General features: G+C 39.2%; 3 protein-coding genes across 4 annotated transcripts in view; all 3 read left to right on the top strand.

The window, feature by feature from the left end:
• The window catches only part of LOC109376362 (stromelysin-2-like), a 28,348-nt gene extending 24,223 nt beyond the window's left edge, over window positions 1-4,125 (top strand). The window contains exons 9-10 of the mRNA XM_019632268.1: window positions 2,055-2,406; window positions 3,942-4,125. Coding sequence (XP_019487813.1) covers window positions 2,055-2,406; window positions 3,942-4,125 — 536 coding nt within the window. The remainder of the gene's footprint in view (window positions 1-2,054; window positions 2,407-3,941) is intronic.
• A 22,173-nt stretch (window positions 4,126-26,298) lies between these two features.
• Window positions 26,299-37,730, top strand: MMP8 (matrix metallopeptidase 8). 2 transcript variants are annotated; one of them, XM_019632264.1, is made up of 10 exons: window positions 26,299-26,502; window positions 28,610-28,854; window positions 29,585-29,733; window positions 29,821-29,946; window positions 32,624-32,785; window positions 34,135-34,252; window positions 34,951-35,084; window positions 35,662-35,815; window positions 36,515-36,618; window positions 36,790-37,730. In XM_019632264.1, the coding sequence occupies exons 1-10, from the start codon at window positions 26,386-26,388 to the stop codon at window positions 36,891-36,893; spliced, it is 1,413 nt and encodes a 470-aa protein (XP_019487809.1). In that variant the 5' UTR covers window positions 26,299-26,385; the 3' UTR covers window positions 36,894-37,730. The 2 variants fall into 2 exon arrangements, with proteins under 2 accessions (XP_019487809.1, XP_019487810.1); XM_019632265.1 differs by having other exon boundaries at window positions 26,428-26,514.
• Window positions 37,731-41,955: 4,225 nt separating this feature from the next.
• Window positions 41,956-51,874, top strand: MMP27 (matrix metallopeptidase 27). The gene is made up of 10 exons (XM_019632272.1): window positions 41,956-42,070; window positions 42,886-43,124; window positions 44,230-44,378; window positions 44,467-44,595; window positions 46,671-46,832; window positions 47,014-47,134; window positions 48,396-48,526; window positions 49,286-49,445; window positions 50,031-50,134; window positions 51,547-51,874. Exons 1-10 carry the CDS (start codon window positions 41,969-41,971, stop codon window positions 51,789-51,791), a joined length of 1,542 nt encoding a protein of 513 aa, XP_019487817.1. The 5' UTR covers window positions 41,956-41,968; the 3' UTR covers window positions 51,792-51,874.
• The last annotated feature ends 20,215 nt before the right edge of the window (window positions 51,875-72,089 follow it).

Below are 72,089 nucleotides of genomic sequence, written 5' to 3'. Positions count from 1 at the left end.
ACTTGAAAGTTTCAAAAAAGTTAATTTCCCAGGCTAGTTAGAACAAGAATGGAGTCTTTCCTCATGCCTCAACCTTCATAATGTAAATAATTTTAACAACTTGGTTAAAATGACTCCATTTTATATATTCTCTGTCTTCGCTCTTTGCTCAAGGTAGAACAATCCACCCTATGTTTCAAATTGAAGAGTACCAGCAAGGTTTTTCACTCACCCACTTTCCAGTCAGCCCTTCTCAAAATGAAAGACTCCTCCACTTTTCACAAACTCTATTGCAGCAATTTTAATTGGGAGAACAGCCAGCTTTGATGGAGCAATAAATATCTTCTTATCGTTATCACTGTGGTTAAGTTATTTATTAAGCATGGACAATATCCATTGTGATATCTAGTTATAAGGAGATCAGTGGGGAAAACAATCAGAAAAACAGATCATTTCAATAGTAAGTTGGCAATTATGTTTACAGCAAGAGGAAAAAGAATGAATGCAGCTTTGGGATGTGTGGGAGTGTTTCATGGAAAGGAAATCAAAGGTAGTTTCCTGAGGGAGATGACAAACTGCATTCAAGTGATGGTTTTGTCACTTGCTATTCCTTGGGGAAGTCAGTTCAGCTCTGAGATAGTCAAATGAGATGACACATATATGAGTATTTGCCCATAATTCATTGAAAATTTAATAAACTGGTCCTTCACTATAGATGGTTTGAGAAGCATTGCTCTAGATCACAGTGCCTAAACACCTTCCATACTCTTGTTTCTCTCTGCCTGAACCACCTCCCTCCTCCTTGCTTCCTCAATTATTGTTCTTTGATTTTCCACTTAGATGCTTCTTCCTCTTTCTGGCTTCCTATGACTTGTCAGAATTGGATATTGGTATTTTTAAGGTCTCTCTTAACTCTAAGAGGAAGCAGCACTCATGAAATACCATGCACCAAACATTGATGTGCCTCCGTATAATATACATTATTTTGTTTAACTCTCCTGAAAAATTTTAGGATGATAATATTTTTATTATTCCAATTTTCTAGTCAAGGGAGGGACAGAACTGAGTCTACACACTTATTAAGGAGTAAGGTCAGATTTCAAATCTCTGTCTGCTTAATCCCAAAATCTTAACTAAAGAGCTGCCTCTCATTCAACATCCCATGAGCCCATGATTATGAAATTATTCAGCATTTGCAATAAAGCAATCACTTGGGGGTTTTATAGAGCTGCCAAATTGTTAGTAACTTGGTTCATATTCCTTCCTTTAGAGCAAGAAGATATTAACCTTGAATCAAGGAAATGGTTACATTTCCCTGAATATCTCTGCTTACCTTTTATTACCATAAAACACCTGATCACAGGGAAAGTTTTTTATATCAGGGAAATAATAATAATCACTGTTGTATTAGTGCAATGTACTAAACACATGTCTATAATAACAAATTTATAATAATTTGGTGGTCTAAATGTTGTTACTTCTTTTTAACAATTGAGCATCATATAGGTTAAGAAACTTCTCCATGTTTGCAGAGTTTATAAGTATTGGAGCTAGAAATTAAATTCAGACCCTCTGACTCTAATCCTGTGTTTTTTTCAAATATGCCACTTAGGTGGTGTGAATTAACAGAAAATATGTATGTTGGTCTCTGTCCCTAGTTCCTGCACAGAGCTCCTAAAACCCTTACAATTTCAAAAGAGCTAAGAGCAGTAGGAGCATCTTTGGTTCTAGTATTATGTCTTTGACCCTGGTTCCTGACACAAAGTTCCTACACCCCTTGGAATTTCCTGGGGGAAATGCCCTTGGGGTGCTTGCTCAAAAACATGGATCATTATAAGTCCCTAGGATACTGTAGTCAACAACTGGACCCTGTGGCTCGGGGATACCCCCCTTGCCTCAGAGCTGTTGCTGCCACTGCCCTCCTGGTTAAGGTCACAGAGAAGACTGTTGTGGGAACGCTCTCCTGAATTTGCATCACACCCAGCTTCTTTCAGTCAGCCGTTTTACTTCCTATGAAATGCTTTTGTTAACCACTTTCCATATAACCCTCTCACATTGTAACAACCTTAATCCAGCTACTTTTCTTCCTTCGGAGACTGAGGATGCCCCTCATGACTACCTGACATTAACAGATCACCTCTTGACTCCTCATGACGATTTGCAGGAAACTCCTTTGGGTAAAGCTGATTTCTCATGGCTTACTGATGGTTCCTCGTACTTAAGTAATGACTATGGTAAGTACTGTGCTGGTTTTGCTGTTGTAACTCCTTCTGAAGTCATTAAGGCAGCACCTTTGCCTCTGGCCACTTCAGCACAGCAGGATGAATTGTATACCCTTGCCCTCGCTTGCATTTTAGCAAAGGATAAAGCTGTCAACATTTACACTGACAGCAGATATGCCTTCGAAGTGGCTCACGTCTTTGGAATGTATGGAAACAACGTGGTTTCCTCACCTCCAACAGAGATAAAATTAAAAATGGTCCATATGTACAGAAATTATTGGACGCTATACTTTTACCTGATGCCTCAGCCATTATTAAGATCCTAGGGCATTCTAAACTTGACTCCCTGAAGGCCAAAGGAAATCACCTACCAGACATTTCTACTAAAAATGGTGCCCTTAAAGGCATCAGTAGTAGTCAAACCTCTGTCATGGTCCAGAGAGAAGCTTCTCCAGCTGATAATTTAGAAAAACTGGCCAGAGAAGCCCAACAATCTGCTTCTGAAGAGGAAAAACATAACTGGAAATCTAACAATTGCTGGTTTAATAAGGAAAAGAGACTGTGGTTCAGACCAAATAACAACCCAGTCCTACCAGAAAGTCTAAAATTCCTACTCTTAACCACTGTACATGTGTTGAACCATTGGTCAACTGACAAAATGGTAGCTTTCATGCACCAGTATTGGTGGGGAAATATTAATAAAGCTGCAAAAAGTGCCTGCCTCAGGTGTCCCACCTGTCCAAAGTATAACTCAGGGAAGCCTATTCACACTGCCCCTGGACATTTTAAATTGCCAAATGGACCATTTGAGGTCTAGTAACTAAACTTTATATAGCTTCTGCCATCTCATGGATACAAATATGTTTTGGTTATGATATGTATGTTTTCTCAGTGGACTAAAGCTTTCCCTTGCAGACAGGCTAATGCACCAGCAGTGGCTAAAGTAGTGTTAGAGAAGATTATTCCTACTTGGGGAACTCCTCTTGAACTCCACAGTGATCGACGAACCCATTTCACTTGGTCAGGTGCTAAAGCAAGTTTGTGCTGTTTGGCCAATCCTACAACATTTTCACTGTGCCTACCATCCTCAATCCTCAGGATTGGTTGAATGCAGTAATGGCATCATTAAGACTTAATTGGCAAAATTTATGGAAACTCTTCAAATACCTTGGCCAAAAGCATTGACATTAGTCCTTTTAAACCTCAGATCTACTCCTTTTGGGACTCATAAGCTCTCACCTTTTGACATAATTACAGGATGCCCTATGCACCTGGCCCCTGCCTCTCTCGATCCACAGTTGGTGAAATGAGACATACTTCAGTATTGTAAAGGTTTAATTGAGTCTATCGACAAAAATCATGCCTTAGTCAAACAATCACCATGCCCTCCAGGGAAATGAAAAAGTAAAATTTCATACTTTAAAACCTGGAGATTTTGTTTATTGCGAAGACACCTAAAAAAGGATTCCCTCCAGCCACGCTGGAAGGGCCCTTACCAAGTACTGTTGACAAACCCCTGTGCTGTTAAACTACAGGGAGTAGACTCTTGGATACACATGTCACACTTAAAGAAGGCACCAAACCCTGGCTGGAAAAGTACACAGCCTGGTAACCTGAAACTAAAACTGCCAAGATTTAAAACAGGTGACCTCTGAGGAGTTTGAGTTCCTGACTCACGCCTGCCACATAAGCTGTTTTGCTTTGTTCTAATTCTCTCTTTTTAACTTTGATCTGTTTAAGCTCTGCTTCTGATGCTGGTCAACACTGGACGCCAGCTGTTTTCCCGATCCATGCACTCTTTCCCATGATGATACCCAAAAGAGGCCCTTCTGACATTGAGGGACGAAAGGATGAGCAGATATCTGGGGGCAAGAGGCTGGACACTGGAAACCTGGGACTAGAAGACCTGACTGTTGATCAATGATCTTTTAGAGGAAAGATCTTAATCAAGAGGGAGGAATGATAAAGTGAACTGGCATTTTGTGATGCTTGACTATAGAGTTGGGAAGACTGTGGGTGCAGTTGGGCCCCTTGTTAACTCTGTGACCCTGATTCCATGTTTAACTTTGTGATACCTTCCTGGGGGAGGGATGATATAAACAGAAAGAGCCATCTTGAAAAAGCTCTCTCTCAGTTTCTCCATGTGGGTGCCGGTAGGAGCGTGGGGTTAAGAGTTATGCGTGGGCAGTCGGTAGGGACCCGCCCCCCCAACAGAGCAGTGCAGTTTCTCACACTGCACTGCAGAAGTTTGTTTCTTTTTTTTTTTACTTTCTCAGAATAAACCCTTTTCTTTGGTGAAAAAAAAAAGTTGTGGGTAACTTGAGGACTTACTGCTTGTGAATAGCATTCAAAGTGGTGGTGGTGGGGGGTAGTCTTATGGGACTGAGCCCTTAACCTGTGGGGTCTGACTCTATCTCCAGGTAGATAGTGTCAGAATTACGTTAAGTTGCAGGACACACAGCTCGTGTCACAGAGAATTGCTTGGTGTAGGAAAAAAAAAACCTGCTGTCAAAGTGTGACAGTAAAGGAGACACACAGGGGGAGTGTAGGTTTTCTAAACAGATGGTGTAAAAGAACCACTTCTTTCCTCACACATGCACACTCTCCTCAGACCAAAAGTCACTACTGGATACCTCAAATGATATTATTTCAAGCAACTGTTTGTGGCAATTTGTTATGCAGCAAATCAATACACTTTGGGAAATTACCTGGAAATCACTATCTTTTATATTGATTATTTCTTTTTCTATGTCTTATAAATAATGTTGGTGACGTGTGTCCACCTAAAAACTATTTCCTCTGTAAAAATTGTGGTGGTTTGTAGTTTCCTACAAACTATTTGCCCTATAGCATATAAAAATCATACTTAAACTTTCTATGGAATTTTAAGGATCATAGTAATGCATCCTTGATTGCAATCATTTCATGCAATACTACATTTCTTGTGACTACAATCAGAGTCTGATTATTTTGGGAACCCTAGCACGTAGCATAATGTTTCCCATATGATAGAATCTTCACAAATATGTTTTATTCAATCAGTGAAGAAAGGTCTATGTTTATTTAGTTTGTTTATACAAACAAAAATTCAGAGTCTCTATTAGCCAACATGATCTTGTCCCTATATTTTATCATAACCAGATAACTATAATTTTACTGAGCGATCACCATGATTCCTTGGGTTTAAACATTTTGGTACTTATATTAACTTGGTTTTTGCCCCCAGCTAGTCAAACAATTCTAGCTGCAACAGTCACCAGTGATGCTGCTTGAGTAAAGCATTCAGCAGTGTAAACTAGTCATTGCCAAGCATTATACTGAATACCCCCTAGATTTCTTATTGTATTCATCTTTATTAAACCACAATCATGGTTTCCTGAGTTCACCAGGGGTCCCCTTGCTTATCACTGTGGCTGCTGAGTGAGCTTGGGGTTCCCTGGCTGGAAGCACCAGGAAAACTGAGGTGACAGCCCCACCGTTCCTCCAGTCCCAGTGCATGTGCTCCCTAGTGAGCAGGGGGCTCTTGCCTCACCTGGGCTGAGAAAGCATGGCCTGTATTCTGCCTGTCCTGGGAAATGCCTGCTTTCTTGATGTCCCTTGCCTCTGTAGGCATCAGCAGTCCTGTGTGAAAAAAGACATTTGGTTTTTCCTGAGAAATTAATTCACTTCCCCTTTTCTGCTTGCATGCATGAGACACTCCATTGAGATGGGGAAGTTGTGGTTACACATTAAATTGACAGGACACGGGCAAATGAACTCTTATCCATCATACCTTGGAAGCCCACATGAGCATCCTTATTATGTGCAAGGTAATGTTGAGGTCACTAGTTGGAGAGCAGAGACTTATAATTCTGTGAAGTCAAATGGACTTGGGAGGAAAGAGGAGAGACACCTGCCAAAGAGGAGAAAGAAGAATCCAGCATGAATGTTTTCTGTACTTTGCTTGTCAAGTTCATGCTCTCAGGGAAGGAGGTTAGTTTGCTGAGAAGGGATGAGAAGTCCTCAAGCTAGAACAGTTTTGCCAAAGGGTGGAAAGCAAACCCTTGGACACATAGAAGATGCTTGTATGTAGTACAGGGATAATATTATATATGAAATCAAAATACTAATCATGTTCCCATGGATATCACTGCTTAGAATGAGGTTATGTTTTTATTTATTTATTTTTAAGATTTTTTTAATTGGGGAATTGGGGGATGGGAACAGTGCTGGGGAATTGGGGGAAGGGGAGCAGACAAGTTGCTGTCATTTTGTTCTTCAGTCTAGTCGTGGAGGACGTTGCCTCACTGGCCCAAGTTGGCACCATCATTGCGCTCTTCCCAGGCAAGGCACATCAGTCGCCGGCTTCTGGATGGCCGCTCACAGCGGCTGCTGGCCGCTCAAGCTGGCTGCTGGCTACACACGGTAGCCCATGGCAACCCACTGCCACAGGGGCTGCAGCCTATGCCGTCGCTGGCAACTCACGGCAGCGCAGCTCCAGGTTGAGCTGTTGTTCAGCATCTTAGCTGTGGAGGGCAGTGTAACTAGCCCTCATATGTGGGATCCGAACCGGGTCTCTGTGGCATCCCAAGCCAGTTCTTAACCATCGCGCCACTCGGCCGGCCCCCAAAGTTATGTTTTTAAAGGGATTGCATTAACAAAACAAAACAAACAACAAAAAACGCAAAGAAGAACAAAGGGGTATATGTAGATCTGACAAAAATCCAGGAGGAGGAATGAAGGTTAATGAAGGCTGGGAAACACAGAGGCCAGACTAACTCTACTGTCTCCCCTAGCCCGTGTCCTCCAGGGGAATTCATGTCTGTCACCTGCGTAATTGTAGCACTTTGTACACTAAGTTTTGCAGTGGTTTGCTATGCAGCAATAGGTCACTTGCCCTCAAGAAGCTAAATATATAGAGAAGGATCAGCCAAGAAGGCAAACAAACTAACAATATCCCATGAGGAGAAAGGCTAGGCAAAATACGTACCACTCCTAGAATCTATGCAGACCTCTCCCCCACTCCCAGAAAAACGAAGCCTGTACTTAACTAAAAGAAACGACAGAGAAGTACAGCATAGGGAATAGAGTCAATGGTGTTGTACTAGCCATGCATGGTGTCAGAGGGGCAGTAGACTTGTTGGGGTTTTCACTTTGGGAGGGGTGTAAATGTATAGTCATTATGTTGTTTTGTACACCTAAAACGAATAAAAAAATGCAAAAAAATATTTTAAAAGAGAAAGAAACAAATGACAGATAACACCCTCTGACACTCACAAAATACCTTTAAAAAAAAAAACCGATCGGGTTCTCAAGGCGACAAGCACTCACTTTCCTGCAAATTTATTAGGATCAATCCCAGTTTTCAGAGAGTCAATAAGAAGGAAAGAAAGACAGTCAGAGACTTAGAGTCATTACAAAAGGAAATCTTTCATGCGGCTGAGAACAAAGTCACTTCTGCTTTTACATAGCTGCTACTGAATTACAAGATATGTATATGTCATGTTCCCACACAGATTCGGCCACAATGATAGCAGAGGTCATGTTCTTGTGTGGGGTATAGTTGGTTTGATTACTCACAATGTCTTGTATAGTGTTCTGCTCCTAGCAGGCTCGAAATAATCCATAAGTTGATTGACCGTCATGGTTAACTGACTCATCTTTTAATCATGTGGATCACAAGATCAGCTGTGTCTAACAGAAATATAATACAAGCTTCATATAGATTTTTAAATTTTCTAGTAGCCATATTTTAAAAAGTAAAAAAGAAAATGGGAAATTAATCTCTATATTTTATTTAACCTAATATATTGAGAATATTATCTTTTCAACATGTAATTAATATAAACCATCATGATTAAGATATTTTTATTTTTATTTCATTCTAAGTCTTCGAAATTTGGTGTATATTTTACACTTGTTGCACACATCAGTACATATCAGCCACATTTCAAGGGCTCAGTGGCCACATTGGTTAGTGGCTATTATGCTGGACAGCACAGACCCCAACTCACAATACACTGATTGCTGCTGAGGTCCTCTCATAAATAGTCTTCTCATGTTGAAATTTCACAATTATTACTTTTCGTTTAAAAATGGTTTGGCAAATGATTTTGTTTTCTTTCATTTAGCTTTATAACACACCTTAGCAAAAGCCAAGATTTTCTTCATAAGGAGAAATGTGTTTTAAAAGAATTAAAATAAAATCACTATATATTCATAGATATTTCATTTCCAAGAAACTCTTAGTAAGAAGGCACCATGGGATGATCACCTCATAAGTTATATAAATGCCTAATCACTATGCTGTACACCTGAAACTAATATAATACCTTTGAAAGTAAAATTCAAATTTTCAGAAGACTTGGAAAATAAGAGTTTGACAAAATTTTATGCATACTTAGCTCTTACACTGTTCTCCTGGAGAAGAAACAAATTCACTGAATAGTTATTTCTAAAATATCTTTCAGATATGCTTTTTGTGTTAAACAACGTAAATATGATCAGTCCACTCAAATTACTCCCATAGGCCGGACAGTCGAACAGGTTATATGGCAAACAAAGTAGATAGTAGAAGAATATCAAGATCTTCATCATGTTTCACACTCAACAATCAGCTGCCACTTCAAGACATTAAAGTATCTCTATCTCTGCTGTATATCATGTCGAAAAAAGGTGCTTAAAAAGTTAGTCATTGAGTGATTTTCATATTTGTGCTTATTTTCTAAATAAAATTTGAACCAAAGCAAACAAATAGCAATTAGACTGAGGCTGGCTTACACAGCTCTACCTTAGCCTCTACCTCAGAGGGGTACCCCAACACCCTGGGCAGAAGCTAAACTCAGCAATGAATTACCTGACATTTGCCCTGTGGATTAGGTGGCTTCGTGCCAATGTTCTTTAACCCAGGCTCCTCTGTGACTGAGGAAGGCCATGGTGGCTACAAAAACAGAGTATGCCCAGAAGCTAAAGAACCCACTGAAAATCCCTAAGCACTGTGAAAGCAAGCTAGCTATAGAGCCAATTCTCTGTCTTGTAGGGTAGAAGAGCAGAAGCAGTTCACACACTGCCAGTCAGTCCTTTCTCGTTCAGAAAGAAAGTATATACAGAACCCAGGCGCAGTTTAGGACCACTGGAATCAACAAGTAAAGTCCAATGGAGTGCTCTGTGTGGTATACATTATAGTGTAGATAGTAAGGGCCATTCTTAAGATAGCACAGAATTGATAAGAGAATACATTGTGTGGGATAAGGTGCTTCTTTTTGTTGATGTCCTGTTTGATCATAATCATGAGATTGCAAAGGCAAACATTAACTTGATTTATGTACAATATCTGATGAATGTTGAGACGGCCCATTGCGAATGAAGAGGATGCGAATCAGACAGCCTTTGCTTTTCTGAGGGTGCAAGGATGCTAACTGAAGGGGAGACTGCAGGTTGAAACCCAGAGCAGCAGGAGGTAGGGAGCCATCCATTTCCTTGTGCTGAGAAAGAAGACAGAAGCCAGCATGCCCAGCCTTCCTATGCTCCTGCTGCTGCTCTGGGGTGGAGAGTCTCACAGCTTCCCAGTGACTTCAAAAACATGAGAGCAAGATATAGAGATTATAAACACTGAATTCCACATGCCAGAAATGCAAGAACACGGTCTTTACCTCCACCTTGGGAAACAGCAGCAATTTTTTTGCCAATTCCAGGGAAGTCATGTTATCTCTTTGTCATAACCTGCATGCATGGACTGCATATTTTCATCAAAGCTGGAAAAAAATGTTAGAAATATCAGAATATGTGAATAATACAATAACAACAATGAACACATTCACAAAGGACTTTCCGTGTGCCAGACACTATTCTAAGTGCTTTGTGTATACTGAGTCATTTAATCTTCACAATAAATCTAGAGGTAGGTGCTATCTTCATCTCCATTTTGCAGAAACCCCAATGACTGCTTAAAACAATTATGAGAGGGTGCATCATTGGCATGAAAAATCATAAGGGGTCCTGGTTTAATGGGGTTATGAGATTGGAATAGACTAGACCATCCCTAAAGTGACATCAACTCTAAAAACTGATTCAAATTTTATCTCGGGCCCCACAGTTGGTCCTATCAAGTGAGATATGCTACGGGAAAGAAGGTTCCTTTTGAATGCCGTTTCTTTTTATGTCCTTTTAAAATGCAATCCTACAAGTCCCTTGCCAACCAAGGGCAGGCATAGTGTGATGATAACAGGTAGGGGACTAAATGCAGCTCAGCCTGGCTGCATCAGTTTACAGAGGAGGATGGAATTTCAGCACAATTTAACAATACGTGTAAAAGGCAACTCTCCTTTCACTGAAGTGACCTGATGCCCTACTATTTCCAAGGGTCTGTCTTCACCTCCAATACTCGTTGGCAACAAAGAAGTATGTCTTTCCAGTTTGCTCCTCATGAACAGCAGCATCATTTTTCTTCACCCTTTCAGGGACATCAAAGGAGCTGTAGATGTCCCTGGGGTATCCATACAGCAACCGATCCCTAATAGTGACCCAGTATTTACTGCCTATCAATAAAAAAAAAAAACAAAAAACCCAGCTTTAAAAGATTTCCCTGGGACTCCAGAACACAGTAGACCTATTCTACATATTTTCCAGGATAAATTAAAACATAAGTACACAAGAAGTTTGTTCAAGAATGATCATAGCAGCTTTATTCAGGGTAGATCAAATCTAGATACATTACATTAATATGTTATAGAAAAATTAAAGTGAATGATTCTACCTGTATAAACACAACATAGATTAATTAATCTGAAAACCATTATTCCAAGCAAAAGACATCAGGCACAAAAGAGCATATACTTTTAGTTACATTTATATGAAATTTATGATTAGGAAAAGAATCTATAGGGAAAGAAATCAGAACAGTAGCTGACTCTGGGGGGAGATTAGGATTGACTGACAAAGCGTGCAGAGAACTTTCTAAGGTAATGGAAACATTTTATTTCTTTGTGAGGTATGGGTTCCATGGGCATACACATTTGTGAAATTCACTGAATTATGCACTTAAGATTTGAGCACTTCACTGTATGTCAATATCTCAAAAATACATGAAAAAAAAACTAACAGAAGAAGAAAGACTTAATTATCATATTATATAACTGTTAAAATAATTAAAAACAATGCTTTACAAATTTTCCCACAAAGAAAACACTGGACCCAGATAGTTTTATTCATTTTTTTTGCCAGAAGATGCATTTTCAAGGAATAGATCATTCCAATCTTATATAAATTCTCTCAGAGAAAACAAAGAGCACATATTCTACTGTCACTATACAGTACATATGGAGAAATTTTAGTCATTTCCTATTAATACTGGGAATATAAGAAGCATGCCCACTATCACTGATACTTATTCAACATAGTCCTTGATTCTGGCCAAAAGATAAGACAAGAGAAATAAAGGTATGATGGTCAAAAGGGAAGAGTCCAAATTACCATTATTTGCAGATAATTTGATTATTTACATAGAAAAACCCAAAAGAATCAAAAGTCTTCAGACAGGAAAGACATTTCAACGTTTCCAAATATAACATCACCATATCAAAATCATTTATATTCCTATATAAACAATAAACAAGTAGGTAAAAAAGGTAAAAATAAAATACTAATAGCTATAGTAAAATCTATGATCTATCTAGGAAGTAATCTAGCATAAACAGAATAAGACCTTAAGAAATAAAATTTTAAGACTCTATTAAAGATATACGAGAAAAGCTGAGTGCCATATTTATGTATGGAATGACCTAATACTCTAAAGATGATAATTTCCCCAAATTACTTTATACATAGAAGGAAACTTCAATTAAATTCTGATGGGATTATTGGGAACATTTTAAAAACTGATTTTGAAGTTTTTATGAAAGAAAAAAATACACACAAAGGAGCTAAGAATTTTGACAAAGACCAAAGAAGGAGAGAGTTCCACCAGACATTAAGACATCTTACAAAACCAATGTGCACCAGCAGTGTAGAACGGATACAGAAGCAGAGATAGAAGTTAATGGAATGAAATGCAAGTCCAGAAACCTGCCTTTGGTATGATAGAGATGGCATCATACATTAGAAATAAAAGAATGAATTATTAAATAATGGCTTGGAGAAAAGTAGTATACTATATGGAAGGAAATAAAGATGGGTTTCTGATTTATAGTCTCCTCCATGTATTTCCAGGACACTCGGAAGAATTACACTTTGTAGCCTAATTTCAGCAGGTTGGGGCCACATAACTAGTTCTGGACAGTAAGTTGTGAGTGGAGGTGACAGATGGCTCTTCTGAGCTGGAACATTTAATTGCCTGTGCAAATCCCTTCAGACATCTTTTTCCATTCAACAATAACTGACAGAATTCAAGATCACGGTTTCTCTAGAAGCCCGGGAATCTGAGTCACTGCCGTGAGCAGAGCCCCTCTGTCCAACCATGATGGACATGTAGCATGAGCAAGAAGTAAATTTTTGTTGCTTTAAGAGATATTAAAGAACTCAGGGCTTATAATCACAGAATAATTTGGCCTATCCTCTCTAATATCACCCATGTACAAAACTAAACTTGGAATGAATTTAAGATCTTAACGCGAAAAGTAAAACTATAGAAACAATGAATATTTTTTCCACCTTAAGGTGAGGAAGAATATCTCAAACACCAAAGAAGCATAAACCATAAGAGGTAAAGCTGATAGAGTTGACCGCCTCAATTAAAAAATTATATTAAATGAAGGACATCAAAACAAAAACAAATAAACACTGAAAGATGGAGAAGATACTTGAAACATAGGAAACTAAGGAGGATTAATATGTGGTCCATACAAGGAATTCCTGCAATTCAACAAGGATAAGATAAGGAATCCAATTGAAATACAGACCAATGAAATAAACTGGCAATTGACAGGAGGGGAAATTGAGTAGTGAAACAATATGAAGAGATATTTAATCTTACTTTTCAATCAGGGAAAAATGAATGTAAACAAGATACAAATTTATACCCACCAAAATGACAGAAATTAGAAGTTCCAATAATATTAAGTGCTTGTAAAAACATGGGGGAAATGAACCTTCATTCATAGATGGTGGGAGTGTTAATTGCTACAACCACTGTGAATCAAATTCTGGCTATATTGTAAGAATGCCTATGCCCTAACCCCAGGAATTCCACTCTTGGGTATGAATTCTGACCATGATCCATAGGAGACTTGTATGAGGATACCATTAAAGAACAATTTGTGGGAGCAGTGAGCTAGCAGCAGCATGGGTGGCCTTTGTTTGGAAACTGATAAAAAGGATATGATACACACTTGCACACACACACATACACACACACACACACACACACACACACGAGGTTGGACAATTAAGTTTAAGAACTCATCCTAGAAAAAGTGCGACATACCTCATTGCTGAATATCACTATGGTCACCTTCGAAGTACTCCCCTTGAAAAGCTATGCATAGACACCAGTGCCTAGTCCACCCTTCAAAGCAATTTTGGAACTCTTTTTCTGGAATGGCCATCAAAGCTGTTGTCCTATTATTTGATGTCCTGAATGTCATCAAAATGTCTTCCTTTCAATATTTCCTTTACCTTTGGGTAAAGAAAGAAGTCATTGGGGGCCAGATCAGGTGAGTAGGGAAGGTGTTCCAAAACAATTATTTGTTCACTTGCTAAAGACTCCCTCACAGACAGTGCCGTGTGACCTGGTGCATTATTGTGATGCAAAAAACATGAATTGTTGGCAAAAAGTTCAGGTAGTCTAATTTCTTCATGCAGCCTTTTCAGCACTTCCAAATGGTAAACTTGGTTAACTGTTTGTCCAGTTGGTACAAATTCATAATGAATAATCCCTCTGATATAAAAAAATGTTAGCAATATCATTGTAACAAGTTCACAAACTTAATTGCCTGACCATGCATGTGTGTGTGTGTGTGTGTGTGTGTGTGTGTGTGTATGAATGAATACCATGCAGCAATGAGAAGTAGTACACTAGAATGACTTTAGAGTAACATGAACCAAAAATTAAGGGTTAATCAAAAAAGGAAGAAACAGGGCCAGCCGAGTGGCTCAGTTGGTTAAGAGTGCGAGCTCTGAGCAACAGGGTTTGCCAGTTCGATTCCCACGTGGGCCAGTGAGCTGCACCTGAGCTGAGCTGCCGCTGAGCTGCCAACAGGTGGCAGGATGGCTCAGCTGGTGAGAGCACGTGCTCCTAACAACAAGGTTTCTGGTTCACACCCGCATGGGATGGTGGGCTATGCTCACCCACAACTAAGATTGAACACGGCATCCTGAGCTGAGCAGCGTGAGCTGCCAACAGATGGCTGGATAACAACGGGACTTGGAGCTGAGCTAGCTGCGCCCTCCACAACTAAGACTGAAGGACAACAACTTGGCTGTTCCCCCTCTCCAATTGCCCAACACTGTTTCCCTTCCCCAATTCCCCAATATAATCTTAAAAAAAAAAAAGAAAGAAAGAAAGAAACAGGGCTGGCCGGGTGGTTCAGTTGGTTAAGAGTGCGAGCTCTGAGCAACAGGGTCGCCGGTTCGATTCCTACATGGACCTGTGAGCTGTGCCCGAGCTGAGCTGCCATTGAGCTGGTGATAGCGCAAGCTCCTCGCAGCAAGGTTGCCGGTTCGACACCCATATGGGATGGTGGACTGTGCCTCCCTGCAACTAAGATTGAACATGGCACCTTGAGCTGAGCAGCTGCAAGCTGCCAACAGGAAGGTGGGTGGCCAGATGGCTCAGTGTTCAACAAGGTTGTCAGTTCGACTCCTGCATGGGATGGTGGACTATGCACCCCCCCCTGCCCCTGCACACCCCCACAACCAGATTGAAAGTAGTGACTGGACTTGGAGCTGAGCTTGTGCCCTCCACAACCAAGATTGAAGGACAACAACTTGACTTGGATCTGATGGGTCCTGGAAAAACACAATGTTCCCCTTCCCCAATTCCCCAACACTGTTCCCCTCCCCAATTTCCCAATAAAATCTTCAACAAACAAAAAAAAAAAAAAAAAGGAAGAAACAGAATGAAATGCAAAGTGCAAGTCCATGTATAAAAAAATAAAATAAAATACACACACAAAACAACACTATATATTTTTCAAGAATACATGTAGATTTAAATGAACATTTGGAAGGAGAACAAGAAGGATAATATTAGATAATATTAAATACATTACATACGGGAAGGTATTTGAGCTGTACTTTGGGGTAAACAGGAAAACAGTGATAAAAATAACAAAAAAAGTCAAGTATAGATAGTGTGTCCTGAACTAAGGGCTACAATTAACAAAATGAACGTCTGAGTTCAAAAAACAAGAGAAACAAGAAAAATGGAAAAGGGAGGGGAAAAGAAGAGAAGGGAAGAGAAGGGAAGGAAGGAAAGGGGAGAAAAGAAAATGAAAGAAAACTTGAAAAATACTAAACACTCCAAAAATAAAACAAAAATCATCTGTATTCATACTACCCAATGATAAGCACTGTTAATATTTAGGATTATAAACTTCTACTATTTTAATACTTATGTCTGTCTTTATAAATATGAAAATGTAAATTTTTTATAGCTTAGATTTTTCACATAGCAAATATCATGATATCAAGTAGTTCCTATGTATGTATTTACTGAAAAGTACTTACTCATCATCTACTATGTGGATGCTCTCTGTTTTAGGCGTTTTGGATACATCAGTAAACAAAATACTGAACACTGTCTTCATGGGGGTTACATTTCTGTTCAGGGAAGACAGATAATAGAAAATATAATTTGGAAACAAAGTATATAAGGGTATTATGGGATGGAGTACACAGGCTGAGGGGAATGAAGAGTGCCGGGGAGAAGGAGTCAACGAATCACTGTATTAATTAGAATAGTCTGGATAGGATTCACCGACAAGTTGTCCCTTAAGGGAAGACTTGAAGAAGAAGCAGGAACTGGCCACTTGAATACCTGAGAAAGAGCGTTTAAGCAGAAGCAATAGCCAAGGAAAAGACAGGGCATGCTGATGGGCTCAAGGAAAAGCTAGGTGATCTGTGTGGCTTCAGAAGAGTGAGGGAAGCCATGAGTAGGAACTGAAGTAAGATTCTTATAAGCCATTGTAAGGACTTACACTTTCACTCTGGTTAAGAGCAAAATGGGGAGCCCATGCAACATTTTGAGCAAAGCAGTGTATCCTCACTGCTGTGTTGAGCATACATTATAGAGTAGCCAGAATAAAAACAAGAAAGCCTATTGTCCTGACGAGAGATGACTGTGGTTCAGACCAAGGTAGCAGTGGAAGAAATAAACAAAAGAAAACATTTCTATATTTCCTTCTATTCGCTACACAAATATCAGTTTTCTTGTAGGTTCTTCTGGGCCTCCTTCTTGTTGATGGTAGGTGGTCATCAAGTCTTCAACTGTTATTTGACAGACTTACAATTTTTTCTTTTACCATGCTCCAAAGCAAATTGTGACATGTCTGCACATTGGGGAGAACCCTCCTCCACATATGAGATTCACCTCCAAACAAAATTCACCGAATTTGTTGAGAACCTCTTCTCCAGTGAGAAAGCTTCAGGCGCTGGTGTACTATAAAATTGTTGTCTCAAGACCAGTCATAGGACAAGCTGTGAAGCGTGTTCAAATAAGCTGTGTGGTGGCCACTATGTGACCATATATGGTCCTATCAGGGACCTTCTGAAACTGCTAGCCATGATATGGCATTAAGAAGATGTTCTTGGGCCGGCCAAGTGGCGGGATGGTTAAGAGCTGGCTTGGGACGCCAGAGGGCCCCGGTTCGGATCGCACATATGAGGGCCAGTGATGCTGCCCTCCACAGCTAAGATGATGAACAACAGCTCAACCTGGAGCTAGGCTGCGGTGAGTTGCCAGCCAACGGCGTAGGCTGCAGCCCCTGCTGCAGTGGGTTGCCATGGGCTACCGTGTGTAGCCAGCAGCCAGCGTGAGCGGCCAGCATCCGCCATGAGCGGCCGTCCAGAAGCCAGTGACTGATCTGCCTCGCCCGGGAAGAGCGCAATGATGGTGCCAACTTGGGCCAGTGAGGCAACGTCCTCCACAACTAGACTGAAGAACAAAAGGATAGCAACTTGTCTGTTCCCCTTCCCCCAATTCCCCAATAAAAATCTTAGAAGAAGAAGAAGAAGGAGGAGAAGAAGGAGAAGAAGGAGAAGAAGGAGAAGAAGGAGAAGAAGGAGAAGAAGGAGAAGAAGATGTTCTTCTGGAGGACAAATTGTGTGCTTGGGAACTTTGTGGTCATTCTACAGAATTTCTCATTCTGTATTCTCACCTACAGCAAATTATACATTTTAATAAGCCTTAGCTGAGTCTTTCTCCAGCCCAATGCTTCGACTAACCTGCCTTGTTCAAACCCTGGGCTCACTCTCCTTAAATAAGATAATGGCCATCTGTGTTTCTATTTCTATTTCAGACTATTGACCTGACAAACATCACACAGCCCAAGTGGACTTTGGGCGCCCTCTACTGGTTTTACATGGGCATGACAACCACTAGCTTCGCTGAGTGATCACAATCTTCTGGCTGATTTGTTTCTCTGCACCATTTTACACTGGGGACACACTATAGTCCTGGAAACTTCTTCTATAACAAATAACAATCTTTAATCTTTGGCATTAAAACAGAAATATATCTGGGTGAGACATATCAAAACGTTAACAGTAGTCACCTCTAGAAGGGAGTGAAGTGAGGTGTGGGGCTTAGGGAGTTACACATTTATTTTTCATACTTCTGAGTGTTGGAATTGTTTGAATTTTTTAAACACATTAGCATGTATTCCTGTATTACTAGAATATTATTAAATAAATGATTTTTAAGATAAAATAAGTCCTTTTAACAACATTTCATAGTTTATAATCTGCTTTTCATCCATCACCATCTTAGAAACTTCGGCTATTCCTCTGAGATATTTTCATATCCACTTGTCAGAAAAATGTAGTTTTTTCTTTTTTTTTTAGATTTTATTGGGGAATTGGGGAAGAGGAACAGTCAAGTTGTTGTCCTTCAATCTTAGTTGTGGAGGGTGCAGCTAGCTCAGCTCCAAGCCCAGTCACCATCCGGCCACCCATCGGCAGCTCATGGCCACTCAGCTCAGAGTGCCATGTTCAATCTTAGTTGCAGGTGGGTGTAGCCCACCATCCCATGCAGGAGTCAAACCAGAAACCTTGTTGTTAGGAACATGTGATCTCACCAGCTGAGCCATCCTGCCAGCTGTTGGCAGCTCAGTGGCAGCTCAGCTCGGGTGCAGCTCACTGACCCATGTGGGAATTGAACCGGCGACCATGTTGCTCAGAGCTCGCACTCTTAACCAACTGAGCCACTCGGCTGGCCCAGAAAAATGTAATTCTTATGCGCTGTTTTGTACCATGGGCTAGGCTGTGTGCTAAACACTTTCCAGGCATATCTATTGTTAATCATCACAACATTCCTACGATGTAGTTACTATTGCTATGGCCATTTTATACATAAGGAAACTGAGGCTTAAGGATATGAAGTGAGTTGCTCAGGGTTCCACAGGGATGTGAAATTGAGGCACAGAGATGAAGAAATTTGTCCAAGGTCAAGTAGATGGTAAAGAGGGATCAAATCCAGGTCTCCAGACTTCCATTCCACATACGGGCCCTCATGCTTGGCACTGCAGGCTTCTTTGATGTTTTATCCTCATGTACTAAGCAATCACACTTGTAGAATTTGGAGGAAGAAAGGGTCAGAATAGATTTTTGGTGACTTAGTGTAAATTTGAACTAAAGAAGATACTAAGGTGAAAGGTCAACTTCAGTCTATGATTTTGTTGAGCTGTAATGGAAAGAACTTTGGAATTAGAGTGATGAAACCAAACCTGGATCTCACAATCCACCTTATATTACACACCTGCTAGCTATGTGACCTTGGCTAATTCACTTAACCTCTATGATCCTCAGTTTCTATATTGCTTAAAAAACCCATACTTAAAAGAGTTATGTGAAAGTGACTTTGCAAAGCTACTTACAGGCATACCTTGGAGACATTGTGGGTTCGGTTCCAGACCACCACAGTAAAGTGAATATTACAATAAAGTGAGTCACAATTTTTTTGGTTTCCCAGTGCATATAAAAGTTAAGTTTATACTTACTGTAGTCTACTAAATGTGCGATAGCACTATGTCTAAAAGAACAACAACATACAAATCCTAATTTTAAAATACCTTATTGCTAAAAAATATTAACCATCATCTGAGCCTGTTGAAAAAATTACTCTGATAGACTTGTTCAACACAGGGTTGCCACATACCTTCAATTTGTAAAAAACAACAACAACAACAAAAACCCCACAATATCTGCCAGTCACAATAAAGCAAAGAGCAATAAAAGGAGGTATGTCTGTCCAACTTTACTACAGCAGCTGATTTATGATGTGTGTTCAATAAATACCCACATGATATGTTCTTGGCATTGAAAGTCAAAATGGGGACCCAGGATGGGAGCAGGTTGTCCTGGTATTATTGGGCATAATCTCCTAAAGGGTTTTCAAAGCACACGCATACTCACAGGTGCTCAGGTAACCTTCTCTGTGTGGTCACTCCATACACCTTAAATGACCACCCCCATCCCTTCCCACTGAAAATTATCGCCTGTGGTGGGCAGAATAATGGCCCCAAAGATGTCCACTCCCTAAATCCCTGGAATCTATATGTTAGTTTATATGGCAAAAGAGACTTAATAGGTGTGATTAACTTGAAGGACCTTGAGATGGGGAAAGTAGCCTAAATTACCCAGGTGGGCCCAATCTAATCACACGAGTCCTTAAAAGTAGAGAAACCTTTCCAGATGCAGTCAGGGGAAGACGTGATAATGAAAGGAGGGTTAGAGAAAGCAACCTCACTGGCTTTGAACATGGAGGAGGGGGGGGGGCTACAGCTAGGGAAGCCTCTAGAAGCTGGAAACAGTGAGGAAGCGGATTCTCCCCTGGAGCCTCCGGAAGGGAATAGAGCCCTGCTGACACCTTGATGTGAGCTCAGTGAGACCCACACCAGACTTCTGACTGTAGAACTGCAAAATAATACCTTTGTCTTGTTTTAAGCTACTAAGCTTGTGGTGATTTGTTACAGCAGCCAGAGGAAACTAATACACTGCCCTTGATAAGCCAGTCGCCAAAGGGCATATACGGTGTCCTTCTGCTATATTAGATTAAAAAAATAAAACTAAGTTGGGAACTATTGCTCAAGAGGAGCGAGAACAGTATCTAATAGGAACTCTATAAGACATGAGACAGTTTACTCAGATGAGCTTTCCTAGACGCCGGCAGTGCTGCTCAGGATGGAGGCTGGACTAGGAGGGGATAAGGATCAGGTGTGTGGTGTGAGGAACTGGAGCACTGGACTAGGCCTCCGAGAAAGCGGAGTGTGAGCAAAAGAGAGCAAAGACTGTAACTCAAGTGGTTCCAGGGTAGAGAAAAGACTTAATTTGTTTTGTTTTGTTTTAATAAAGTTTGGTGGCATTTGGAGACAGAGGGGAAGGTGCCAAAAAGGGGGAGGGAGGAAAAGACTGGGGAGAATGCATAAAGAGGATAGGTTCTGGGTAGAAATACAGAGAGAGACATCCATGGGCACACTAAAAGACAGTTATCAGGAGTCTTGGACAAAAGAAATCAGACTATTCATGATGGAAATGAGAGAAAATGAGGCATTTCACCTATGGTAGGAAGTAATGTCATTTCTTGGTAGAGCTGGGCATGAGGTTAGACAGTAAAGAGTGGAGAATATTTAGAAAAAACATGGCTCGAGACAAATGAAAACTGAAACATCCCAGGCACAGAGCTGGACTGACTGAGGAAGAGAACTTTGGCAAATTCAGTCAGCAGTTTCCTGCCTCCACAAACACAGAGCAGCTTGGAACGGAAATGCTTATCCTGTCATGGTCAGTTCTCCTGGGTCTCTGTGAAGCTGAGACAGCTATTGACTGTCAATGAGTCGTTTTCTCCATTCTGTCTTATCCTCAACATTCTCCAGTTGGGAGGGGCGCTAAAGGGGAAGAAATGGAAATGTTTGTAACTAACAAACAAGTGAGGAACCTAACTAGCCACATTCTCTCTTGCCTAAGCCAACACAGCTGCTCGGCCAGCCTTTATGGCCTCATCTGCCTGTTGAATTGACTACTACAGCTTTTGTAAGTTACCTTCAATTCCTTGAAGCCCCAGCCCTAACCTGCTCCTTCCCCCCACCCCTCGCCCACCACCACCACCACCTGCAATCCCCAACACAACAGCTTTTACTGTATCCAGACAATGGATATTATCCAGTTTGGACTCCCCCTTGTACTTCTGTGACGTGGTGGCTGCCTCTGGAGATGGGTGGTGTGATGGCCCAGCTGCCCTCCTGTCCTCTTCAACCACGTTTCTTCATCCATCCATCCTGCATAAAGGGAGACGTGCCTCTCCTCTTCATGGCAGACGACCCATGACCACGCCCAGGGCCAGATCCTCGGGAACTTTCACCAAAACTTTCATTCCACCCTTTACTTATTCTCCCCACCTCAGTCTGGCCTAGACACTGTGGCCAAGTTAGCACTATAACTCAGCTCAGAAACCAACAATGACTGCATGCTACTGACCTTTTTTTTTTTTAAGATTTTATTGGGGAATCGGGGAAGGGGAACATACAAGTTTCTGTCCTTTTGTTCTTCAGTCTAGTTGTGGAGGACACCGCTTCCATGGCCCATGTTGGTATCATCATTGCGCTCTTCCCAGGTGAGCCAGATCGGTCGCCGGCCATTGGACGGCCATTCACGGTGGCTCATGCCGGCTGCCAGCCACTCACGGTAGCTTACAGCAGCCCCCTGCAGCCCCCCTGCAGTCTATGCTGTCACCGGTGACTCATGGCAGCCCAGCTCCGGGTTGAGCTGTTGTTCACCATCTTAGCTGTAGAGGGCAGCATCACTGGCCCATGTGGGATCTGAATTGGGGCTCTGCTGCTCAGAGCTTTCATTCCCAAGCCAGCTCTTAACCAACAAGCCACTCAGCCGGCCCCCTATTAACCTTGTGATGTTCAATTCCTGCCCCTCCACCCTCTGGTTTCAGCCTACCATCTCAATCTGCTTCTCTTCATAAATCCTACGCTTCATCACCCAGAACCTTGTTAATCCCCATCTGTAACCTAAGGTTTCTCATCTCTCTGCCTTTGCTCTTTGTTTCTACCAATCCCACCCTCATTCATCCCAATCTAAATGACAAAATTCAATCCATCACTTGAAATTCATCTCAAGGACCACTGCCTCCGTGCAGATTTTGCTGATCTCCCCACTAGGATGTTGATTGTTTCTTCTTTTAAACCCTTAGGGTGTGAATGTTCACCTCTCTTGTTCTATGTTCTCTACCCTCTCTTACAACAGAAGTTATGTCATTCTCAGAGTCACCTGGGTGTTCTCCAAAATTGTGTATGCCTGGGCCCCACCCCAGAAATTCTGACTCAGTAGCTGGAGTGGAGCCCGCATCTGTATTGTTAATACAGATTCTGATGTAGAGCTAAGACTGAGAACCATTGCCTATTTTGAATTTTTCCTCACCGAACAGAACAAAGGGAATTACTAGAAAGCATCAATGGAAAGGTAAGTTTGAATCAGATCTCTGAACCTCAGTTTCCTTGTCTTTAAAATGGTGATAATAACCCCTACTTCTTTGGGTTGTTATGAAGCTGAAAGGATGATAATGAATAGCTAAGAATCCTACAGAGTGCAGATGCTTAATACACGTTTCCCTCACTGGATAGTAAAGACTGCCAACTTAGCACAGTGTTTAGTACGTGCTGGTTTCTGTGATTTTTAACTTAACCATTTATACTCGTTGCAAAGGGTACATGTTACAGGCCTAGGTTTCCTGGCTGCACTGAGCACTGGTCACTGAAGGAAGCTGCATGGAAGTTACTTCATCACTCTGTGGCTTAACTCTGGAGCACTTCTCTTTCTGGAAAAGTAGATCTTTTCAACATTGCTAACTCAATTCACAGAATGGACACATGAACGAGTATGGCCATAGCTTCACATTCATAATACAAAGAGGAAAACCCTCTGGAGGGTTTACACAGAGCTTTTACATATACCATTTCGTCTAATCCTCTTGAGGCCATACGAGGGAGATGTTAATTTACCAGTTTTATATACGTCAAAGTTGAGGCTCAGAAGAATTGAGATGATTCGCTAAAAATTGGATAAGTAGAAAGTGGCAGAACTATAATTCAAACCTGGTTAATATAATTTCAAGTCCAATGCTCTTTACCCTTCTTTGCAACTGATCCAACAATTATCCTGTTAACTTGACCAGAGTGTGTAGACATCCATCCTGATCATCAAAGTTCAAAAATGCTTAATGCAGAGGACATTTTGCCTTGGCTTATATGAATCAAATTAGCCATACGCTTCACTAGGTATACATTTGAGCTTAGAGCATGCTTTTTCCTCTACATTCCCCGTTGGCAAACTCCTACTCATCCTTCAAGATTCAGGCACATATGAACACTTCCAGGCAGTTTTCCCAGCTACTCATGCTCATCCCAACTGGCTGGACCCATTCTTTTTTCTTTTTTTTCTCTTTAAAAAGAAAACAGACTATATCTAAATGCTCAGTTTCATCTCTTTAGTCCTCAAAAGAAAAACTGAGCTATAAAAATGCAAGTTGCTATCTGCTGTGGAGCAGATGATCAGACTAGGTTGCTACCTAAAGCGGGTGGCATTAGGGAGACAGAACAAGTCTCCATTGCCTTGCATTGTATTATCTCAGTCCAAGACTAAATGTTCCTCATCTTCTTACTTGCTCTGAAATTCATCTTATAGGGAATAATGCCTTTGGGTTTTTATTTTTAATTTGTTTGTGTGCTTGTTTTTTTTTTCTATTCTTAGTAAGAAATTGACTTAAAAGGAAATAGCTAAGTTCATACTGAGGTGTAAATGACTGATAGCTGATCCTTTCCCAGAAGCAAGATTTCCAAGGGGAGAGAACTTTCAACAACTCTGGGTTCCAGGCATCAGAAGGGGTGAGGCATACACACCATGGAGGCAGGTGGTGGTGAGGTGTGAAGAAAGGATTCAGAAAGCAGGAGCTAGAGGCCCTGGAAATAAATGAGGCCTTTTCCACCATTGCACTGGGGCTAGACCTATTGTCAGGGATCCGGACCCAACAATTCTTTTTAACACAACATATAAATGCCAGAGAACTGAGTTCACCAATGTGTTAGATTATTATCTAAATCACTTACCATTATGTTGAAAATAAAGTACATTTACAAGTCTTGTAAACAAGTCAGTGCAAGCCAAATAACTCAACATAGGGTAGACCAATGTTACAGCTTCTTATTCAGAAAAAGAAAAAGAAAAAAGGTGTTTTTTGTTTTTGTTTTTGTTTTCACGAAAGACCCAAAGTGGAGGAAGCCACATCATGACTAAATTGTGCACCCAGGGAGGGTTAACATGATCATGACCTTAGAACATCTTGAACAACTTGGAGGGGAAAGCTACCACATGCATACAGGGAATAAGTCACCACATTTCTGCCTATTCACAATCTACTCCTTCAAGGCTCAGTGGAAATTCTATCTCCATCATGAAGCCTTCCTTGATTCCACTTCCCCGCCCCCCATTGCTATTTTCTCCAGACTCCCACAACATATTATCTGAGCTGCTATTAATTTATCTCCAATAATCTATTACCCATCACAGCCCCTGGCATATGGTAGGTGGCAGAAGTGTTTACTGAGTGAATGCACTAACCTACACAATGAACACTAATCTGCTGTCCAGATATGTTCTAACCCAAGACACATTTCTTTAGATTGTTTATAAAGATTGTAAGAAATATTAGGAGGAGGGAATGGCACTACTTACCATAGCATCTCAAAGACATTATTTACATATTAATACAAGTGACAGAACATATATGTTGACATATATTTACACACAAAATACCTACCATTCAGAATATATGTAAATGAATAAAAGACTATGGTAACATAACCTACATGCACGTAGAGTCAGAATAAGTGGGTTGAGGTGACATGATTTGGAACGCAAACCCAAGGGTCCCTGACCAATATAGCCTTTTAGGTAGCCACATCGTCTGCAAATCCTCTCAGTGTCATTTTCCTGGGGAATATGTGACATCTCATTCTCCTTCTTCCTGTCTCCTTCTCCATGAACACAAGCCAAGGTAACCCAGGTGTTATAGGTCTAGAACTCCTGCTCCATTATGAGCCAGCTGGGCCCTCGAGTGGAGACTATAAAACTGTCTGTTGTAGTAGCTGCCAGCTCAGTCTCTCTAAACATACCACCTAGGGTTGAATCCTGGCTCCTCCACAAACTTAGCATGTGACTTTACAAGTCATCTCACTTCTCTGGATTTAATTTCATCTGCCAAATGCGGATAATTGCACCTTCCTCCCAGGGTCGTGCGAGGATGGCTAGAGGTAATATTTGTACTGCATGTATATCTGGGACATAATATAAGTATTCAGCAAATTTTATTATTACCATCATCAGTATTGCTTTCTTTGTCTTTCCTGTGGAAAACCAGCTTGTAGGCTGGGGATTTTCTAATGCATTGATGCCAAAACCACATCCTCCGGAAGCTGCTCCAAGACCCCCATACAAATCCTGCTTTGTGACAGCTCACCCAGACACACTCTTTCACATGAAGCAAGGGTGAGCAAGTATAGAGATTCTCGAACTGGGCTCCTCAGTCCCAAGATAGCTACTGCTAATCTAACAATACTCCCCTATGTAAATTAATGGAGCCTCAATATCTCCCACACCCAGCAAATACAAACCCATAGATAACTGCTGTTGATTAATGTCAGGATCAGTCTCCTGTTCCTTTTCCTTGACCAGATGATTTTGCAAAAGTAAATATCTAACTAAAAACCCCAAAAGCAAAGAGTAGCAAATTGCACTTTTTTTCTGTTGAAAGACTCCTCCATTTTGGGGCACTAAATCACATTATAACATTGCAAAATTGTCAGAATGTAATTAACCTGTGTTTCTTCACATTCCTGATGTGGCAATTGTTTAAGGCATGGCTTTATAAAGGGCCAAACGAGAGGAGTGAGGAACACATGACTCTGTAAACACTCGGGCACCCACCAGGGACAGACCCTACACAGAGGAACAGAGAGGAAGGCCAGGAGAAGTAGAATCTGAAGGAAAAGCCATGTTCAGTCTGAAGACGCTTCCACTTCTGCTCACACTCCAACTCCACATGCAGCTTTCCAAGGCCTTTCCGGTATCTTCTGAATCCCAACAAGAGAAAAATTTAGAAGTTGTTCAGGTAAATTGACAGGTGGGTGGTTGATTTGCTGGTTATTTGGAAATTGTGTGGGTTGTGTTCTCTTTTTATTTAAAACAGCCTGAAAGAAGATATGTGGATGATTTGTTTGAGCTTGAACAACTCATTTCAGTGATTTGGGGACTTCCAAGCTGGATCCTCTAAAAGCCAGGCATGAAATCAAGCTGTTTCTTCAAACCCTGGGAAAACACTGCTGCTGAGCTGCCTCCAACTGGGGAACCCTTTTAGGAGGCACGGTTTTAAATACAAAACTAAGTGGTTCTCTCTGTTACTTACCTAAGATTTCCCCTTCTAGTCTAGCTATACCAGTTACTACATGTCTGGTGCTTTCTATATGACTTATCTTTACAGCCCCAAATCCCAGGTGTAGAAGACAGCATCAGGATGGGATATTATAAGGAACTAAAATCTGTTTATAGTGTAATCAGATTTCCTTATACCAGATTATGAGGCTGTTTATAAATAAACTCTTGGAAGCTCTATAAAAGCAGAACCTGTAGCTTTTTTCTGTTGTTTCACAGTATGAACGTCAGGCCAAATTTATTTTAATTATTTTTTTAAAGATTTTATTGGGGAATTGGGGGAAGGGAACAGCATTGGGGAATCGGGGAAGGGGAACAGACAAGTTGTCCTTTTGTTCTTCAGTCTAGTTGTGGAGGACGTTGCTTCACTGGCCCATGTTGGTATGATCATTGTGCTCTTCCCAGGTGAGAAAGTCACTCACCAGCCATTGGACGGCCGCTCACAGCAGCTCACGGCAGCTCACACTGGCTGCCAGCCACTCACGGTATCTCACAGCAGCCCATTGCAGCAGGGGTCATTGCCGGCAACTCACGGCAGCCCAGCTCCAGGTCGAGCTGTTGTTCATGGTCTAAGCTGTAGAGGGCACAGCGTCACTCATGTGGGATCCGAACCGGGGCCCAGTTGCTCAGAGCTGGTGTCCCAAGCCAACTTCTAATCAATGTGCCACTCGGCCGGCCCATCAGGCCAAATTTTTAAGAAACACAAGGGAATGCTGTCACAAATTTGTCATGCACAATTTTTTTAGCATTACAGTTTTAGAAAAGCATTCATGTTGTTTTTTCTTTTACTTTTTAGAAATATCTCACAATGGTAATAATAACTTCTGAGCCAATAGCCAGAGTATGTTGAGTGTTTACCCTGTACAAGGCACTCTGCTAAATATTTCACAAATGTTATCTCATTTCAGCCTTACGACAACCCTGTGAAAGGAGTATTATTATTTCCACTTTAGAGGCTAAAGTGAATCTTAAGTCAGTTAAGTAATATGTCCAAAAACTTAGTTACTTTGTAGCAGAGCTAAGATTTGAACCCAAATCAATCTGATCCCAAAGCCTGTGACAGCACAAATGTGCTCTCTCCTGTGTCATTTGCAAAGTGCCAGGTGTTCACAGGATGCTTAAGGCAGAAGAAAGAAGTTTTATGATTAGCTTACCTCCTCAGAATATTTACTTCCTAATGAGTGTCTCCCTTTTCAAAGAGTTACTGTGGTGGATAAAATGCTAATATCAGTGATGGCTGCGGTTGCCCCAGAACTTACTGGGGCTCTTCTTTTGAAATTGTTAATTTTCATTTGAGAAGCAACATGGTGAGTTAGAACCTGAATTGTCACCTCGGCAAATTCCTTCCTTCTCTGTAGCTCCATTTCTTAATGAAGATGCGTAAATCCTCTCTACAGTAGTGAAAAGAGGATTAAAAGAGAGAATCTGCACTGAGGCAACTAATCTCTTAAGAAGTCAATAAAAGCTAGTGCTATTCTTTTATATAAAAATAAGAAGGCAGTCCCCTGGCTGCTTTCTAGCATTTTGCATGAGGACTTGGACCTCATCCATTATGAAATACCTAGGTTTATGAGTAAACATTAACTGGAGCACTGACAGAGGGGATCTTCTTTCCAATAGGTACTGTTCTTTTAAAGTCAACTTACAAGTTGTGTTTTTGTACCTGTGACTCTCAGGTTATTAGATTGTTATACTAGTAAGTCTGCAGTAACTTAAAAGAAATGCAAATGCTCAGAGGATGAAGGTAATTTCACAGCAAGTTCCCTCGTATGTTTGTCTTTGTCCAGAATTACCTACAAAAGTTCTACCATTTACCAAGGAACAGCTATGCATTTGAAAGGAAGAACAGTGCTAGTGTGATTGTTCAAAAGCTTAAAGAAATGCAGCAATTCTTTGGGTTGAATGTGACGGGGAAGCCAAATGAGGAAACTCTGGAGATGATGCAAAAGCCTCGTTGTGGAGTACCTGACCATGCCGAATTTTTGTTAACCCCAGGAAACCCCAAGTGGAAGCAAACTGACCTGACCTACAGGTGATATTTTCAGAGTTTCGAAATTCATTCATTCACCCAATGTTTATTGAGCGTTTATGATGTGCTGGGTACCATTTTAGGACTTGAGATACACCAGAGACAAATAAATAAACATTCCTGCCCTTGTAGAGTTCAGATTCTAGTGAATGAGTATGAGAATGAAAGGGTCAAGTTCTTATGGGTTCTCTTCACTCCAAAGTCTGCCATTTTTGTCTTCCTTCTCTAATAATCTAAAGAAGATTATGGCAATGTTAGGCTGTCTCTCTAGTAGCTCACTTTAGGACCCAAAACAGGCTTAATCACTGCTGGAGAGAATCTAGCCCCACCTTTCATGCATCTTGATGATGATGATGATGATGATGATGATGGTGATGGTGATTATGATGATGATAATGATAATTATGATAATACCCAACATTTATTGAATACTACTATTTGCCAAGTAGTGAACTATGCTTTATATGTATTTAACTACCCATAATAACTCTATCAGAGGAGTCCTATATTATTATCCTATTTTATTTATCATTTTATAAATAAGAAAACTGAGTTTAAAGACATATAATAACTTGTCCAGAGCCCACATCTGTCTTCAACCCTGCATCCTGCACACTCTCCTTATACCCTCTCCAGTCTATGCAACTCATTTCAAAATGAAGAGACTCCATCTGTTGATGGACTGCTGTTCTAAACAATAATGAGCCCATTCACACATCTTCTCATTTTGAAGGATTACTAACTATACTCCACAACTGTCAGAGGCTGATGTGGATGCAGCTATTGAGAAAGCCTTTCAAGTCTGGAGTGGTGCATCACCCCTGACCTTCACCAAGATCTTGCAGGGAGAAGCAGACATCAATATTGCTTTTGTCCAAAGAGGTGAGCTAGAAGCAGTCATGCTCAATTTTGTTTCCTCTGGTTAATGTGAGACTTGGCAAAGACCTAACACAAATTGTTTCATTTCAGATCATGGTGACAATTCTCCATTTGATGGACCTAATGGAATCCTTGCTCATGCCTTTCAACCAGGTCAAGGTATTGGAGGAGATGCTCATTTTGATGCAGAAGAAACATGGACCAAAACCTCCGAAAGTAAGTTAACCAAGATTAGGTCAACCTGCAGCTTCTTAATAAACATTTGTCATATTAGAATTCACACACACACACACACACACACACACACACATATCCAAGTTGTTGTAACCCTTCACACTCATACAAACTGACCATTTAAAATTTTCCTACCTCAAGAAACTCAGTCAATTTAGGTTTAAAAAAAATATATTGAGGTTATTTATTGACCTTATTTACTAGGGTAGGAATCAGAAAGCTACAGACCATGGCCGAATCCTGCCTGGCCCTGTTTGTATAAATAAAGTTTTACTGGAACAGCAGCACACTTACCTGTTTATGTATCACCGATGGCTGTTTTCATGCTCATTGGCAGAGCTGAGTAGTTGCAACAGAGACCATATGGCTCACAAAGCTTGAAATATTCACTACCTGGACCCTTAAAGAAAAAGTTTGCTGACCACTGACTGCCTTAGGGTATATCTTTTTTTCAATATTCTGAAATTTAATGATGTGTGAAAAAGGTCCTGTTTTTGGAAACTCAGAAATAATTGGGTGAATTTAGAAAATTGCCCTACTTAGAAAAGAGCAGCCATCTTTTTTTTTTCACCTACTTACTTTGTCTACACCTAGTTCTTTTTCAATCATCTGTTCATACATAGCAAGCTACCTCTTTCAGAAGACTCAGAATAAGAAGGGTTGACCACTTGAAGGGAAGAATTGAGGATAAGGACAGGTATATCCAATCCATATGGTACTTCACAAGGCCATGGGGTAACAATATGTCACAGAATACATTTTAGAAGATAATAAGAAAGGAACCTTTCACCTTGCTTGGCCTTGTTCCTCCCACCATTTTCTCAACCTATATGTTGTGAGTATTTATTCTATGTTAGTCCCTGTGCTAGGAACTGTGTGTACCCAAAGATAAATAATGTCCATAACTACTTCACATTCCTATTGCCCTCCACACTAGGTAAGATGGTCATTACCTCTTATCTAAACTAAATGATCCAGATTCCCACCTGGACTGTTCACCTCCAATCTCTTCTCCCTCTAAGTTTCCTAATACTGCAGCAAGGTTTGTCTTTGGAAAGCCCATCTGGGATTATAATAGTTCCCTGCATAAAGCTTTCAGTGTTTACATTTTCTGGACCAAATAATGTCCAAATACCTTTGTTTAGCACTGAAAGCTCTTGTTTTTCCAACCTCATCTTTGTCTTCATATTTCACATACAGTGGCCACATTGTACATTTACTGATCCTAGATCACCATGTGCTTTCCAACTTCCCTGTATGTGCTCACATTGCTTCCTCTTCCTAAAATGACCTTCTCCACACCCCAAACACCCCAAATCTCTCTCTTCCCACGCAGTGTCAAATGCCACTTCCATTTTTTTCTTTCAACAGGAAATGAGGCTTTCCTCCTCAGAATCCTGACTGCTCTCCTTATTATTCTGTGCATTCAACTTTTTGCATACATCTCTCCTTTCAGGCTATTTGTCATAATAAATACCCCAGAGCCCCTCTCATAGGACTCCAGGTACTCAAACATGTTTTTTGAAATGCATTCGTGAATGCAAAAAAAAAAAAAAAAGGATATCGTGATCAAGAAAGCAAACCTTGGAACATGGGTAGAATTTTTCAAGGCTACTTATCAACAGGAAGTTGAACATTGTGATAAGAGCACAAGTCTTTCCATCATTCCTAGGACTGACCCCAGCTCTACCACTATTAGTTGCAAGAGTAATAACAAGATATTCAAAACCTGTGGGCTTCAGTTCCGTACTGGAAAAATGTTTCTAACAATATCTCATCAAAATGTTGTGAGGATTAAGTAATATTTCACTTCTTAGCATGTAGAAAGTATAACTATGACTTAAAATGTCAGCATGTAAGAAAATTGGCAGTGTGTTTGTGAGATGGCCTATAGACTGGCTGAAATGAAGGATTCACATCAGAAGTCAAGCCCTCAACTGTCTCCTGGAGCCAAGTGGAGAGATCTCAGACTTGGCAAAGGTGCTTGGGTTTTGTTTAATAAGAAGTAAGGACCTTGGAAGTTTTTACATTCCCAGTGGTGAAAGGCACTATGCTCGTGGAAGTTAAAAGATGAGGGAAGGGAGCAATAAGAGGCAGGCTATGTCTCCTTCTGGCAGAGAATTCCTGAAGCTGCTTGGAGAGCTCAGAATGAGAGAAGAGCTGGTGCTAAGCTGAGGGTGATAAGTGAGCCTGCTCTGCATCCAAGGCTACTCTGCTGCCTGGCAGGATCCGTATGTTACTATTGGTTTACTGTGACTCTATTAATGGAGCTGAGGGCTGGGAGACTGGAGAGGGGTGAGAGTGGATGCACAACAGGAGAGGGCTTCTGAGTGTCATGTGACCTGTGATGGTTCAGCCATCATTTCTCTAAGCCTCAGGTCCACACCCATGAATTATGTAAATCAGAATATAAGCAGTTTTTCTTTATTCTAAGATTTGATGAGAAGCTCATGTTCACCTCATCTCAACCTATAACTCCTACCTTGATTCCTTTTAATCTTCCTATTTGCAGGTACCTGAAGGGGGGGGAAAGAAAGGAAGGCATGGGAAGGGCTATTTCTTCAGGCAGTTTTGGCTTAGAAGCTGCATTCCTTGCGATCATATCCCCACCACACTTGGATATACTTGGAGCCATTCACCACACATGCTTGCATTTCAGATTACAACTTGTTTCTTGTTGCTGCCCATGAATTTGGCCATTCATTGGGGCTTTCTCACTCCTCTGACCCTGGTGCTCTGATGTATCCCAACTACGCTTTCAATGAACCCAGCACCTACGCACTCCCTCAAGATGACATCAACGGCATTCAGGCCATCTATGGTAAGGTCATCTGAAGAACACTGCAGTACATGGTGAGACCTGGGCATGTCAAGGGTGTTCACTGCAGTCTTGTCTGTCTGGCAAGATGTTGGAGGGCACCTGGGAGTCCATTGGGAGGAGAATGTTCAAGTAAAATGTGCTGGATGCGTGCCATAGAGTAATGTGCAGCAGTGAGAAGCACTGAATTGGATGTACATATGGCAACAACATAGATGGGGCTTTAAAACATTGTGCTTTATGGAAAAGAAACAGAATGATACGCATTACACAGTGTATGAATTAAATTGCACAATATATGAACCTACATAAATTAGAAATGCACATAGATAAAGAAAGGAATTTTCAAGAAACATGCTAACCAAAAGATATATATTGAACATATTAAGATTGTTGTCTGGTGGGGGGCAGGGTGGAAGAGGGGAATGGAAATGGAGTATGGAGAAATAGAAACATTTTGTGAAGACATGACAGAAACCTTTCAGGGAGAGATGTAGAGGCCTCTGGCCCTGTTGTAAGAAGTGCTGTCTGGGTAAGACCATTGTATCTCTCCTCCCTCTGGCCCTCCTAACCTCTAGTGTCTGTAAGAACGAGAAACCAGAGAAGAGATTTGCAGCTCTCCAAAAAGTGTTGAAGGGAGTAGACTGGAAGAGAGTGCAATGGAGTACAATTGGGGAAAGCAATCTGGCCTCTCTGGTGGGACAGCATTATAAAACCAAGCATGCCAGGATACCACAACTAGGGAATTTTTTCATCACAGTAGAATGTTTAGGAATGAAGAGACCTACTCTAACTATCTCTAGTTCCCAACTCCTTTCCCCCTGAAAACATCTCTTTCCTTTGCTCATCAATGTTTTAAATCTTCTTAACTATTCATATAGCCCTTCTACAATGAGAAAACAGAGTAACATACAAATACTTACAGAAAAATTATTGCTAAAATTTGACTTAGATTTATGCTATGGAGGGTAAAAGATTGATATCAGCTCCTTTTCTGCAGCTGGATTTTGGTGGGGAAGTAAGAATTGGATATTAAGTGACCAAAAATGCAGAAAAAGGGTGCAAGAAAGTAGAGAAGGATGGGATTAGAATTTTAAGTGGAGGGGCATTGAATTCAAATTTCTTTACTTCACAGTTTAACCTGGAACTGTCTCTGAAAATCACCATTACTCTTATTAAAAAAGAAAAAAAATATGAGGGCCCAGTGTACAGTTACTTTGATGCCTTGCCTGTGTGATAGTCTGGTAGCATTTCTCTTCATGTGAGACCCTTCACCATCCTGAGAAGTACTGAAATACAATAAAGAATCATGGTGGACTTATGCTTATAAAAAGTCTTTTTTTTTCCCCCAGGACCTTCAGATAACCCTATCCAACCGACTGGACCAACCACACCCACAGCCTGTGACCCCAGACTGACATTTGATGCTATCACCACACTCCGTGGAGAAATACTTTTCTTTAAAGACAAGTATAAGATGGAACTATTCTTTTCCTTGGTTTCTTACTGGCATAACTTAAAACAGGATTCTAATTTAGTACTTATTACACATTACTCCACTTTTCCTTTGAATTCTACACATATGCATCTCATTGAAATTTACAGTGTTTTCTGGGTGACTCAAAATATCCAGAAAAAGAAAACCTACACATTCAGATGTGTATGGTGACTTAAACAGACACGGGCTCTAGCTGCTTGGGAACTCCATAGCTAGATTTATCCAACACCAAAACATCACTCAATTCCACCAAGCTCAGTCAAGTAAATGGAAATGATCACTTAATAAGCTGCAAGGCAAGTCCTCTAAGTGATTGAATTTTTCAGTTTTCCGTCAGCTGAGTGTACTTGTATTGTTTTTGCTGGAATATTTTAAATAGTCTCATCATTTTGTAGGAACGATAATGAAGGAAACTAAAATAAGATTTTGTGGGGGGTGGGACAGTACAAAATATAATCAAATAAGATCACTCCTATGACCCCCTCTGAAAACAGATGGACAATATCACCATAAAGCACTGGCCATATGTTGGTCACTGTTTTAGAAATGTTGCATTCGTTATATTGTCATGTCTCCCAGCAATCTTCTAAGGTCCAATTCTAGCCCAAGACTCACAGAAACTGCCTACTAGTCTACAGTGTGTGTGATTCTCTTCTTGGTGTTCCATTAGATACTTCTTCAGAAGGCATCCTCAGCTACGAAGTGTTGAACTTAATTTTATTTCTCTATTCTGGCCATCCCTGCCAACTGGTATACAGGCTGCTTATGAGGATCCTTACAGGGACCTAGTTTACCTATTTAAAGGTAAGTGTCTAGAGCTTTCATCTTATTTTCATTCTGTCTGAAGGGAGGGAAAGGACTTCTTTGTGATCCCTACCAGGTTTAGAGGAGGTGAGCCAATGAGAGAGTGTTATACTGGCCAGGCTTTTGTCTAGAAACCTGGGTTGAGCCCCAGCTCTGTCACTAACTACTGTGTGAACTTGAGCAGGTTGTAGACCTTCAGGCCTCAGTTTTCTCATCTACAAAATGAGGAAACCTTCGTAGATCACCTTTAGTGTTCCTCCACCCTCATCCTATATATAACTTTCTAAGATTCCCCAAGGCTATAATTTAATCTCTGTAGAGAAGTCCCATGAGATAAGACATCCAATTGTGAGGCCCAAAATGTGAGGCTAAACAGTTGGAATTTTTTTTATAGGAGCTAGAAAACCACTGGATCTGTCACAGCCTAATGAACTTCACTTTTCCAACTTGATCTTTTAAAGACCATTTGTCCTGTTTTCATTTCTATGTTAAATGTATGCAAAGACTAATAAATGATATACATTGTTCTGTAGGAATGGAAGAATGTTATCTAACATATAACTGGAATCATTTGCAGGCAACCAATACTGGGCTCTGAACGGCTATGACATTCAGCAAGATTATCCCAAGCATATATCAAACTACGGCTTTCCAAGCAGTGTCCAAGCAATTGATGCTGCTGTTTCCTACAGGACAAAAACATACTTCTTTGTAAACAACCAATTCTGGAGGTAAGGTAAACTATTTTTCCAACTAGAGATTGAAATCTTTTTTACCCTGTCTACAAACCACTAACAAACAGGCATCTAAAGGTTTTAAAAATCTAGATGGTCTTTGATAAGCATTCTGTTTCATAAGAAGATTGATGTTGTTATGGCTTTTGAAAATTTCATTTTTATAAAATTAAAATACCTGCACAAAAGTATAGAAGATTCTATATCATAAAACATAGCAAGCCTTAATAAACCATTAAGATGGGATGCAAAGAAAGAGTTAGGCTAATTCTCATTTATGAGTTAAATTCTAACATAAGCAGATATTATCCAGATAGCCTTCAAAATTTGGTGCCCAAGTTAGACTTACTATTACATTTATTCAGAAAGAGAGAGACAGAGAGACTCACTATGTACCAATTAACTAAGAGCCTTAGAAAACATAGCTCTTCTTTTTAAAAATAACACTGTGCCAGCAATCAAAAACATCTCTTTAGTATCATTTTAGTATTAATGATACTCATGTATATTATAAAAAGATATGTACAGTTAGGTGGAGAGGTTAGCCAATCTTAGTCCCAGTAAATAGGACGTTGTGAAGACTGAATGAGAAAATAAGTGTGAAGGCACTTTGTAAATTATATGCAGTTTAGAGAAAACCATTATCATTATATCCTGTTTTGGTCTTAAAACACGGGACATTTTTTTTCTCATCAGATATGATAACGAAAGACAATCCATGGATCCAGATTATCCAAAAAGCATAGCAAGTACATTTCAAGGAATAGAAAGTAGAGTTGATGCAGTTTTCCAGCAGAATGGTAAGTAGAAAAAAACAAACAAACTAGTAATAAATTTGTTTAAATTTTTAAAATAGGACATTTGCATTTTAATATTATCTAGGGATAGGAATGGGGTCTTTTTAATTGAAAACATCTGAGATCTTCTAAAAGTTAATTCAATATATTTTCTCTCTTTTTTTTTTTAAACAGATTTTTTCCTTTTCTTCAGTGGACCAATATATTATGCATTTGATCTTAATGGTAATAGAGTTACTAGGGTTGACAGAAGCATTAGATGGCTTAATTGTAGATAAAGTTGAAGCAAGATAAAATATGTTTGTATCCATTTTCTGAATATGAATGGGAATTCTAATTTGCATATCATTACATTATGTCCTATTTATACTTTTCTTAACATTAAGTGATGTTGTTTGCTATCCCTATATTAATTGGACCTGTCCTCAGTGAAAATACATTCAGAGTATTCCACTGTTTGCAGAGTCTGATTTAGTTCTTTTATATTCCATCTCAGGTTAGTGAGTCCATCACAAACAGAAGGAGATTAAGTCCTCTTTGTCACCTCAATATTCACTATTTCATTACTGGTTTATTTGACTTCTAAAATGCTTATATATTCCTACATCTCTTTAAACATGTCTTAAGTATATTGTTACGTGCAATTTAGCACTGTATTTTAGTTAGAGGTAAGGATTATGAACAACATAGACAGTACCCCTTGCCTCTACCAAAAATGTGGTGGTATTTTCCACTCTTGGAAAACAATATTGTTGGGTTGAAAACAGGTTGAATTGTGTCCTTCCCTCCCCGCCCCCCCACAAATATATTGAAGTCCTAACCCCAGGTACTTATGAATGTACTTTGTTTGGAACTCAAGTCATTGCAGATGTAATTAGTTAAGGTGAGTTTATGTTGGATTACAATGGGTCTAAGAACTGCTTGTCCTTCTGAGAAGAGGAGAGACATAAATGCACAGTGGAGAAAGTCATGTGAAAACAGGCAGAAACTGGAGTGGTGCATCTATATGCCAAGAATTGCCAAAAACGACCAGAAGCTGGGAAGAGGCAAGGAAGGATCCTCCCTAGAGCCTTCAGAGAGAAGAACGTGACCCCCCTAACACCTTGATTTGGGACCTCTAGCCTCCAGAACTATGGTAGAATAAATTTCTGTTGTTTTAAGCTACCAAGTTGTGGTACTTTGTTATGGCAACCCTAGGAACCTAATAAACATTTGCACTTAAGGAAATAACTCAACACAGAATGATATAGTTGAACCCCCAGTAAGGATTTATTGGCATCTTCCCAGGAGGAGCAGCAAAAAGGATAAGTACCTCTTGTTTTTCTTTCCTCCTCCCCACCCTATCCTTCTAGAGTCAAGTAAATGGGCTCATTGGAACTTTTGTTCCATATTTCTTTTTTTCTGAGATACTCAGGAGGATAACGGGGGTTTACTACACAAACAACAATGCTGGATACAAAATTCAATAAATCTCACTAAATTCAATTAAATTGAGCTTAGATGCATAAATTTGCTAATGGCTCTTCTCTGTTAAGAACCTTAAGACTTGTGGGACCATAGTGGCTAGTCCAGATATCAAAGTCATCATAAAGTCCTATTTGCAGTTGTTAGAATGTAATGTACCTTATTACACAATAAATATGTGAATTGTAAAATATATTTCTGACTAACACATCCTATTTTCTTTTTCTGTTAAAGTTTTGAAATCTCATAGATAATTATTATTTAGTATAATTTAGCACCATATTCTGGTTCACAATTATCTCTTAAATGAGTTCAAAATAAATATTTTATTTTAAATAACTGACTTGTGATCTATTATTTCTTAGATACTACCACATAGTTCATTAAAGTATAAAAAAAATAGTAAGTTTTGATATATTTGCACCCATTTATTCCCCTGTCAGAATTATAATATTGGTGTTAAGATTTTAGATATTGCTTCACAGATCATGAAATATTTTATAAATACTCAAAAAATTCCCTCAAATATATCAGCACAGTACTCTTAATTTATTTTGTAAGATGAAAAAACAGAAACTAGTATATACTATCATTTTAATCATTCGTTCCTTATTCAACAAGAATTAATCAGTCCCCTACATGTTACAAGTGCTGTGTTAAAGAAAGTGAGAGAGATGTTGTATAAATAATTCATTGTATCAATGTAACAAGTGCACAAGGACCTGTAAGAAGTTGGTATTTCACTTTTAATAGAACATTCAATTTCAGGCTATCATAATTTCTAAAACTTATGTAAGGTTTTTACAGGCATGAAGATGGAAAATTCATCCTCTCAGAACACCTGCCAGTTGTCCTAGCTAGTTATGACAGATTCTTGGCCCAAACCTCATCTCTACATTTTTGAGTTAAGAACTTAGTTAATATTCTTTTTTAACCATATTTCAATCATAAAAAGTGAACAGAAATATGAAGTTAATACAGATTTCAAAAAAAATGTATTTCTTTTTCTAGGTTCTTTTCTTGACAATATGTGGTATTTTCTGGCTGAAATTTTATGTGAGTAGAAGAGACATAAGAATCTAAGCTTAGAATTTAAATAATGAGATTACTTTTTATCTCAGTTTGAGTTTTTTTGTCAGAGGCAAAGCCTAAGACCTTGGTGCAGTTGTTTTATTCGGGACATGGTCCAAGGAAGCAAGAGTGAGGTAGCAAACAGACTGAAACAGAGAAAGAGGAAAAGCCAACACAAGTATGTGCTATCAGTTTTTTCTACGGGCAACTGGAGCTCAATTTCATCAGGACCATCTGGGAAGCCTTCAGAACACCATTCAGTTAGTTGTTCAAATCTCCTATGAAAAGGAGGCTGGAACATTCATCTTTCAGTTCCCTTCCCCACTGAGCGGCTCTCAGGCATTGACTGGTCAGGCTGTATGGCATCTCAATGCTCTGGGCAGAGAGCAGACAGACATCCAGTATGTGCTTAAGGTTGGACTTTGTCAGAGCAAAGTGTGTTACACAGACCTCTCTGCTGCCAGTGAGGGGTGCCGAAGGCCACTGGAGGCATCTCCTCCATCTTTGTTTTTGGGAGATTAAAATGAGGGAAAAGATGGAGGAGTCTTCTCTGGAGAGACTTACAAATCCAAGAAAAAAAATGATTTATAGATACTGACACTGTAGAAATCTCAATGTGGCAGAGGCTGCTCGTTGCCTACGTTAATAGGATTCTCCTCTTTCATTGCTGTAGTAAGACCCCAATTTCATTTGAGGTAGCAGTGAATCCAGCTAAAAGATTGCAGTTTGCAGCCTTGCTTACAGCTAAAGGTGGCCATGTGTTTAATTTCTTGCCAAAATGTGAAAGCAGAATATTGTGTGGGCTCCTGGGAAGAGTCTGGGAATTCACTTTATTTGCCTTCCCCTTCCTGCTGCCTGTAATGAAGATATAACGGCCAGAGTTTGAGAAGCCACCTGGACCAGAGGCATTGCACTGAGACAGTGGTGCAGCAAGACAGATGCTGCCCACATCCCTGATGGTGTGGAATTGTCACACAAGCTCTGAAAAACCAAATCTGGACTTTTCCTATGTAAGGGAGAAATAAATTTTTATTTTATTAATCATCTGTTTTTGTTCTATTATTATTATTATTAATTATTATTATTATTATTATTATTATTATTATTATTATTATTATATTCAACCCCAACTAATACATCACATGAAATGTGTGGAACCCACCCCACTTCCAGGCAGTGAAGGTCGTTGATTGACATACCCTGCCCATGTAGACAAAGCTTCAAGTCAGCTTTCTTATCTCTCATTCTTAAGCAGACCGCACAACACAGAGCCTCCAAACATTTGGAAAGAAAACTAATGTGAATAACAGACACCAAAAAAGAAACTTCGAAGAAATAAAGACAATCCTAGGAGCAAAAGAAAATATCAGAATAAACTAAAATTGTACCTAACATTCTCAAATCATAAGGCCTATTTTACATCCCAAAACACCAACAAAATGCAAAAAAAGTTAAAAAAAATAAAAAAGGATACTAAGAGAACTAGAAAGAGGTCTTAGCAATTTAACATATCGCTAAAGTAATAAACTCAGTAAGTGAGCTGGAAAATCAAGTTGATAGTAAAGGATATATTAGAAACATAGATATTCAATCCAGAGGTCCAATAGATGTGTATTCCAGAGAGAGAAAGAGGAAAATGGGTGGGAAAAAATTATCAAAGCAGTAATATTGGAACATTCCCTTGAACTGAAGTTTTCATCGTGAAAGGGCCCACTTAGTCCCCAGCAATGCTAATGTAAAAAGACCCACATCAAGACACATCATTAGGGCATTTCAAAGTATCTAAGTAAAAAGAAGACTTCTAACATTTTTCAGGAGAAAAAAATGAAAAAATCAAGAATCAGATTAAAAGGCTCCTCAACAGCAACATTAGATTCTAGAAAATAATGAAAGAGAACCTTCAAAGTCCTAAGGAAAATTTATTTCAGGCTGAAATTCTATATCCAGACACACTCTCAATCCAGTGTGATGATGGAATGCTAAAGGGCATTCTTAGGCATGAAAACGTTTTCCTTGCACCTTTTCTTAGACCCTCCATCTCCCATGGCCGTCTACTCATATATTTGCTCCGGTCAGGCCAGATTTTTAACAGCTCATTTCTGCTGCGGTAGTTGCTTCCTACAGCCTCCCTCCACTCACACACTTTCTCCCTTCCTCTGTGCATTCTTCAAGGCCCAGTGTAAGCTCTACCAGCTTAAAGACTCTAGGTCACACCCAAAATCAGTGATCCGTCTACCTTTTGGCCCTTCTCAGTCTCTGGAATCTTCTCTGAACACGGGCCACTTGCCTCCCTTTTGTCTGTCATGGGTCTCTGTATATGACTGAATTCTTCAACAAGATTAGAACAGTATCTTGTTCATGCTGCATTTACAGTGGCAGGCAAATAGTAGGTACTCCATAAACATTTTATATTTACCCTGGTTAATGAGGGTAATCCAATTTCTGATTCAACTGTCTTTTCATGATACCATGCTTCCCACAATATCTTAGGGTTTCATACCCAAAAAGTATTTTATAAACTCTCAAGAATTTATGGATAGGAAAATCTTCAACTTTGCAAGGACAAAAGTAACTCAGAGGCAAACTTCATATTATATTTTATTCAGTAAATGAACAATGGCTCTGTTTACTAAACCATTGTAGATCATGATTGCAAAATCAATTCAACCTAAAAAAAAAAAAGCATAATGACATGCTTCATGGCAAATGTTCTTTTTCTGTTATTAATTAAGTGACGATACAAAACAATCCATGCCACGTCTCACTGTCATTTCCTAAATTCTATGCAAACATAGCCAGGCTTCAACTAGAGAGAGGAATGAAGAGCCTTCTGCTTCTATTTGTGCTTTTTATAATATTTTCTTCTGCATTTCCTACAGACCGAAAGATGCAAGAGGAAGAAAACATGCAACTGGCTCAGGTACTGGCTTAATAAATGTTATTAATGACTATAAATTGAAAAAAATCATTTTATTGGTTGTCTTAAGACCTAAAAAGACAGCAAATTCCTACAAGAGTCCTGAACTCTCTTGTGAGAAGCAGCTGCTTATCATTTCCCTATTTCTAAGGACATCGAGGAACCATGTGAAGGGTGGAAAGTGGGGGTGCAGTGGAGGGGGGGGAGGCAGGATTTGCTACAACTTTAAGTTAGGAACTAGTGAGAGAAGAAAAGGGGACAGCCCTGCAAGAAGTGGAGATCCATCTCAAAGCACTTCAAGACCAGCCAGGAGGCTCCAACTATAATTTGGAGCCCCTTATATATTGATTTAAACACTCCTTCTAAAAAACAGTCCAGTTAATTTGCCATATTTGATTAAATCAATTGAACTTATACAAGATGAAAAATCAACTATCTCTTCTAGAATTTGTTTCAAAGAAACACCAAAATGAGAGTAACAATAAAAATATGTAAGATATGTGATCACTTGACACATAGAAGAAGCTTGATTCTTTTTTGTGGAGTTTTATGGGCTGAGTCGTTTTGCCAATTCTAGTGACACACAACTCAACCAACTCTTGGAAACTGAAAAAAACAGGATGATTTCTTTTTTTTCCTCTTTGTTTCCTTTCATTCTTCTTTCCTCCTATTCTTCTTTCCTCCCTCACTCCTTCCTTTTCCTCATTACTTATCTTCCTCACCTACTGCCAAAAAGTATTTCGCACAATTTTGTTTTACCTTGTGATGGAGATTTGCTCTCCTGTAGTCTGTGCCTTTTTTTTTGTCTTTTTGATCAGGCATATCTCAACCAGTTCTACTCTCTTGAAATAGAAGGGAGTCATCTTGTTCAAAGCAAGAACAGTAGTCTCATAGACGGCAAAATTCGGGAAATGCAAGCATTTTTTGGATTGACAGTGACTGGAAAACTGGACTCAAACACTCTTGATGTCATGAAGACACCCAGGTGTGGGGTTCCTGATGTGGGTCAGTATGGCTACACACTCCCTGGGTGGTGGAAATACAACCTCACATACAGGTAATACTTCTGCCAACTCATTTGCTTCTAAACCACAGAGAAAACATGAATATATCTTCCAAAGGACAAAAATCATAATAGTTTCTTTTACTGCACACTTCCTATGCACGTGGCACTTCATAGATTTCATTTATTCATTTCCCCAACAAACTTGTGATGTAAGCACACCAAGAAACTGCAACAAAAGGTTATTTACCATGATCAAGGCTACACAGCTCTTGCCAGCAGACTGGCTCTGGCAGGTATGCTCTCATCTCTAGCCTCTGCCACCACCATATAAGCTCAGGACCAGAAGCACTGCCATCTGATTGCACATGCTTGAAGGTACAGATGAAGTGTGCTCAAGAGAAAAGGGGAGACCTTAGAGCACAACCAATTCATGTTAGAGACGTGTGTGAATTAGAGTTGTCAAATCTCAGATGGACCCAAAAGGGGAGTAAGGTGTTTGCTCCCAGACATCTCAAGGAAAGGGAGCTGGCTCATTAACAGAAAGAGGATGAAGCGTTGTGTGACTTGAGGTAGAGTCAGTGACCTTGACCACCTATCTCTCTACAGCCCTCATGGCTGGTCCTAAAGAGTCTTTCTGATAGTTCTTCCTTCATCTTATTGAGTCTTAGGGATTGAGATAAAAATCGGTTTCACAAAATAGGGAATATAAACAAGAGGAAACTCTTTTCCTGAGTAAGTAACTCTTTGTGGCTCTCAAGTAAGACTCTTAACATGTGACACATGCATAAGACCGATTTCCATAAGCCATTTGAGAAAACAAATCTCAGTTCTTTTTAGGACATTTATAGTACAGTCATACACACAGCAGACACATACCTGAGACTAATGTGCTCCCACTGAGGGTGTGATCTTAGGGAAGTCATTTAACCTCTGCAATCCTTATTTGTTAGTGTTATAATACTACCTGATTAATAGGGCAGATGGGAGAATTGAAAAAGTACTTGTTTAGATAGTAAAGTATTATACAAATGTAAGAATAGCACCATAGCAAAAGTTACTGCAGCCCATGATAAGACAGAAATTATTTTCTTTTTGTAGTATGCATGCATATGCGCATATATAACTACCAACTGACATATTTTTGTTAATTTTTAAGAATCGTGAACTACACTCCAGATATGGCACGAGCTGACGTGGATGAAGCTATCCAAAAAGGTTTAGAAGTGTGGGGCAAAGTTACTCCACTAAAATTCACTAAGATTTCCAAGGGGGTTGCAGACATCATGATTGCTTTTAGGACCCGAGGTAAGGTTTTCAACAGAGAAAACTATGGCTATTTTCATCTCGGGAGCTTTGAAGAGGCTGATCTTTTTTCTTATCAACTGTATCTTAGTCCATGGTCAGTGTCCTCGATATTTTGATGGCCCCTTGGGAGTCCTCGGCCATGCCTTTCCTCCTGGTCTGGGTCTGGGTGGAGATGCTCACTTTGATGAGGATGAAAATTGGAACAAGGATGGAGAAGGTAAGCCCAATTTTCTTTATAAACACAATGTTATTATTCTAAAGAATCTCTAAAAAGAATAGCTTTGCAATTAGTTGCTTTTTACTTTCTAATTTCCTCACAATGTACCAAATTTCAAGATGACATTGATGGAAATGTTTAATATCTATTCAGACAATTGTCCTTATACAATTCAGAGCCTTATCCACACAACACTTGTAAAGTTGCTAATCCTGTTATGATCAGAGCAATCTTCACTTACTCATACATTCATTCATACACACCCACAATGCCTGAAGTGTCACTGTGTGCCTGGAACAAACCACAGCGTTGTACTAGAAAAGTTCTAGCCCTTCAGAGGTTCATGATCTTGTGTGGTATATAAGGTCTAAACGCATATACCACCACACATGACAGAACACGTTATAGGTTGTATCAACGGTAGAAGTTATCTGTAGGTAAGGCTTGAAAGAAGATTCTAGGGAGGTGGTAATTTTGAGTTAGTGATTGAAGGATAGTGTGTGGGTTCATGACCTATATAAGGTCTATTTGCAAGCGTGAACTTCCTCTTCTAACTCTTGCCCATCTGCCAAGGAATTAGACCCTAATCTTTATATTTGTCCTATTCCTTAAGTCTAAGTGGATTGATTTTGTGTGTCCTAAAGGGCCTGCTTGGCACTAAAATAAAAGAGATTTTATTACTTTTTATACAAAAACCAAACCTGTACTGCACTAAAATTATGTGCATCAAACAAAGGAGCTCGGTAGATTCTCAGGTTCTGCCCCACTCTTTTTTTTTTTCTATCATTGACAACAGTCATCTTGGGTCTTGTATCTGGTGTCCAGGGTTCTAGGGAAGCAGAGGCGGTGGCTCTGCTGATGGGTGGTGTACAGTTCACCGTTCATTCCTGACCAAGTAACTCTAGATAGTCTGTAGGCAGCCAGACAAGGGGCAGCAGAAGGGCCAGAGCAGGAAAGCATGAAAGACCATGAAATAATCCTTTGCCATTCCGTGTGTGTTTTGTGCAAATATCACTGGACAAGCTTCTATCATGTAAGGCCCAGTCTTTTCCCTAGAATCCATAGGTTCAGTTGAAAGTCCAAGAACATTCTATTATATTATATTTAGAACCTTACAGTCTAGTGGTACAGACTGAAATAAAAAGGAATTCCACCATGCATGGTAAGACTTCTGGTATAGATAAGCACAGTCTTGTGTAGTAGACACATTTAACCATTCTTTCATCCAAATAAACACCTGGATACCTAGCAACAATTATTAAGCACCCACTATTAATAAGCTGTTTAGCAGTCACCAGGAATAAAAGATGGTTAACATATGGTCTCTGTACCGAAAGGGTGCACAGCTTGATGACAGAAATAGACATTGCATAATGTCTATGCAATGTCTTATGTGCTATGACAGAATTAAGCACTGAGTCTATGGAAACCCAGAGAGATGCATTTAACTCAGCCAGGATAAAAGCTGGAGGGATAAAGGACTCCTCATGAAGGAAATGACTCCAGAGTGCATTCCTAAGGAATAAGTAGTATTGCTAGGCTAAAGAGGGGTGAGCAGAAGGAATGGAGATATTAAGACACTGAGATTATAAAAAATATGGCAAGGAGAGAAATGCAAATGATTCAATATGGCTAGCTCATGGAATATGAACATAAAATATGAGGCTGGAAAAAAGGCAGGGAGTACATCATGGAAGGGCATGTTATGGTATTTGAATTTTACCCTACACCAATGGAGAACATCTGAAAAATATTAAGTAGGAGATACATGATCATATATAGCATAGCCTAGCAACAATCAAAGCTGGCGGCTTCAATTTTTTTACTACTACTCATTTCTAAGACACTTGTTGCCTATGATTTGCTTATTCTGGGTTATATTTCTCCATGACGTAACTAATACCAATTATTAGAGTTGAAACGTTTTTCATATAAATGATGATGCATATGCGATAAGAATTCTCTGCTGTATGGCAAGGCTTTTCTTTCTTCCCCTTAGTTACTTCCTAATCTTAGATGCAACCATTCTCCTTTTGAGCGACTCATCTACTCCTGTTTTCCTTGTTTTCATTAAGGATTCAACTTATTTCTTGTGGCTGCTCATGAATTTGGTCATTCACTGGGGCTCTCTCACTCCAATGATCAAACAGCTTTGATGTTTCCAAATTATGTCTCTCTGGATCCTAGCAAATACCCACTTTCTCAGGATGATATCAATGGAATCCAATCCATCTATGGTGAGCAACATCACAAATACAAATATACATGAACTAAATAGGAAGCTTTCCAGGAAGGAAGCTGAGAAAAATCACCTCTTGAAATATTATCATGAAGAAAATATTCACTTTGGTAAGATCCTTCTGTAGGGATTTCCACATGCCTTCTTCATTCACTGTGGTATTTCTTTTCTCATCAAAGGAAGTCTGCCGAAGGCACCTGCTAAGCCAAAGAGACCCACTGTGCCCGATGCCTGTGGACCTGCTTTGACTTTTGATGCTATCACCACTTTCCGCACAGAAGTAATGTTCTTTAAAGGCAGGTAAACCCATTACTTTAAATACCTTAACTTCCTATGGAGATTTTTCTTTTCAAGAGATTTCAGGATGAAGAGGGAGTCATGGGGAAAAAAAAAAATGTGTGCTGTTTACTTTCATTTTGTAACTGCCCACACTGTTTGAATGTTTTACTATGTGCACATACCTCTTACCTGTCTGATAAATTGATTTTTAAATGTTTTTAAGCAAATTTTTAAATTGTCATTGTATAAGAAGGTGAAGTGGAGTCTACTTTCGGTGACTTCCTAGCTTAAATAATACACCAATCCCAATGGTGTGTTGTAGCTGACTTATACCATTTCAAGATCCAATTGTTGAATTTTCAGGAATTTTGTACACCAGTTCACATGGCTTTGGTAGTTTGAAACTGGCCATGTTTGGAGTGTTTACACCCTGGAAATCAGCAGATGAAAAAAATTAGGTCTTTTTCTTACCTGCGGAACCAGTTGTTAAACATGTATCAGCAGACCATTCCATAATGTTGCATCAATAAAGTGTTAATTATAGTAGGAAATCTCTTCTCACACTATGTATAATTTATTGGACTTAAATTGCAGCACGGTGTGTCAGTCATATATACCATGACCATATTTTTAGAACAAAGTATCAGGACATATACCATCTCACCAAGATATAAAGGCAAAAAGAAAGAATATTTGAAATCAGACTCCTTCCACTCATAACTATGCAGCGCTATAATGATATGCTATCACTTTCATACTCCTAACAGCAGAGGCTGAGACCACTTATCAAGGAAGGGCTCCCAGCGTGGAAAGGGGAATAGAATATAAGGATTTTTCAAGTCTCATTTATAGATTCAGAACTTTACAGCCAGAAGAAAACATGTTTTGCCACACCAATGATAACATTTCTTCATTCTAGCAAACATTGGCACCAACAAGTTCTTAGAATGTTTGTCGCTGGTTTAGAATGTTTGAGTTCTGCTGCTTTGGCAAAAATGAGGCCATCGTGCATACTGAGTACTTTTTATGAGATTTTCATGGACAGTTTGGTACTCAAAGTACCCAAGTGAGTGAGCACAAAGGTATGTCCTGCCTTGGTAGTCCAAAGGGTAGAACTACACTCACATCCACCTACATTTGCTGAGGGAAATCATGTTAATGCTCTAAATTATTTAAGGAAAATATCAACCAATTAGATAAAAGACAAGCCTCAGTTTGCAATGCTTTCATTGACATAGATATGTATAGGTTGTGTGTGTAAAGTGTTTTTTGTGTAACACAGGCACCTATGGAGGATCTATTGTGATATCACCGATGTTGAATTTCAATTAATCTCTTCATTCTGGCCATCTCTGCCAGCTGATATTCAAGCTGCATATGAGAACCCTAAAGATAAAATTCTGGTTTTTAAAGGTAACTTTTCCCATCACAATTTCCCCAAGCCCAGCCCAGATGCCTGAACTTAGGTTCCTATCACAAAGGATAACTTATCCAGAAATTCTCTATGGCTGTAAAGAGAAACAACATCCCAATTACACAGGAGCTTTAAAAACACAGTATGACAGGAACTAAAGAACAGTCTTTTTCTGCCAAATAAAGGTATCCCATCTCTCTTCTATATTCCCTTTTTACTAGGATTGCCAGATTTGGCAAATAAAAATACAGGGTGCTTTGAATCTGAAATAACTAATTTTTAGTATAAATAATTTTTAGTATGAATATTGCATTTTGGATATACATATACCAGAAATTAGTCATTGGTTATTTGATATTCAAATTTAACTGGCATCTTACATTTAATATAGCAAAATTACTTTTTATAAGAATTTCATCAGATTACTTGTCTTTGAGAACACTTGGGTGCTAACATTTAGGAGAACATGTCCAAACATACTTGTTTTGTCAGAGTTAGAAAAGCAATTGGTACAGTAAATCCAATTGACATGGGTATGCACACTATTAACTATAGGTATATATTATTATTTTTTGTGTAATATTAATGATATAAGCAGCTAAAGAAAGTGGTAAAAATAAGTGGAGACATAAGATTACTAAATCTCTAAGCGTTGAACCTGAGAGAAACTAGGCATCTAATTATTTTCAAACTTATTAAGACATCTAATTCTCACTCTAGAAGATAGATCATAAGGTAATCACTTTCTCTCTTTCTAGATGACAATTTCTGGATGATCAGAGGATATGCTGTTTTGCCTGATTATCCCAAATCCATCTATACGCTGGGCTTTCCAAGATATGTGAAGAAAATTGATGCAGCTATTTGTGACCACAACACAAGAAAAACTTACTTCTTTGTGGGCGTTTGGTGCTGGAGGTAAGTTTACAAACAATTGATCCCTTTCTCTTATTCTGGGGGAAAATAATCACATAGCACCACTTTAACATAGGCAAAGATAAAACTAACCTATAATCTTAAAATGAATTATGTTTAACGCAATTTCATGTAGATGACATTCATCAAACAAAAGACTGTTTTTATGAGTCCAAAGATTTCTCTCACTTAAAAAATAAAGATAAAATAAAAAAAAAATCTGGCAATGTCAACTAAATTGCCAAAGACACGCATATATCCAGTCAAAATATATGAAAGCTCCAAGCTGAGCCCTTACTTTGATTTAACATTTCCTCAGAATAACATCAATCTGACAAATGATGTGGTTTTTTTCCCTTATCAGTTTTCAGGATAGTATAAATGATTCAACCAAACATAATCTTTGTCATATTTTTTTATTATTGAGCCATAATCTTTGTCATATTTTTTTATTATTGATCCAATTAGTTTTCCTCTACTAGGCTTACTTTTTCTCCACATCACTGCTTGGCTCCAAGCTGGACAGTAGAATAATTAAGCTCCCCAAAGCAAAGAACCCCTGGAAACCTTTCAAATCCATGTATCCAGGTATGACGAAGTGACCCAAGCCATGGACAAAGGGTACCCAGAAAGAGTGATAAAATACTTTCCAGGAATTGATGTCCGAGTTGATGCTGCTTTTCAGCATAAAGGTAAGTATCAAGACCTAAACTCTTAGGATACTAGAAGAATTTATTGACTATAAAAGAAGACCCACAGAAACTTAAATGTTTCAATTTTAATGTAATTTTACTACTCTTGAGTATATGTAATAACAAACTTTAATCCTGTGGGCATCATCATAAGCTGAGTCAGTAAGTCCTGAATTGTATTCTCTGTTACACTATTTTAAATCTATGCAAAAAGTACCAAAATTAGTTTTATTTCTCATTGATCCAAGATACCTCCTAAAAGACACCCCTTGAAGAGTTTTAAATGTAAAAAAATGACTAAGCACATAAACTGAACAATAATTCTCAAACTATAATGTATATAGTTTAATATGCATGGCTTAGGGTTTGTGTGTGAAACTACAAATTTTTCAGAGTTTCTGAGGCAGCGGTATTATGGGTGAGATCCAGGAACCTACAATTTTAAAAGAACGTCAGGCAATTTAATGTACCAGTCCACCTACTATTATCTTCAAAGACAAGAGCCTAGACCATGGAGTAAACAGGAGTTTAAAAATGTTTTTGAGGGGTACAATCTTGTATTCCAATGATATCACAGAATCTCAAAACATAAAATAGATAAAGTAAAACACATCTAAGGAAATGAGGGGCCAGCTGAGTGGCACGTTGGTTAAGAGCTGGCTTGGGACGCCAGAGGGCCCCGGTTCGGATCCCACATATGAGGGCCAGTGACACTGCCCTCTACAGCTAAGATGCTGAACAACAGCTCAACCTGGAGCTGGGCTGCCGAGAGTCGCTGGCGATGGCATAGGCTGCAGCCCCTGCTGCAGTGGGTTGCCATGGGCTACTGTGTGTAGCCAGCAGCCAGCGTGAGTGGCCAGTAGCCAGCGTGAGTGGCCGTCCAGAAGCCGGCAACTGATCTGCCTCACCCGGGAAGAGCGCAATGATGGTGCCAACTTGGGCCAGTGAAGCAACGTCCTCCACAACTAGACTGAAGAACAAAAGGACAGCAATTTGTCTATTCCCCTTCCCCCAATTCCTCAGCGCTGTTCCCCTCCCCCAATTCCTCAGTAAAAATCTTTTTAAAAAATAAAGGAAATGAGGATATAGGGCCCCAGAGACTCATGGGGACCTTCTTCTTCCCCTCACTGAAACGCTTTTGAAACCTAGTTTTAGAACCTCTGGCATAAACCAGTCTGGCTAAAAAAATAGAGAGCCCCTCGAAATTCATGTTTCATACTTTAGCTTCTTCCTCAGGGAAATAAAAATAATAATATTTCTCATGTGATACTAATAAAGTAAAATGTATTTACATAACTACACAAGTTTCTCTCCATAATGTTCAATTATTTTATTCTATATTCATGAAATTAAAAAGTATGGAACCATTGTATAGTTGTGCAAGATAACTAATCATGATTTTCTCTCTCTAGGATTCTTCTATTTCTTCCGTAAATCAAAGCAATTTGAATATGATCCTAAGACAAAGAACGTTACCCGAGTGATGAAAACCAATACTTGGTTCCAATGTAAAAAACCATTAAACTCATCATTTGATTTTAGTACCAGCGAGGAAAAAATACATTCAAGAGGGGTGGGGATGTTTTATCATAAGAATTTAAATTTGCTTATTTTCAGTATTGTTCATGTGCTGAAAAAAAACTATAGTTATCAATAAATTCAGAGGCCTGAAATAAACCTCAAGAGGTCTTTTACTCTGAACTCTGCTTCAAAGTAGAATAAAACTATTCTTTGATAGCGAGTTGCCAGTCTTAGTGGTAAATATCTATTGGGTAAAGATTCAACAGCTATTTTGAGGCACCTGATCCTTTTTGCAGGAAGTTACTATGTATAAACAAAACTCTCACTGTACTTTAAGCCTATTTTATACTTCGTAAACTTGTATAAGTAAGCCATGTGTCTTATAATAATTAAATACTGAAGACATATATTAAACCAATCTTGAGCATCCTCTTTTGTCTGGACCTTTGAAGTCAGAGCCCAATAAACAGCATCCCTCATCCAAACCCACATTCTGAACCCACTGAGAAATAACACACAATTGGGAGAGCAAATTCCCACTTTTATTACTGATAAAGCTTATATTGGAGAATGTATCTGGGCAAGCAACTTTCCTAATATCAGGTTCTAGGATGAGATATACTTTCCCACAAATCGCGGGAGAACTGGAAATCACCAAGCCTCTTCAAGAATGTGAGCTCCCTATAGGCTGTGTGGAGCCCAAAGAGAAACAAGCAAGGATGGAGTTACATGTACCCAGTTTCTACTCCCAAATTCACAATCAAATAAGGTACTCCACCTCCCAAAGACAGATGTGACAGCCTAGAGAGATACAGGAAGTGTTACATTAGAAGTGATCCCCCAACAATTAAGGAACTAGCAGGAGTAGGAAAGTAGTGTTCCATCCAACCACAAAGCATAGACCAATGCATTCCTTAGAGAGTTTAAAATCAAGGTTTTTTGTACACTGATCTCACATACTGGAAATGTAGAGATTTCCTCCCTGTATTTGAGATATATGAGTCACCTAAACATAAACCTATAGGTGAAAAGTTCCTGTTCTCTTTATTATACCCTGTATTTCCTGAGTTTCTAAATTCTTATGGTAGGCTTTTACCTTTACACCCTCAAAGCTAAACACTTAGTAAAGCTCTTCATAAATTTTCTGACCCAGAAGGTGGGAGGTTGTCAATTGAACCTGATTCTGATGAGGTAATAGACTGTGCAGGTGTCAATTAATAGAAAATAAGCATAGAAAATCTCAGAATTCCTATAGCTACTCCCCCCTACTCCCAAATCTTACCTAGAGTTTAATGTTGCCAAATCCCTAAAAAAGGGGGGGTATAGAAAATATTTATTATGTTTGAAACAGGAAGTAAATTTTAAGAAATACAGTTTAATACCTAGCATGTAGTAGATAGTATATTAGTCTTTGCAAAAAAAAATAGTGCTAGAATAATCAAATACACACACACACACACACACACACACCTCAATCTTACCCCACACTGCTCACAAAAATTAACTAAAAATGGGCCCTAGACCTCTGACAGAAAAATTAAAAATATAAAACTTCTAGGAGAAAATATTTTTTAAAACTTTGTGACCTTAAATTACAAAAAAAATTTTAGATAGAACATAAAAAACATAAATCATAAAAGAAAAAATTGACAAGTTAAACTTCATCAATACTTACAACCTTTGCTCTTCAGGACACAACATTAAAAGAATGAAAAGTCAAGCCACACACTAGAAGATAATATTTTTCAAATATGTCTGTGTGTGCATGTGTGTGTGTGTGTGTGTGTGTGTGTGTGTGTGTGTGTGTGTGTAATAAAGAACTTGTATCCCGAATATATAAAAAATGCTTATAATGCAAAAATAAGAATACAAGCAGCTCAACTTTTGTAAATAACCAAAATAATTGCTATGTGAGTGACAATATAAGAGATTCAACACCCTTATCATTAGGAAAATGCTAATTAAAACCATAATAAGATATCACTGCATACTTACCAGATGGTTAAAATTAAAAAGGCTGAAAATACCAAGTGTTGACAAGATGTAGAATAACTGGAACTCTCTTAGAGTGCTGGTGAGAATGAAAAATAATACAGCCACTTTGGAAAACAGTTTGGCCATTTCTTGTAAAGTTAAACATACACTTACCATGTGACCCAATAACCCCTCTCCTAAATATTTACCCAAGAAAAATGAAAACACGCTCACATAAATAGTTTTACAAAACATTCATGATAGCTTTATTTATGATAGCTAAAACTGGAAACAACTGAAGTGTCTATCAATAGGTAAATGGATAAACATACTGTGGTACATCCAGGTAGTGGGAAACTACTCAGCAATCAAAAGCAACAGAAGACTTATAGATATATGCAACAATATAGATGAAGCTCAAAAGCATTATGGTAAATGAAAGAAGCCAAACACAAAAGACTACATATAACATGATTCCATTTACGTGAAAACTTAGAAAAGGCAAAACCATAAAGATAGAAAGCAGATTGCTGGTTGCTGGGGGCCAGAAGTGAAGGAAGGGACTATAAAGGAACATGGCATTCTGTAGCACAAATACCTATGATATTATAATCTTTTGAGATTTAAATAAACTTGACTTCCAAAATCCTATGGGGATTCTAAGGCCATCCACCAAGCAATTGGGGGGAAGAAACATTCTTATTCTTAATGTCCTTTCACAAATGCCTCCCAAGTCATCTTCCCAGTCACTTCTTCCCAGAGTCCAGCCTCTTGTTCCTCTGTCTGACCCCTCCCTGCTTTACCCTCTCTGAGAAACCCAATTTCCTATTTGCTTATTATTTTTTAAATATATATTAAGCAGTAACTTTGTTTCATTGTCTCTTATACACGCCATCAGGGCCTCCCTTTTCTTGGAAAAGCAGCTGAAGAAGGCATTTTTTTCTCTTAGAGAAAAGTATCAAAGTTCACTTTCACTGTGCTTCATAAAGAAGACATTTTAATTTCCCTTTGCTAGCTTGGAGGTTGGGTGAGAATATGGGCTCTGGATTCAGACTACTTGGGCTCTTGGCCCAGTTCCTCCACTGATTAGCTGTGGAACCTTGGGCAAGTTATTGACTGCTCTGAGCCTCAGATTCTCCATCTGTGAAATAAGAACAGTAAGAGATTCAGGCTCATAGAGCTGTTCAGAGTCTGAACAACTGGTCACGTACGGCACGTAGGATCAGTACTTGAGAGATAGTAATTGCTCCATAAGTGTAAACCATAATTATTGTAATTAGGTAAGTTAAAAAATGTATCCAAAAGTACAAACAAATGGAAAAACTAGAAGCTGATCTCAGAGTTTCTCAAAATTGAAGTAAAGTATGAACCAATTCATTCTCTGCGGTACCTTACACTTACAGGAACAAATTAACTAGAACAACAAACTTTGTTCCAGATGACTGTTCTTTCTGGTTTTTTCAAGGGCCTAAAACCAAGTCTTGAAAGAAAGAAACAGCCTTAAAAACAAGCATGAACAAGACTATGTTAACAATAGTTATTCATTTTGGAGATCTGAGCAGCTGAAATGAAAGAGAAATGAATTCACACAGAGAGAATGTATTTAAATTTCTTCTTGCCCCGGGGACAAAGAGAAACTCATCATAACGTTTCTATTGTTCGTCATGGGTAGATTCTCACCTGAATGAATCATTTGTCCCAGAGGAAATGAAATGACAATTTTTTTTGTCTTGAATTTATTTTAAACACATGGCATGTCTTTGGGCTGGAATTCAATTTCTTGTTTGTCTTCAAATATACAGAATCTTAAAAAGGAAGATCAATTGACTAAAAAATATCTTTAACATACTTAAATTGGTCATAAAATCATAAATATTAAATATGTATTTACTCACTACTCAGATACTACTATCTACCTGAAGTTCTTTTTTTTCTGAGGTATTCACAGAAAAATAAAAATTCAGCTATTTGTGATATGAATCACTTAGAATTTGATTTCTTAGGAGAGATTAAGAAAATACAAAAAAGATAATGTGACCTTAAGATGTCCTTAAAGGCAGAAAGTTTCCAGAACAGAAAAATATTTTTGTCTGATAACCATTTTAGTTTCATGCAGCATTTATTGCTTAATTAATCTCTATAAAGACAGATTTGGTTTTAATCTTGAAATTTAATAAATTAATAATTTTCTGTCCATTCTCTTCTGAATTATAGGGTTCAACTTTACTAGTAATAAATAGGGCAAGCATTTATTTTCAAGTTTTTTTTTAATTCAGAGTTTCAGTTTTCCTGAACTATTTTTAAAACTTAGAAGCAATAGGGAGCATTTCAACTAGCTTAATTCATGGAGATGAAATGGAAATTCAATGAGTCAAAACCCCTCAGGAAATATGATACTAAGAATTTGAAGGAATCATGTTTGAAAATAAATCTAAATTATAAGGCTATTCAAATTAATGTGATTTTCTCAGGAGTCTTGTGTTAGAAAATCTGTTGAGATGGATTTCAATTAAGATGGCACCTTGTACTTTTTCATACAAATTAACATTTACCTTGGTATTGTAATTATTAATCAATCAATCTCATTTATTCAATATATTTGTTAAATGCCTTTTATAAGAGATGGACTGTCTGTTGAGGCATAATCTTTCATTCAACAAATATCTATTGAATGCCTACTATGTGCCAGGCACTGTTTTAGGAGCCAGAGACAGTAATGAACAAAACAGCGAAGCTTTTGCCTTCAGGAACCCTCTAATCCAGTCAAGGTAGAGAAATCACAAGTAAACAAACAACTGTAAATATGTCAAGGATGATAAATGCTCTGAGGAAAAAACAGAGCCGGTTGTGCCAACACTTGGCCTGTTTGCCTTCAGGTTCGGTCCTCTGTTGAGATCAGGGCGTTAGGTGCTGCCCCCTGCAGGCTAAGCACAGGCCTCACTGTTAGCCCCGGTCTGGGAGAGTTCATCTGGTGGGGGACACTGAGGGAGGTTAGAGGGCAGGAGGGAGAAGCCAGGATGTCTCTCTCTCCCTCCTATGATATCATCTGTAGTGGTGGCTGTCTCTTCAGCGATCCAGCTGCTGCCACAACCACTGTGGTTCCTGCTTTAGCCAGATGATATGAGTGCCTTTCTCCCGCCTTCTGGGGGGGAAGAAGAAGACTAGTGGTTTCCTATTGTTTCTAACTTCTGGGTTGCTTCATTGTCCCCTCCGGCTTCTCAGCCTCTTCCATCACTCATAGAACTAATTTCCTGCATTAAATCCCCCTGTTCCAAATACTCAGAATGATTTCTGTTTTCTGGTTGACACTTGACTAATATTTTAAGTAAGGGGATAGATAGAGAGGGTGACAGATATGGGCTGTTTGATGGTGGATTACATAGGGTTCTTAGTGAAGATCTGAGATCTACATCTGAAGGAAGTGAACAAGCACCAATAATGGGAAACAGAGAGCTGCAGGAGGAATAATTCAGTGCAAAGGCGCTGAGGATCGGCTGATAAACAGTGAAGAGGCTCCTGTGACCAGGGAGAAATTGGGGCAGAGGGTGGAGTCGGTGGGGAAAGAGATGAAGTCAGAGAAGTGGCAAGGAAACAGATCATATGAGGCCTTATAAGTCCATTCTACTGAGTTTAGTTTCTAGAGATATTTAAGAAGAGAAACGATTTACTAACTGACTTGTATTTTAAAAGAATCACTCTGGCTGCTCTGAGGACAATAAACTAGACCAGAAAAAGAACAGGAACAGGAGATCTATTAGGAGGTGACTGCAACAGTAGATGACAGTAGATGAAAAGTGGCTGAGGATGTATTTTGAAGGTAGGATAACAGGATTTGGTAATTGATTGGATATGTGGTATGATATAAAGAGAGGAGTTGAGTATAAACCAGCTTTTTTTTTCTTTTCTGAACTGGAAGAATGGAATGTTCATTCACTGAGGTGATCAGATCTGGTGGAAAAACAGCTTTGAGGAGAAAACCAAGATGTCCACTCAGCAGTTGAATACATAGGTCTGAAGTTCAGAGGAGAGCCTGAGCATGGGGGTATAAATCTCGGAATTGTCATTGTGTAGAGACATAGGATTGGATTAGGTCACCTAGGCAGTGACTCAGATACTCAGATGGAGACAAGAAGAAATTGAGAACGGATCCCAAGTTATTAACAGATTAGTGATAAACTCTGCTGTATATTTTATTTGATCCCCACAGCAATTCTATTTATGCACATGGGCACATTCTTCCTGTTGATGCTCATTCTCCATGCTGTGGGCCATGAGCTGGCTACTTCACTCTGCATGACTTAGTGGATTCTCCAAACCAGAGCATGGGCACACCCTGCAGGATGAGGACGGGGGCAGGAGGGCGCTAGCCTCTGATTTCCCAGATGAAACAAATTAGAACTCTCAAAAGGACATGAAATCGTCTGTGTCAACAATGTACATCCTGGTTTTATTTAGTAAACATATGAGAAGATCACACGTTTTTCTTTAATGCAGAAAGTTTACAAAATGAGAAAACTTCCATCATGCCATCTTGATGACAGATCCAATGTCTATGATGTAGTAGAACCCTGCCTTGCCTCCTAGCTCAAGGGTCTGCAAGCTGAGTTTCTGGCCTTGTGGGCTAGTGACACTATCTTAATAAGCATTGTAAACATTATTGACATTTTTTCTCTTTCTATATGAATGAAACTTATTTTAAGAAGCTACAAAAAGAATCAATTCAAAAATGTTAGATTAGAGGGACATTTCTAAAAATAAAAGGCAACAACATAAACAAAAAACACTTCACTTGGTCATTTCCCACCTCAGTACTTGCATCAAAATTAGGAAAACATCCTGCTAACTCCCAGTGGCAAGAATAGTACATTATCAGAATGGACTGCCTACCCTCTTTGGAACAGATATGCAAGAGGAAAATGAGTTCCTGTATTTTTAAGCCCTTTTCTTTGCTTTTAAAGATAGCTAATCTGCAAGCTAGTCCTATAAGGACTCTAAATAAACATAATAATAGTGACTACTTATTAAACACAATATGCTAGTTACTTTATAGTATTTCACTTATCTTCATAACAATCCAATAAGGGTGGGTATTTTTGCATTTTATAAATGAAGAAATGAGGTTTAGAGAGATTAATTTTCTTGCCCAAGATCACATAAAAAATGGTAGGATCCAAATCGTATGTCATATATTCACATTTTCAATCTTCTCATGGAATATGAATGTTCTATCACTCTATCATGCCTCGTACTCACCACCACTCAGAACAAAACTCCTTTGTACACATTTATCTTTTTACCTATAAGAAACTGATTCCCCCATTCACCCCCAAACTTGCAGCAGCACCCAGCTCCTTTGCAACGTGTTTTCTGTTTCTTCCGCAATATGTTTCACCAAAGTTCTGATTTCATGATTGTGGTTTATTTTCTTAATTGTGTGTAAAGAAAAAGAAGGAACATGGTACATTTCCGTTAAGCAATCCTACAACACACCAAGTGACAAAAGATAGTAATCTAGGTTATACTGGAACAGGTGGTGCCTGTATCATTCCGAGAAGACATGCTTGCTGAATGCAATTGTCAAAGAGGCTCTGGGGAACCAATTGTGTCTCAGCTTTCCAGCCCCCAACCTGGGACTCCCTTATTTCACAGTAATAAAAATAACTAAAAATATTGGCTTGCAAGTTATCTGCATAGAACTAAATAAGCAAAATATGACAAAGTGACAACGCAAAGTTTGTATTTCACTAATTAGTTTCACATCTATGATCTTATTTGGGTCTCAAGATAACCCTGGGAGGTAAGAAAGAAAACGCTGATGGTGATAAATCTGACACATCCATTTTCTGGAGAAGAAAGCTAAGATACACAATGAGCTGCTAATAATGACGGAATTTATATTTAGATACTCTGGCTAGCGGTTCTGTGTTCTTTTTACTACAACTGTTTCCTGTACACATTCTTTGCCTTTCCATCTTCTTTTATTGTTGTTGATGGTGATAATTTGTTTTAGTCTTATCTGACCTCTTCCTAAATGTAGGGACTATGTCTTAGGCATATTTATATTATGTATAGTGTCTAATTCTTTTTTATATTAGTTTCAGGTGTACAAAACAATGCAATAGTTATCCTTTTCACCCCTCACAAAGTGACAGTCCCCCTCCCCCCATACACTGCCCTCCCACCCCTAATATCATACTTATCTATTATAATTCCATTGACTCCATTCCCACACTCTAATTCTTAAAAGGCCTCAGGAATATGCATTAGATTGAAGGAAATGTCCCCACCGTCACACTTCCAAGATCTTGTCCGGACCTTCACATTCCCTGCATGTATTCCATAAGACACAAGCCTGGGGCACCAGTAGTGGTTTGGGGAATATTAAAATTCAACTCACTGCTTTGTATCATTCAAAGAAGAGGAGTATTCAGTAAATTTAATATTTAACACTTAAAGACATAACTGCCAGTCACCCCAAGGAGTATAAGACACTGGAAGAAGGCCTTAAGTGGGAGCAAATGGCCACAAAATCACAGAGCAGCTTCCTTAAGGTATCACATATACACACAGTCAGTTTGTTAACCTGAGTGACCAAGATGCTGATGATTTCTGGGGAGGCTACGAGTCCAGTTCTGACCATCATCCAGTTGGTAGAGACAGTCCTGAAGCTCTCCCAACACTGCCCTCCCCTCTCCCCTGAGCTGGGTCTCACTGTTGGCTAACCTCGGACCCCCACCCTCAGGCAGAACCCAGGCTGAGTCCCAGTGCCACGCATCCTGAGACCTGCCTGCCTTTCTCCTTGGTTTCTGAAACTGAGCTGGGTTGGAGTTGAATTTGGTCTGCTGGGCCCTTCTTTTCTTATTCCCCATTTCAGTTTTTCATAGCCTTCATCTCACATTGATAGTAGCTTGATGTTAGTTCTTTGCTTCATTCTCTTGAGAGAACTTGAAAGTATCATTGGCTGATGTTGTGCCACTTATAACATCTGGCCTGATTCTTCCACGCCATCTTCTACTGCTGAAACTCTGAAACCTACTCCTCTTTGGCGAGAGCTATTCTAACTCAGCTCAGTAAATCTGCAAAGGAAAATCATTTATATCCTTTAATATCTGTGAAGAAAGGATCACTTTTTCTCCTGGAAAATATAAATTGCATTTAACAGTTTCTTCCTTGAACAGTAATTCTCAATTGTAGATGCATGCCTTAGTCAGTCCAGCTGCTATAACACAATGCCATAGATGAGGTGGCTTAAACAACAAACATTTATTTCTCACAGTTTTGGAGGCTGGAAGATCAGGATGCCAGCATGGTCAAGTTCTTGGTGAGGGTTCTCTTCCTGATTATGTCCTCACATGGCCTGTGCACTGAAAGAGAGAGAGAGAGAGAGAGAGAGAGAGAGAGAGAGAGAGAGAGAGGGAGGGAGAGAGAGGGAGGGAGAGAGAGAACCTCCTGTCTCCTCCTCTTTTGATAAGGGCATGAATTCCACCATCGGGGTCCTACTCTCATGACATAATATAACCTTAATTATCTCCCAAAGGCCTTACCTCCAAATACCATCACAATGGGGTTAGGACTTTAACATATTAATTTGGGAGGGGGGACACAAACATCTAGTCCCTAGCAATGCACAATTAGAATCATTTGGGGAGCTTTTTAAATTACCAATAACTGGACTCCTCTGCTCCAGACCAACTAAAGCAGAACCTCAGGAGGGTGGGATCTGAGGTTCTCATTTATAATTAGCTCCCAGATAACCCTGGTCCACAGACTTTCTTTGAGTAGCACTGACTTTCTAAAATAGTGGTTCTCAAATGTTAGTGTGTATCAAAATTACCTAGAGGGCTTGTTAAAACAGATGGTTGGTCCCCACCCCTAGACTTTCAGAGTCAGTAGGTCGTGGGTGGGGCTTGATAACCTGCAAGTCTAAAACGTTCCCAGGTGATATTGATGCTGCTACTCTGGAGACCAGCTTTGAAAGCCACTATACCGTGCACTGCCACCCTCTCCTGACTTGCCTGCCTTTATTGTCCTTGTAACGCTATTGTGGCTACAATGGTGAAGGTCTGGGAGCAGAGAAAGCAAGACTGAAGACATAGGTAGACAGCCCCTCTCCCTCTGACTGCTCTGGCTCCATAAATTTAACTTCAGGATTTGGATCAAAACAGCTAGCAGTTGCTATTCCCAACAGTCCCCATTTTTGTGCCATATGTTTACCAAACAGAAGCCAGCCTCCCATTCACTCAGGCTTCCTAGTAAGCAGACACTCAATCTCCAAGGAAATGAGGCAGCTCCCTTGGCTGGCCCTAAGGCTTTGGAACACTGCAGTGAGTGGTTAAAGCCAGTTATGAAATATCTTTCCCAGGAAATACCAACACCCACCTGAACTCTGAGCGTTCAGGAATCTGAAACATCAAGACCCTCATTAAATCAATTTGAAAAACTCCTTGGAAAGGGAACTTGCTAACAAGTATAGTCTGAAGTCAGAGAGCATTTTTCTCTCTATAGTGATGTATGACTAGCTGGGGAGAGAAATAGGAAGTGCCTGATTGTGAGATGATTCCTGATTTATTCTTCTTGCCCGAAGAGGATTGCCATTATTCACTTTCTCTATTTTCACCCCTTGGGCTCTGAGTGAAAGAAGGAGAGGGTAAAGTAAATACATCTTCCAGCTCTGATGGCCCAGGGGCGGGGCATGAAAGCAGCTAGCAGACTGCTGGTGCTAGCTGGGCTTAGCTTGAATTGGGCTGTTACTAAAGAGGGTAATCTCATCAGGGAAGGTCAAAACTCCATTTCAAGGGCTGGCTAGAAATCAGTCAGGTGCCACGAATCTCCGTGGAGTTATTAGGAAAACATCAGGCTCTGCCATTGAGAGAACATTCAAACCAATAACCAGAAGATAGTAAAATCAGATCACAGAGTTAGGCATTCTGTGATCATTTCCTCCTAAACTCAGTGCTGGATTAGCTCTCTCTAAACTTCTCATAAAATTGATCCTCAGCTGAGTGGACCCAGCAGGTGAAGTTTGATTTTCACAGTTTTTCTAATTTAAATCTTTGAGTCTTAAGCACTATTTAAAATTCTCCATGTGCCACCTAGTGAAAACTTCTGTGAACTGAAAATGTGCTCTTGCATCTATCCTGCAGGGTCTGACTGCTGTTTTAATGGAGGGGAAAATACAAGCACGCACCTATTCCGGTGTTGCTCTCATTTTAATTTGCATATGAATCACCTGGGGAGCATGGTAAAATGCAGATTCTGATGCTAGATGGCCTTGGGTAGAGCCTGAGATTCTCCATTTCTAAGGAGCTCAGAGTTGATGCCCATGCTGAGGTTCTCCAAATAGCACTTTGAATAAAAAAAAGATCTATTTCACCTGAACTCATATTTTCGATTACATTACAAATGTTAAGTTACCAAGAGAAAACATGGGAGAATTTTAAAACATATATTTTTCCTTTCTACATAAGTCACAAACCCAGAAATCACAATGGAAAAACTGAGAAATTTGACCAAATAAAAATTTAAATTTCTCCATGGCAAAAAATACTATAAGCAAGGCAAAACAGGAAAAATATTTGCATCTGGAGAGGGACTGGTTCCTCCTTTAATGTTGAAAGCTCTTTTAACATCAGTAAGAAAATGATCACCAACTCAATTAAAAAATGGTCTAATAACAAGAACAGTTCATGAACCGTGGAAGGAGGCCTTATATATGAATCTGTGGTCAACCTCACTCATAATTAAAGTAATAAGATAAAAAGCATTGAGGTACTTTTTTTTAACTTCTCAGATTGTCAGAGTTATTTGCTTTTTAATGTTTTAACACATAATGATTAGATTATAGAATTGAAGGTGTTCTTGTGTCCTGCAATCACAGATAGAAACTATTGTAATGCAGTTGATGGGCAATTAAAATACACATAGCTTTTGATCTAGTCAACACCACTTCCAGAAATTTAACCTAAAGATATATTTGTTCACATACGCAAAGTTGAACATCCACAGAAAATTATTGCCCCATTGTTTTTTATGGGAAGTTATTGGGAATAACTAAATTTACATAGATAAAGGACTAATTAAATAAATGATTATACATCCATACATCTAAATACAACTCAAGCATTAAAAAAAATAACAGAATAAAATAACATATTGTTGATATAAAAAAGATCTTTAAGAACTTTATCAAAATTAAAAAGTTTTGCTCAATGCAAGACCCTGTTAAGAGGATAAAGAAACAAGCTACAGACTGGGAGAAAATATTTGCAAACCACATATGTGACAAAGGCTTCATTAAAAAAAAAAACATTTAGAAAATGGGCAAAGGATATGAAGAGATAATTCACAAAGGAGGCTATCTGGGCAACAAAAGGCACAGGAGAAGATATCCAATGTAGCCATTAGGAAAATGCAAATTAAAACCACAATGAGATATTACTCCATTCTCTTAGAACAGCTAAAATGAAAAATAGTGACAACACCAAATGCTGAAAATATGGAGAAACTGATCTCTCCCACATTGCTGGTGGGAATGTAAAATGCTACAGTTGAGAAATTCGTTTGGCAGTATTTAAAAAAAAAATCTAATCATACATTTGTACAACCCAGCAATTGTACTCCTGGACATTTTTACCAGAGAAATGGAAAGTAGTTCTGTTCATATAAAACCAGTAAATGATTGTCAGAGCAGCTTTACTTTTGATAGTCAAAAATTAGAAACAACTAAAACGTCCCTCAACAAACGAAAGGTGGATGGCTAAACAAACTGTAGTACACCCATACCATGGAACGTTATTCAGCAATTACAAGGAATAAATTATTAATATACACAACTTGGGTAGATCTCAAAAAGACATTTATGGTAAGTGAAAAAAGCCAGTCTCAAAAAGTCACATACTGTAACATTCTGTTTATATAATATTCTCTAAATGACAAAATTATAAAGAAGAAAAACAGTTTAGTGGTTACCAGGGTTTAGGGGTGGTGGGAGGTTGGGAGGAAGAAAGCAGGTATAATTGTCAAAGGGTCACACAAGGGAGGTCTTGATTTCAGTGGTGGTTACATGAAATCGTCACATGTGATAAAATGACTGAACAATATACAAACATTGTACCAATGTCAATTTCCTGGCTTTGATATTGTAATATAATTGTGTAAGATGCAACCATTGGGGGAAACTGGGTGAAATGTACTATCTTTGCAACTTCCTGTGAATTTACAATCATTTTAAAGTAAATTTTTTAAAAAGACAGTCATGTTAAATCAACTTTTAACAAGTAACTGTGTATTGCAAAAAATTTTTAAAGACAATAAGTGAGAAAAAAGCAAGAATGGTGTACAGTGTAATAGTGTAATGTGCTCCTATTATTTTCTTTTAGAAAGGTTTTATATATATATATATATATATATATATATATATATATATATATATATATATATATATATAAATTCCCTAAGTGATAGTCAAGAAACTAATAGGAGAGGCTGCTCCTGGGCAGGAGAGAGATTGGAGGAACTAGAGTGACAGACACCTCTAAAGGTCAAAGAGGACTTTAATGATTGCACAGTAACAGCAGGCATTAACAAGGGCAAAACTGGGAAAATCAGAGCTTATGATCACTGATAGAACTCAATAAATGTCAGTTATTGTTATCTTTTCTCTTCCTTATATTTTTATCTATCACATACAAAATATAAGTTTCTGGTAATGAAGGAACTAAGTTATTTGTATTCCTCCAACTGAAAACAAATTGATATAAACTAGTTTAAAAATATTGTTAGCCCATCCAATATATGATAGGATATCGCTTAAAATACCTGTAAACTGATCAGTGGTCAAAACCCAGGCAGGTAAGGTAGATGTGTGAATTGGGCTATGTGCATTATTTAGTAGTTGAGACTGTGACAAATTGGAAAGAACTCCCAGACAAAGTATTCAGAAGCAAATGCTTGCAAGACGTGACCTGGGCCAAACAAAACACATCTGTGTCCTGTCAGCCCCCATCCACATCGGTTTGTTAATGCAGCCTGTTCCACTGTAGACAAGTCTAATTGCTAGAAAGTTCTTTATGCTGAGCTGATATTTATTTACCTGTGGTGACTTCTTCCTATTAATCCCAGTGTTACAGGAGAACTGGTTCTTAGTATCGTCACAGGAAATAACTCAAGAACGTATCGATAAGTCACGCAAACAAAGCCAAGCAAGCCATGGATTTATTAAACAAGAAGAAGGAGGAGAAGGAGGAGAGAGAGAGAGAGAGAGAGAGAGAGAGAGAGAAAAGAAGGAGAGGAAGTAGAAAGAAAGAATATACTCCCAAAATAGTGGGAGTGGGCAGGCCAGGAGGAGAGCAACTGCAATGAAGATCAAAGAGGTTTAGGATTCTATTAGAATAAGGATGCAAAATATTCACGTTTTAGGGGTGGCATTATATGCATTCCCAGGGTGGGCCCCCACTGTCCTCGCTGGTCACTCTTTCCTTCGGTGAGGTGGGATCCCCTTGTTCACATTTGGCCCTTGTCAGAACTGTCATATCAACATAGGCGTGGAGATTTTTCCCTGCCTGCAATGCTAATAGTATTATAAATCATTATAATTGGCTGTAGCTGCACCTTTTCTTAAGCATGATCTCACGCCCTCTCTCTTTTGTCTCCCACACTTCCTCCTTCCCTTGCTCCTCTCTCTCCCTGCAGCCCTGTACTTTCTGCCTATGGTGACACGAGTTCTGAGCATTTCCTTCCTGATGAGATTTGGTTGACTTGGTTTCAGACAGTCTAATAAGACTTGCTGCTGTCCGATTAAGAACTATATAGTTAACTTTACTCAGTGCTCAGAGCTACCTACAGGCAATGTAACTCAAGTTTGTCCTCAGACACACTAGGGTTAAATGCAAACTCTGACATTTAAAATCGTTAAGACAATGAAAAAGTAACTTAATCTTTAGATTTCTCCATATTCAAAATCAGAATAATAAAAATGCCCAGTTTGCAGAGAGTTGCTGTGAAGATTAAAAGTGGAAACATGTAAAATACCAAGAAGATGTCAAAGTAATGACATCTTCTGTCAGGAAATCATTGTGATAGAAGTTATTTTGGACTAACTGTTCAACTATGGTTTTTGTGAGAGTGGAAAATCCGCAAATTCTCGGAGTAATTTCATAGCCGAGGATGGAAGGTTGAGCTTTCCTCTTCCCGTGCACCAGGTGTGTTTCTTCACGTTGCCACTAGATGGCACTAGCCTCCCGGAGCATTTGAGCTGGAAGAAAGGAAAAGCCTCAAGTTGGCTGCCAGGCTAGTTTTCATGTTACAAATCAGGCCTTAGAGCCACACCAAGTAACAGGGTAGCCCCTGAAAGAGAATTTGTTCACTGGGTAGCTAAGAAATTCAGGGCCCCTTCCTGAAATTCAAGGGTGGAGGGGGGTGATGGTCCAGAAGAGCAATTTGACATTTTCCACAAAGTTACTCACTCAACTAACCCGAGTTCGCTCCTGCTACAGAGCCTTTGCATTTACTGTGCTGTCTTCCTGGGTCCTCTTCCCCTGCTCATCACATAATCCACTCCTTTAGGTATTTACTTACTGGCTCTGCCTCTATAATGTAAGTTTCAGGAGAGCAGGGGCTGTGTTTTGTTTTCTGCAGTATCCCCAACCTCAAGAACTGTATCTAATACATAATAATACCCGTAAACATTTGCTCAATAAACATTTATCAAATGAACGTGAAATAAATACCCAATTCTCAGAAGTTGCTCATCCACTAGCTGAAACAACACCCTTTCTCTTTTCCACAAGAAACCAAATCCAGATTCAAATGAACGAGAGAGACTATGTCCAACCAGCCCAGGGCTGGATGCTGCAATGGTACCCCACCCCTCGGCTGTGGAAATCACATCTCGTGTCCTACATTTCCTACATTCTTTGAATCTTCACTGACAATTGCAAGGCTAATAAACTGTGTGGCCTGAGAAAGTATTACCTTAACCTCTCTGTGCCTGGCCCCTGAGATAATAAGAAGTCAGGAATACTTCTTTCTTGCCTTATCAGTAACATGGCTTTTAAAAGAGCCATTCTGGAGAAAAAATTGTTGCCAAAACCAACAACCCTCTCATGTAGACTTTTATCTACACCTCTATGTCTCATAGGTGCTTCAAACTCAAATTCATTCTCTTCTTCCATAAACTGTCTCTGATAATAGCACCTCAGTCACAGAACTTCAGGTCGGTGCCCTCCTTAGACCCCATATGTAATCGTCACCTCCTCATAATTCCAACTGAAGCATGGCTCTATGTTCCTCTTCTCCATTCTTATTACCAACACTCAGGGTCAGGCCGTCATTTTCTGGGTCTGCTACAACAGACTGTTTGATGAAATGTACAGCTCTGACAATGACCTTCTGCTCAAAACCATCTATGGAACCTTTAAGGATCAGTTTGTTCCATCTCCTTTATGAAGCCGTCTCTCTCCCTGCATCTCTGAGTAGAACCGACCCTCTCCACCCTGTGTTTCCACTGTGTTTCACATAGACTTCTCTCATAGCGTCTATTCCTCTTTATTGCAATGAATTTTTAGCCAGCTGCTTCTCACCAGACTAGAAAGTCTTTGAGGGCTGAACGACATGGTATTTGTTTTTTGTTTTTTTTATGCCCAGCACCTAAAACTGGATATGGAGCATTTTGATCACCATAATTGATCCCCATTACCTACCAAATAAATTCTAAGCCTCTTGCCCTATCATCATTCAAGGTCACAAAGTGTGTCCCTTAATTACTTCCCTGCATGTTCTATCCACTCCCAGCCAGGCTGAACACCCTGGGTATCCCTGTTAGCACCTATCAGAAACTACCCAGTGCCCCTGAAGAAAGGTCCCTGAATGATAAACTTTAAGTACATGATGATAGACCATACTTAAAGTGTTAGAATATTAGTTAACAGGGAGGTTCTAGAGCCATATTGCCTAGGTTCCAATCTCTCTTCCACCACTTCCTGGCTGTGTGACTTGGGAAAATATTATGATACCTTAACCTCTGTGCACCTCAGTTTCCTCAATGACAAAAAGCTGCTAATAATAGTTCCTTTTCCCATAAGGTTGTTTTTTTTAAAATTAGGTTGCCATATGTAAAGCTGTGGAACAATCTTAAAACATACTAACCATTCAATTAATTCTAATTAGTTAGTTCTGCTATATGTCAGCTGTAATGCTTGAAACTTGACATATATCGCGTCAATCCTTACAACACTGGAAGGAGGCAGTATTTTCCCCGTCATCTGGTAAGAGGGCTGAGGCCCATAGAGGTTAACTATCTTTCCCCAAATCACATGGCCAGGAAGTGCTAGAGCAAAGATTTTACCTAAAGCTGTCTCTCTCCTCTATGCTAACTCATTTTAAACTTCAGTCAACTGCATACCACTTATGCGACTTTTGCCACATGTATACTATTGTTTACTAAATATTCTTTAACTTGGTTCTTTTATTCCTTTAAATAAATGTAGTATCAATGTAAACTTCATTTCATTTTCACAATTGAGATTGATGTGTTGGCCAATTATCCTAATTCACATGAAAAAACATATATAATTCTTAAATGTTTGTTCATATTTCACCTTGATAAACACAGTACTGTTTCATGCTGCTTAGCCTGTTTTTGCTTGTATGAACTTTACAAGAATAAAGTAGTTGATCTGCTGTACAACAATATGAATATAGTTAACAATACTGCACTATACACTTAAAAGTTTGTTAAGAAGGTAGTTTCATGTTATGAAATTTTTACCATAATTAAAAAAGAGTGAGAAAGCAAAACAAAAAAAATTACAAAAGAATAAAAGAGCGCAAGAGAGAGAGAGAGAACCAGAACCACAGATAAAAGAAGATAAGAATCAGTTCATAAGAACTTCAATTCTAGACTTCAGTCTACTGTTTAAATACCTTTGGTACATTTAGCAATTCATTCAGCAGTTACTTTCTCTTATCCATTACATCTGAATAATGCCACGTTACACCTCTTGTCTGTACTATAGGAAGAATAAAATTATGAACTAATGGGATAATATTGGGAGAAATGTAAAGCACTCTATAAATCAACATTGTAATTACTTGAGCAAATTAATAACTTGTATTCATATCAGAATCAAATTATGATAACAAGGACACATGACAGGCTCTTGTCAATAATACAATAGGAACTATGTTATTAGATTCCAACCCAATTACCCCTCTCAAGGGAAACTGCTTCCACATAAAAATGGCATTTCCCTTTTTTTCTCCAGAGGCAGAGTTTCTTTTTATTATGGGTATATACTCCAGGGAAGTAGTCCGGAAAACTTTATTCTGGGAAGAAAAGATTGAAAACTTACTTATGTTCAGACTAGACAAGGTGAGAAGTGCAGTTGCCACTTGCACATTATAGAATCCCATACATCGAGAATTGTGAGCATGTTCCCAAGACTCATTCAGGTCCTGGACGAAGAATGTCACTTCTGAGACACAAATTAACCAGAATTTCACACAGGATCAATGTACCTTCTATACACAAATACAAACAATCCAATACTGCAGGTGATAGTTAATTTTTCCCATAAATTCAAGTACTTAGAGTTGACCCTTGAAAAACGAAGGAGTTAGGGGTGCCCACCACTGCACGGTGGAAAACTCCCTGTAACTTTGTTTCTATGGTAGGCTCTTCGCATCCTTGATTCAACCAACTGCGTATTGAAAACAGTACTTTCGATATGTGGTGGGGAATCCGCAGTTGGAAATGCAAAAATGCTGTTTTCCATCCGTAGTGTGTTGAATCCTCTGATGTGAAACCCACGGATATGACTGACTGACTGTATTTATTGAAAAACCTCCGTGCATAAGTGGGCCCGCACTGTTCAAACCCATGTTCTTCAAGGGTCAGCTGTAATCATGTCCATGGTGTCTCTGTTCTAAAGAAAGGTAAGATACTATTTTTATTTTGCTGCGTTTTGCTTTGCTTTTCACTTTGCTTAACAAAGATAATCTGGGGATAATCGTAATACAGTTTTTCAATGTAACTACTAGTTGATGTCACAATTTCTGTCAACAGGTGAAAGTCAAACACATTAAAATTTTCTTTTGTTATAAAAAATAATAACTACTTAACTTACCTTATAACATAAAAAAAAACCTTAAAAGCTGGATATTTATTCCACAAACAAGTAGGCTTCAATTTATATGCCAAGTTTGAGGAATTGGCAATGGCTGCCTGGAATGTTGTATTGGACACATGAAGAAAAAATGCCCCAACGCTCTTTGTCAAGGGGCCAGGAGGCTAGGGTGGGAGGACTGGTCACCTCTTTGCCATTCTTCACCTAGTCCAACCCATTTAACTCTTCTGAGGTGATTCCTGACTCTCTTTTTCTTTTCCCCACCACCGTTCCCTTACTGGATAGCCAAGTAGAACTAGATTTTCCCAAGAGTAGATAGATAGTAAATAACGGAGGAAGGAAACTATGGAAACTCTTGTTACTGGGGTGATGGTACTTTAGGATATACACAGGGGACCCAGGGCCATCAAGAATGCAATTAAAAGGACAGAGAGGCATGTGCTAGAAGGGGCATTCAGGTGAGGAGGAGAAAGAGCATCTGGGAGCTGCACCAGTCAGCCACAATAGGATCCTGGCAAGTAAACATTGTTTTATGTGATGACTGTGTATTAAACCTGAAATCAGCATTTAGCCTGTCAGTAAGCCAGCAGGATGCCTCTAAGTGCTTACTGGGGCTCTTGCACATGTATATTTTTCTGCTCCAACACATACTTAAGGCAGACACTGGGTTGTGGTGAGGGATCTCTTTTATGGCTATTTACCTGGGCCAAGCTGTGATGGTTATGTGGACAAGCCTCTACTTATTTGGTCCCATATGAGGCATTAAAAAAAAAAATCCTCCTACTGATTCTCCTGTTATTCTCCCTGTTCTTTCCAGTTTTGAAAGGAAGGGGAGTTTGTAGAGTGGTTACACTCATTCCAAAAACTACAAAAGAAGAGCCAGAAGTCCGTCCTTTGCTGGCAAGACTAGAGCTCTTCCTCAGAAAATGTTTAAAGGACTTTTGTGCAGAAAAGAATGAACATAGCAAGCCTAAACTGCTATCCTTAGAAAGCTCTGCTTGCAATGTTGGCCTTTGGCTGTCTTCCAGAAACTTAGATTTTGGAAGGGTTCCCACTACTAATGGTAAAAATGGCTCACTGTGCCTAAACTGTTTGTGTAAACACTATGGTGTATGCTGAACACCTGCTTTCCTTCTGGAAGCCTAGAATTTGGCTACATGCCTGGCAAAGGCAGGCAGAGAGGGGAATGTCACCAGCACCCAATAAAAGCCCTGGGCACTGAGTCTCTAATGAGCTTTCCTGATTGACAACACTTCACATATGTTGTCACAACTTGTTGCGAGGAGAATTAAGCTTGTCCTACGTTACTCCATTGGGAAAGGACACTTGGAAACTTG

Source organism: Hipposideros armiger, unplaced genomic scaffold, assembly GCF_001890085.2.
Source record: "Hipposideros armiger isolate ML-2016 unplaced genomic scaffold, ASM189008v1 scaffold_1114, whole genome shotgun sequence".
NCBI lineage: Eukaryota > Metazoa > Chordata > Mammalia > Chiroptera > Hipposideridae > Hipposideros > Hipposideros armiger.
This window is presented reverse-complemented; position numbering and strand designations above follow the sequence as displayed.

Excerpts from the sequence above, each read along its gene's own strand:
- MMP8 (XM_019632264.1), top strand. The coding sequence starts at position 26,386 with ATGTTCAGTCTGAAGACGCTTCCACTTCTGCTCACACTCCAACTCCAC. Across the intron at positions 29,947-32,623 it reads ATGGACCAAAACCTCCGAAA|ATTACAACTTGTTTCTTGTT; the intron begins GTAAGTTAACCA and ends CTTGCATTTCAG. Across the intron at positions 34,253-34,950 it reads ATACTTTTCTTTAAAGACAA|ATACTTCTTCAGAAGGCATC; the intron begins GTATAAGATGGA and ends GTGTTCCATTAG.
- MMP27 (XM_019632272.1), top strand. The coding sequence starts at position 41,969 with ATGAAGAGCCTTCTGCTTCTATTTGTGCTTTTTATAATATTTTCTTCT. Across the intron at positions 44,379-44,466 it reads GATTGCTTTTAGGACCCGAG|TCCATGGTCAGTGTCCTCGA; the intron begins GTAAGGTTTTCA and ends ACTGTATCTTAG. Across the intron at positions 49,446-50,030 it reads GTGGGCGTTTGGTGCTGGAG|GTATGACGAAGTGACCCAAG; the intron begins GTAAGTTTACAA and ends CCATGTATCCAG.